The 72,089-nt window shown below is 46.8% G+C and overlaps 1 protein-coding gene across 3 annotated transcripts; it reads right to left on the minus strand.

The window, feature by feature from the left end:
* Window positions 1–1,492: 1,492 nt before the first annotated feature.
* LOC123093322 (transcription factor ILI6) lies at window positions 1,493–10,387 on the minus strand. 3 transcript variants are annotated; one of them, XM_044515251.1, is made up of 4 exons: window positions 10,185–10,387; window positions 8,648–8,766; window positions 3,595–3,683; window positions 1,493–1,883 (listed from the first exon to the last, which is right to left on the minus strand). In XM_044515251.1, exons 2-4 carry the CDS (start codon window positions 8,725–8,727, stop codon window positions 1,684–1,686), a joined length of 369 nt encoding a protein of 122 aa, XP_044371186.1. In that variant the 5' UTR covers window positions 8,728–8,766; window positions 10,185–10,387; the 3' UTR covers window positions 1,493–1,683. The 3 variants fall into 3 exon arrangements, with proteins under 3 accessions (XP_044371186.1, XP_044371187.1, XP_044371188.1); XM_044515252.1 differs by lacking the exon at window positions 8,648–8,766; XM_044515253.1 differs by lacking the exons at window positions 3,595–3,683; window positions 8,648–8,766; window positions 10,185–10,387 and adding an exon at window positions 2,159–3,305.
* Between the last annotated feature and the right edge of the window lie 61,702 nt (window positions 10,388–72,089).

The raw sequence follows: 72,089 nt of genomic DNA on the forward strand, positions 1-72,089 counted from the left end.
ATGGGCCAGAGGAGGGAGGAGGGCAGAGAGCTTTTGTTCATATGAAGAAAGAGAAGCAGATCTATTCTAGACTCGATAAGTGTGGGTAACTTGGCCAATTTGGAAACAACGAATAATAGATCGCTACCCCTCTTTGTTTAGCATTCGAATCATCCATTTCACGTGTCCGGACTCCCGCAAAGCCCCCCCCCCCCCCCTCTCTCCCATGGTTTGCGGGAGAAAACACGTCAGGACCGCGTCACGGACGGATACAAAATCGTGTGGGATGGCTTCCCTGATCCGGACAGCGTGGTCCGAACGGATGTGGGAGGTTTACGGGTAGGCCTAGGAGATTGTATGTATCGATATGGATCTGCAAAAACTAAAATAAAAACTCCGACGACCAGCGTGACGTGGGAGGCTCGTGTGTCTGCAGCTGCGCTTTCACTCAAATCAAAAGAAGAAGAAAAAGACACAGCTGCTCAACAAGTTCCTCTTGATAACGGTGCGATACGCGTGCCACGAGCTCCAGCACCGTGCGGAATCGAAGCTCGCGCTAGGCGCTCGTGTCCTGCGCACCTCCACCTGACCACGCGTTTATTTTCTTTCTATTCCTTCTCCTCTGGCCGATGCTAACCCCAGGTGGAGGCGGTGGTTGCTTCGCCGAGCACAGTCGGTAGTTGCCGAGAAGTGGCCGGCACTGGCCGGCGGAACTGGGACTTTCATAGGATACTACTCCTAGCTCCTACTTCCTCCGTTCGAAATTACTTGTCTTGAAAATGGATGTATCTAGAACTAAAATACGTCTAGATACATTCATTTTCGCGACAAGTAATTCCGAACGGAGGGAGTAGTACCTAGCTTAGCCAGGATTGACTAGCGGGAACGAGTAGTGGAACCGGGTGCTATGCTTCTAGGCATGGGACGACGCCGGAAGCGCGCAGGACAGCAGAATCCTGTAGGCTCCCATTGAAAATGATATCGAGATATTATTGGATCCCCCCGTCCCGCCCACTACTGTAGTTTATCGTGTCATTGAAAAGGTTATCGCGTCTGTCTGCAGTCAATCGACAAGTTCATTCACACGGCCAGTGTCACTTTAATTCTACCGTAGTTTTTTGACCGAGCGCAACCGTCACTGCTCATGTCTCCTACTAGATGCATCGCCTTCGTTTTCCCCCTTCTTTTTCTTTGCAACAAGTCAGTATTCTCGGGAAGCAGGCGTTGCGATCAGTCATCAGGCCGGGCTAACGACCTGTGCTTGGATTTGTTATCGCGGAACTGTCGGTTGTGAAGTCCTGATAATTGCAGCTGCGAGATCTGGAAAGCAAGGGAGAGCGAAAGGAATCTGCCCTCATCAGCGCCCACCCTGCTGCTGCCCAAAAGAAGACAACTCCCATGAACCCTCTTGTGCCAAAAGAGGAAGCAAGCAACACTTCCCAGTTTTTTTTCAAGCATAGCAACACTTTAAATTGGCGCTGAAAGAGGTGACGCCTACTCTTGCACACACGAATGAGACACGAGCAAAATTTGCACGAACCACGACGAGCTTTGATTTAAGTACACACACAAAAAAGATGGGCCTGATTAAGACGATGACACGACGACAGCGTACACACGCGGATTAAGTAGGTAACCTGCAAGTCCGGTACTAATTAAAGATCGCTCCCTAGGCTACAAACGCTCAAATTCAGGCTTGTGCGCTCAGCAAGACAGCGACGAGGCGCCTGCGCACTGCATGGGAGCCGGCTCTACATCAGCAAGCTGCGGATGATTGCCGCCTGCGCGCTGCTCATGTCCGAGGTCGCCAGCAGCTCCGACAGCCTCTCGCTCAGGTCGTCCACCTCCCGGTGCAAGCTCCTGATGTAGGTGCACGTCTCCTGCAACACCCTTGAAGACGACACCTGAATTTTGAGAACCAAAGGGAAAGAGGATCCGTTGTCAGGCCAAGATCAGTATAACTTTAATGTTAGCTCATGCAAGCTGAAGCGTCGGAAGAGCATGCAATTGTAGGATTGTCCAAGACATAGCTGATCAGTTCATCATCATTAGGCCTTAATGTAACCAAGAGACTGAAAGGTGAATGCTAGACTGTAACTACAGAAGAGTCTAATTACAATTTCTAGAACTACCATTTGCTGCATATAAAGTGATAACGCCAATGATGAATGATACGTACTCTATCATTGCCCCGGAGACGCGCCTCAGGAAGGAGGTCCTGCAACTTGGAGACAAGGTCGCTGATTTGCTCGTCAGTGATCCTCGACGAGCCAGACTGCCTTGACCGTGACCTACGGCTCGACATTATGGCAAATGTGAGTGATCGGATGTACTTAGGAATTGGATACTTGGCAGAGAGAGCCTAAGACAGTGAGGGTTTATGGTTGGAGTGAGACAAGTTTGAGAGACAGAAGTGGTGGCAGACAGGGACGGAGAGGAACTAAGAAGTGGTGTTGGAAGAGAGGGAAGACAAGTTGTGCATGGGAGAAAGAAATGAGTGGCTACTAGGGTGTTAAATAGTGGCAGCTGCAAACCGAGAAACCCAAAGGGCAGGCAAGAGGAAGTGAGTTTCTTCTGATCCACACAGTGCTCGGCCCAGTCCAAGACCCTGACCTATAGGGACAAAACCAAACTATGGTCCAAATGGCAGTCACATGCAGGAAGTATTAAACTGAAAGCGGGACTGCGAAGAGAGAGAGAGAGAGAGAGAGAGAGAGAGAGAGAGAGACCATACTGAGGAGCTTGTGTGAGTCTCATGCTGCTCGTGCATCGCCGCTGCAAGTGGGAGGAAGCTTTGAACAACAGGAGATGAAGTGCTGGTGGGAGAGACGACTTGGAGGCCAGTACTGTCAGAAGGAGAAACACATGCCATGTTTCTCGAACTGCCAAAATATATGTGGGGTTTATTGTTCTTGCCCCACATTATGTACTCAATATGTGTATGAAATAAGAACAGTGGCTCTACAGTTACTGGTAGATGGCTTTGTTTGCGGCTCTATTTGGACATGTCTAGGGTTCAGTGTACACCCATGCATGAAGCACAAATCTCTTGTCTCCACAAACACTAGGGCCCGGGGGAACAGCGATACCGGGTAAATTCCAGTCACTACTCACTACTCTATAGATGCGCAAGTGCCTCCTAGACAATGTAATTATGGTGACATTTCTGTACAGTTTCCTAATTCCTATCTACATACCGATCCTGGCAGATCAGAAATTTTAGCAATCTCAGCTTTGTTCCTTATAAAAATATAACTAATACCATGCACAACTGCTGAAACATGAGTGCATGAACCGAACCGATCAGTTAATAGATTTTTCCGGCGCTGAATACCTCACAGCGTATCAGATTCAGCAGTGTCATGATGCTGACTGGTCTCTTCGATCATTTGGCACCCACGGCCCATGTCTTGCGGCGCCTGATAATCAATACATGTATGGGGCACATTGACAAGTGTTATTACACCCACACATTATCAGGCAGAATCAAAACCAATACTGTGGGTTCATGTATCAGATCGGTGCACTGTTTCAAGTACAGAAATGGAGTGAAACAAAGGAATGAGCTGGTTGCAGATAAACTCATACTTGCAATTTCGTGAAATGATTACTTACTGAAACGCTTTGGTTCCCCTACTTCAGTCATTTTCATTCTTGTTCTGTTGCTCAAGTTGACCTGATATAAAATGATGTAGCCAAGCTTCCTAAAAGTATGACAAGGAAAATGATCGGCAAGTTAGTTAGAAAGACTGAAAGTACGGAAAAAGACCCCCAACGTTTATGCAATAGACTATGCATGTAGATGCTTAAAACAAAACAGTAACGCCTTCTGCAAATTTGAGATTCCCAATGTATTAAGCTTGACGAATTAGCATATCTGAATCATGTATGCCCTTTCAGCTCCCAACAAACTCTCAGGAATGTATCAACACATGTAGGCTAACACAGTTTGCAACAAGTTTTACTTCATGACTCTGTATTATGGAAAAAACACTCCCATGTATCAGGCACAACATTTAGCTCTATAAGGAATAAGAGTATATGCATTGGACTATATGGCACCAAATATGTTTGCAAAATGCACCCCTATACTACAGATCATAGTAGAATGAATCTGTCCTTCCAGGAAAGAGTTGCTGGACAACTCAGAAGAATCATTGGGAATTTGACCAGTCAATGCAACGAGCCAGGAAGTACAGCAACTATAGCGCAACTGCCAGCTTTATTCCTTCAGTGACCTGACACCTGAGCTAGTAGGACACATATTAGCCCTTCGTACCCTCTAGAAGCTTGAGAGACAGTATTAAGATGTGAACATGACAGCAGAACCTCAAAATGTAAGCATGTGGGTACTTGCATTTTGACCCAAATCTCTACACTCACAAAAGTAAATCCAACCAACATAGTAAAACATCATACTGGAACATATAAAGTTTCCAGGGAGCTCAATGTTATTGATCATTTCAATCCTTAGATTATAAGCAGGTACTCCCTTCAATGCAATATGCCACAATTTGCCCACCAGCGATGATAATGCAGTCATGTAAGAGCTCAAGAGATCTAGCATACTAGTGTGAAACTTAATAATAGCAGAAACGCATCTTGTATTGTAAGATAATTTGGTAATGACGAACTAATGACATCGGACATGCACGAGCTGGTTAATAAAGATCCTATTAGCCTGATAACGATCTGATTAGCCAGCCAGTCACAGCATATACATGCACTAAAAGTTCTCTTTGTCTCAGGAATATTCAATTCACAAGATCCACTGCCAGTAGTACAATAATGCTGGATCGTTAGGTGCTGCTGCTCTGAGTGTAACTACCATCATACAGCTTGCCTAGAATACCAATTGCAGGGTAAGCTACTCCCAAATGACCATTTTACACGTAAGTACGATGAGAAAATAATATAAAACATCAAATCTCCAATTAGAACCAGCTAGTCGGTGATGATCCGAGCGTATCTTGATGGCAGCATGTCTCACGGGGCACATGTAGCTCGATCCAATTAGTAGAAAACGCCTACAGGTTATCACGTGGACATGGTATTGTTTATGAAGAAACCCCTTGGCCCCAGCCCTCCACCCAAGGTCACACACTCCAGTGAGATCAATCTTTTGTTTAAGTCTACACTTGACCAATTAAGAAAACAAAGAGTACTGCTTATGTACTATACAATAGGCCAAGTAGGCCTGCCTGCTAAACAGATGCTAGGAATCACATGCATTATCTTATCGTATTGCGTTACGTTAACAGACCCTCACATGCCTTACATACTTTAGATCTGTCACCTTGTTCGTGCGTAAACTTTGAAAAGTGATATGTGAATCATGAGGTCCAGGTAAATTTTGTAAAGATCAGCATGGGCAACGATGAAGCCTCATGGTCTGATACTGAAAAGATCCTCAAAAGGCAGGTCCTGCTCAGTTACGATAAGAATATGCAAGATGCAAATATTGGCCACAAAAATCGGTCTTTCCTCATCAACATTGGCATGATTTGGGCATCAGTTGGATAATCTTTTGACCACCGACCACCACACAACATTGATGGAGTCGTACTGGTCAGAAAAACTTTACATATATCACAGTTAGTTTACGTTATCATCACACCTTGTTGCCACAACAAGCAAAGGACTCTTTAGTCTTTACTAGACAAAAGAACAATTGAATTCCAGAAAAGAGTGACAATGTACTGACATCCTGAATGAAGATAAATCATACCGAGGAATGTGCCTAAAGGTATAGACAAGTAAAACAAACAATAAATTACCAAGGTTGATTTTGTAAGGCAAGAAGCTTCCACTCACACTATATGACTAACAGGGTTTTTAATGAAATGACAGGTACTACTCTGACACAAGAGAAGGAATCATATAATCTGGAGATACTGACGGTCAGCTGTCTTCAGTTCAACACTCCTGCAAGATGACTGGCTATTTCTAGGAAATCTAAGACCTACTTGCTAATAAATATTCAAACTAAGGTTCTGACAGCGCTCTCAGTGCCCAACAACCGAAAAGATACAATACAACTAGTTTTCAGTTAACAAGGAAAAGAATCCAGATCTTGCTGCAGAACCTCAACATGCTCATCATTGAAAGCTAGATTATACTAGGGTGGGCGGTTGGTAAACAGGAAATTAAAATAAATATTCTAAGGCTAAAGCTACAATCAGTGCACATCTACTAGTTCAGGCACCATCGGCTAAATTTACCCTAGTATTGAGTTTCGGGTGACAGACATTCAGAACTGGACAAAAATGAAAATAGAGTAGCATTGAAATCCCCCAAAAGGCACGTAAGAACGCACCGACATGTACTACGAAGTTGAAAATCATCTGCTAGTAGGGCTGCAGAACACGAAATACAATGTGCAGGTTACCCAGCAAAGTGATTATGCCGGTCTGGGGAGACATTTTGAGGAATACTGTTCACAAAAAGGAAGTGTGCAAGTGCACACGTCGATGCCGAAAGCTTCAACTCCCTTGGTTCTATCTTCAATGCATATCAAAGCCACCATATATTCATGCCTAAACTTTGGTCCATGTGTATCTGTTTTAGCCAAATAAACTACTGCGAGTTGAACACCATGGAAATAAGGAAGTGCTTCCTCTAGGGAGCAGAAATCTTTAGTTAAGACACTAAAGAGAATCACCATCACCTAATGGAGTTAATAATTTTCCAATCGTAGAATTTTGTGCCCGGGCGATTGGGTAGCCAGTTCCAGCTCAGGATGGTTTCCATGATAGTGATAGTCCCGTAGATACAAGTTGATTGATCACATAAACTCCTAGCACTGAATATTCCATTCTAACCCATTGTCGAAAATATCATCTGAATTTCCCAAATGTTAGTTTCTCCAATGACATGAGCATAAACTCAAATATCCAAACTTGGATGGACCAGATAAAATGAAGCATGCAAAAGTGCATGTTCTTGATAAAAACAAGTGTGAAAAATGCATGTTATAAGGAAAAATAAGGTGTGCAGAAATCGAACTCTTTCCTACCGCATTACAATTTTCAGAGGAAAAATGATAAAAATGAAGTATGCACCTGTGCTGACACCGCACCTGTGCTGACACCACATGTTAATAGTATTTTGTTGTTTTGCCGAGGTTTACGTATTAGGCAAGGGGGGCCATAAATAATTGCAGCCAGGACTCTCATCCGATTAAGTTTATTTTTGCCTGGTAAATAGATTACATCGTAACTCACACACAATGAACTAGGGTTCATACTTAATGTTTGGTAGAAGTTCTGCTCTAGAAGCAGTAAGAAAATTGCATTTGCGATCAATATGCAAAAATCTTTAAAGTATTTGGTTACAATTTCCGGTTCTGATGCAATTAGTATACGTATTTTACATGCTCAAATACTTATCAGTAGATATGTGTGTTTCTTTCTATAATTTATTACTCAATCTAGTAAACATGATTATAGGATTATAGCTACTGGGCTGATGCAACAAATTTTTTTTTTAAAAAACAGCACAAATGTAGCTAGACTAGAAAATCTATTTTGTTTCATGTTAGAGGTCCAAGATTGAGAATTTTAGTTCAATAGGTGTACCTACATTCAAGAATCGTTTTCACCAAGCCATGCATTTCAATTTACTAATACATTTTTAGTTATGGATCATAGATGTGAAAATTGTTGGTTCCAGAAAACGGGTGATAGTTACAGATTTATCAAGTAGTCCCTCCGTCCGGAAATACTTGTCGAAAAAATGCCTAAAAATGAATGTATCTAGAACTAAAATACATCTAGATACATCTATTTCTCCGACGAGTATTTCCGGACGGAGGGAGTATAAAAGTTGTTTAGATGGATACTGTAACCATGGCATTGGTAGTCCCAAATGTTGTTTTGTGAGTGGGTAGTACAGTCTGAATAGAGTAGAAGAGAATGAAAATTTGTTGAGACAATTGCAGCCTATGTGTAGTGTAATGTATGTCTGCACGCAAACAAGCTTCCCTTTACACAAAACCTACCACATATTCAGATTCAAAACCAGAGAAGCTTGATTCTCAATGATTGGATAACTAATAAATGAACCTTTACATTTGTTTACAAGAAAGAAGTTCCCTGAATCCATGATCTATACTGCAGGTTCAACAGCATCGTTAAATGCAATCTATACTGCAGGTCACTGGAGGTTTCAGTAGCTGAATCCACTTATGCAGTAGCTTCTTACAGAAGGTCATGGGAGGTTCCAAATCAGGAGCTACATTTACCAATGTAATAGCTTCTTAGGTAACATAGAACTAAAGGCACCAGCCCAGCATCTAGACTCTAGAGTAACAAAGTTAAATCTTTCGATGGTTAAAACTTAAAACACATAGCACTTGCAGACCTAGAATTCACACAGTAATGTTAGTAAGAAAGAAACTAGGCCGTCTGAATATATCATCTAGTTTTTGCTTCCTACTCTGTCCCTCTGCCCCATCTCTCAAACAAAGATAGGTAGTCTGAATATGTCACTTAGTCTTCGCTTCCTATTATATATCATTATGCCCCGTATCTCATTAAAGGTGCATCAACACATGATTCCCTAACGAACAAAAAAGCGGATCATATACAAATGCACTAATACAACATGAAAGCCTTTTTGGAGTTGGATCAAGCAATCATTTGCAAATAGCAATTAAGATCAAACTGACCCTGCAATTGACATATCATATTTCTTGACTGCTTTGTTCTTGTGGACACATCCAGAGTTTGGAAAAGGCACTTGGTGCATTCATACCAAGGAAGACCTTTCCGAATTCCTAGCATGGTCCTGCAGTTGCATTTTAAGTTATGGATCATAGATGTGAAAATTGTTGGTTCCAGAAAACGGCGGATAGTTACATTCGAGTAATTTAAGAAGTACAGAAGTGTTGTTTAGAGGGATACTGTAGCCATGGCATCGGGATTGAGTCGGTAGTACAGGCTGAATAGAGTAAATAGAGTAAAATTTGTTGAGACATAATTGCAGGCTATGTGTAGCATAATGTGTGTCTGCATGCAAACAAACCCTCTTTACACGAAACCTACCACCTATTCAGATTCAAAATCAGAGAAGCTTGATTCTCAATGATTGGATACCTAGTAAATGAACCTTCACATTTGTTTACCAGAAATAAGTTCCCTGAACCCATTATCTATACTGTAGGTTCAACAGCACTTTTAAATGCAATCTATACTGCAGGTCACTGGAGGTTTCAGTAACTGAATCTACATACGTGGTAGCTTCTTACTGCAGGTCAGGGAGGTTCCAAATCAGTAGCTAAATCTACCAATGTAATAGCTTCTTAAGTAACATAGAGCTAAATGTACCCGCACAGCAGCTAGACTCTAGAGCAACATAGTTAAATCTTTCCATGGTTAAAACATATAGCACTTGCAGAACCAGAATTCTCACGGTAAGGTTAGTAACAAAGAAACTATACGGTCTGAATATATCATTTACTTTTTGTTTCCTACTCTGTCACTCGTCCCATCCCTCAACAAAGGTAGGTAGTCTGAATATATCGATTAGTCTCCGCTTCGTACTATATATCATTATGGCCCATATCTCATTAAAAGTGCATCAACACATGATTTCCTACCGAACAAAAGGGCGGATGATATACAAATGCACTAGTACAACATGAAAGCCTTTTTGGAGTTGGATCAAGCAATCATTCGCAAACACCAATTAAGATCAAACTGGCCCTGCAATTGACACATCAAGTTTCCTGAATGCTTTGTTTGCGTGGACACACCCAGAGTTTGTAAAAAGGCACTTGATCCATTCTATTAGCAAGGAAGACATTTCTGATTTCCGTGGATGGCCATCTCACTCTTGGTACTGAACTTTTATCAGTTTGAATATATGAAGCGGTCTGGGGGCTCCATTCCTTTCTCTATTATTAATAACATAGGTCATGATCAACATCCTGATCATTAGGGTCTCTCTACCAACATAGGCCATTAATGCAAGCACCTAGGCATGGAATTATCGAAGCGCAGCAACAGCATTTCGAGGAAATGGTAACCGCAGCATAATCATCAGCATTGACTATTTGATGACAGCGAGCGAAGCATTGACTATTTGATGACAGCGAGCGAAGCACAAAAGTAAACCAAATCTAGGCGCCAAAATATATCTTACCACCATAAGAGTGCCGATTTACAAGAACACCATAATGTACGAAGGAGGAAGGGGAAACTTACAGCGAAACCCTAGCGGGAGATGGCGACATTTTGGGGAAGAGAGTGGGGGGAGGTGGCGCCATAGGATAGGATCGAAACAGAACGCCACTGGTGGCAGAGAGAAGCGAAGAGAGGGAGCGGAGCCGCGGGAGCGATCTGGGCGCGGCGGCACTGACGCTCCTCCGCCGAGACGAAGCGAAGCAGATTTTTTTTTTTTTTTTTTGAGAAATGCGAAGCAGGGTGGGATGGGTGGCGTGCGCGTCGGCTTCAACTGGGCTACAATGGGCTGAATTCCTTCAGGAGCTCGAGCCAGCCCGTTAAGGTTCGGCTCGGACCTTTTTTTTACTCGGGAAAGGAAAAAATAAATATGGGCCTTGAATCGGGGAGGTGGGCAGCCCATAACATTGTAGTAGTTTCGTGCTGACGGATTCAACAACGCAGCCCAAGGCGGCACGCGGCTGGCGCCGGAGACCGCAGCCGCGTGCGACGCGAGCGCGACCAGGCAAGAGCCACGCCCCAACCACCCACCCACCCAACCCCGTCGCACCACACGGAGTACGTACGTGCGTGCGTGCGTCCCCATCCCTCCAACGGACGGACGGAGACGGTGGTGGACGTGCAGCCACGGCCGTGCGGGCAGGCGCAGGCGATCGTTTTCGTCGTCAACCCAGCAGTAGTCCCTCTCCCTGTCCAGCCCAGTTGGGCGCCAGCCAGGCCACATGACCAGACGCCAACACCATCCAGCGACCTCGTCACACCTCGTGTGCGCTGCGTACGTGCTCCACATCAGACTCAGCGCGCCACGGACGGATCGAGCTACCGTCCAAAACGGCGTCGGTGTGGCCGTGCTAGTACCATCATCATCAGCTGCTGCTGCCAGGCCAGGAGCGCAGCTGCAGGCAGGCCGAAACAAACAGACAGCAGAGTGGTAGTGGCGGTACACGCCTTTATTGCCAGTCCACGGGCTCGCGCTCACACATCTCCGCTATACGTTCTTCTCATCAGGACCACACCTCGGCCATCGGCGTGCTAGCCCATCAAGATTCATGGAGGAGCGACCAACCCCATTGAATCCGTCTGCCCAGCCGTTGCATTTCCTCCGATCTGCGAGCCAGAGGACGCACGCATGCACCTGAGAGCCGAGAGTTTCAGAGCCAGCCACGCCCCTGCCCGCATCAGTGGATCAGCGTCGCAGGATGTACCACACAACCCTACCCGCTCTGTCCGTCCGTGTCGATCTTCGCCGGGGTCCGGCCCGGCCCGGCCCGGCCCGGGGGAAAACAACAAGGGCGGCGTGGTGGGTGGTACCGCGGTGGTGGCAGTAGTACAGGTCGTTTTCCTGAAGAGAGGCAGAGGCCACGTACTACCACTCGTATCGTACTACGGGGCTGTTTGGTTGCCACCTTAGCTTGCCACGCCAAAGTGTGGCGTGCCACAGCTCCCTGGCATGTGTTTGGTTCTATACTAATATTTGGCTCAGCCCATAGGAGCATCCGCTGTAGAAATTTCTGCCTAAGGTGCGGCGTTTGTTTTGAGCGCCACAGTTTGTGTGGCGAGCCACAGGTGTCCGCGTGTGGCTAGCTTAGGCGTGGCAAATAAGTCTCCAACCAAACAGGCCCTACATGAATTATTCTGCATTGCGGGCGAGCGGATGGATCTGGGTGGGGTGGGGTGGGTTCGGTACGACGTCCCCATCGGAGGTGAGGTGACGACGGGACGATTGGATTGACCAGCTCGAGCCATCGGTGCGGCAAGACAAACCTAACCGAACCCAACCAAACGCGTCGGCGTCGGCGTCGGCGTCGCCGGCCGCCGTATCGACCGCTTCGATCGCGTGTATATGGTGTGGTGGTGTGGGCGCGGCGGCGGGCGTACGTACGTACGTACCCGGTTGCGGGCGATGACGCGACGTCGATGGGCGCCGGGCGGGGGTGGACCGCATCAACGGATTGGACACCAAACGACGGTTGGACATGGACACCTGGACCAACCGCGCGGGCTACGTACTACTGTAGGTGAGTGCGCGTGTACGGCGACAGATTGGACAGGGCTTGGCCGCGGTGCGAGGAAAAAGGTCACGAAGCGGCGGCGGCGGCCGGCGCGACGCCAACGTACACGACCAGAGTTTTCTAGCTAGGCTGGGAAGCGGCGCCTCCGGACTGGCCTGGCCCATGATCATTTCTTCGCCAGCCATTTTTGATACGTACAAAAAAGTGTCGTTTTTTCTTCTTCTATCTGTCACGCTCGATCCCGCCGCGCACATCGGCGGGCCGCTGGAGCGTTGCGTCGGTTAAGGCCATGATGATCTCGATCGACAAGCGGCCGTCTTTGAAAAATGAATGGTTGGGGCCTGTTCCTGGCTGATCGGTTCACCAAAAGGGAAAACAGATTATATATATATACTCCGTATATGTGTACTCCACACTCCATGTACTAAGGCCAACTCCACCGCGTGACCCCAAACGGACGTCCGTTTTGTCCGTTTTCTGTCCGTTTGAATAGGGATTTGGGGTCCTGTCCGGGCGTGTCCTGGGATGCGGTAGCCGTGCGCCCAACGCGCGGCCGCATCCATTTGCCCCATCCTGTCCGCGTATACTTAAAAAACTAAAAGCAACATTTCAAATGTCAAGCCCTAGTTCAAGCCAGCGGCGGCCCCAGTTCATCACGCCGGCAACAGATCCAGCGGCCTACACGTCCATCGCCGGCAACACAGTCAGCCTCCAAAATGAATAGTTCTCCTCGCCGGCAACACAGCCAGCGGCCGGCAACACAGCCGGCCTCCAAAATGAATGTTTTCTCGCCGGCACACTACCAGCGGCCGGACGGGCGGGCGGGCGGGCGGCCATGCCAGCCTCAAAAAGAACGGCCACGTCGATCGGACGACCTAATTCAGGCCTTCGGCGTCGAGCATCTCCTTCTGCCTGGCCTCGAACCAGGCCCTCGTCTTGTCGCTCATCTTCGACAAGTCCACGCTCATGATCGCAAGGGCCACCTCCTAGACCCAGGCGTGACGTTGAGGTCGATGACGGCCGCGGGGCGCGGTGTGGACGGCGCGCACACGTCCGGCGACCCCGAGAAACGGGTCTGGCCGTCGTGCCTTGGCGGAGGGAAGCAGGGAAACATGGGCGCGGTGCGAGACGTCAGCGACTGGCAGTGAGTAGGCCGGGCGACCGACGAGCCTGTGCTCGCCGGGCCGACGGCCGCTGCAGGGAACCCGGCAGGACGGCCCATGCCAAGCATGAGGATGGTGTGCGCTTTGTTGACGATGTCCTCCTTCTCGTCGGCAGCGGCCTTGCGCCGCGCGGCCTCCAGCTCCTCGCGCTGGGCGGCGAACTTGGCCGCGGCGGCATTGACCTTGACGACCGCTCTCCGTTCCCTCCTCTTCGCCTATTCCACGTCCAACTTGGCGATCTCCTCCGGCGTGCACTCCGACCGCGGATTCCTTGGCGCCTTCTTCTTCACCTTTGCGGGCGGGTCGACGGCCAGGCCGCCGGAACTCGGCGGGGCGTCGGCCATGGACGGGGGAGAGAGGAGGCGGCGGGAGGGACGTGGAAGGGTTTGGGGCAAATGGCGCCAAATGGGCGTGGGGGATTTTGGTTTCTCCCACCGACAGGCGGGCCAGGGGAGGACAAGCCCGCGCGTCCCGCCCGTCCGAGCGCTGTCCGTTTCGCCTCAAACCGAGCGCAAGTTTGGGCCGGGGATGAGTCGAAAACGGACGAAATCCGGACATTTGTCCGTTTGAGGCCGCGCGCTGGGCCGCCTCTTTTATCCTTTTTACCCCAAACGGACGGGGGCGGACAGGATAGAGTCGCGCGGTGGAGTTGGCCTAAGTACCGGCAGTACTGGCCTGAGATGCATTGAATAATTTTAGGTCAAGGGTGGCTTCAAACAGAAGGCAAAGGCAAGGAAGGTAGCTAAGCTAAACTCGCCCGAAAAGCCAGCCGGTCAGCCTATGGATCGAACGAATCGTACTAGTGCTACTACTACTCCCTTGGCGTGGTGGTGTTCACCGGTCTTGCATGGATCGCTCAATGAAAAGCAAGCTTTCCCTTGAAGTGACATTTAATTTGGGCCTGCCCTGCCCTGCCCTGCCCAGTAAACGCAAATGCAAGAAGCCGCCACTGCGTCCATGCATGAGCATGAGCATGCAGCACAATGAAATCATTGGACCCGCTGGGTGTGATAGAAGGATAGCGAGATCAGGTGGGCCTTAAACATGCTTGCGTAGAAAGAAAATATCACGTCGCATCGCACACAGCGCAGCCAGCACGCCCAGCCCAAGCAAGCTGGTACCCTAGCCGGGCGGTGAGTTAGGCGTACATACATGTGAGCTCCTCAAACCAAATAAGTCGCTTTATTATAGAGGGTGGTGTGGTCACACGCGCACAGCTCATGCCACACCACCGAGGCCGATCTATCGTACGTGCACGTGCCGCCGTCCATGGGGTCGCTCGCCTCTCTCTCTCTCTCTGCCGCGTCTCCATTTCCACTTCTCTCTCTCTCACACACCCTGCCGCGTCTCCATTTCCACTTCTTTTGCCTCTAGCTAGCGAAGCCTTGTCGCCACTCGCAGCAGGTACGCACGCACGCACAGCCCTATCGCCCTACAGTCTTTTTCTTTGCTTTTGAACCCAACCCAACCTACGCGCGTACCATCTCCTAGCTAGAAAGCTACAGCACGATATTGGTAGCCATAGCTGTGGTACCGGCCGGCCGGCTGCATGATACAAATACTCCATACAATACTTATAGCGTGTCAAAATCAGGCGCCCACGTTGGAATCGTTTGTTTTTTCGAACGCCGTCGGAATCGTTTGTTTTGTAGCAGGGACAAATAGAAGACAAACGGAGTTCGGTCGTGACACGGCTCTATCTCTCTCACACACACATACACTGTGGGTTGATTCCACGGTGCCGCAATTTTCTACGCATTGACACGGCCGGGGGAGAAATGAAATCATATTCCTCCGTTGGTTCTTCCGTGGTAAGCGACCGGCGGATATATGCTGCGTGCATTTGTGCCTCTTTTAATTCCTTTTTCCCTCCGGCTCTCTTTCTTTCTTTCTTTCTTTCTTTTTCGCCCGATTCCACCATCGAGAAAGTTTGGGCTTTAAGAATTTATTCCCCGGCCATTGGTGGGTTAAGTTGTCATCACCCGCTCCAATTTGCTAAAGTAAGCAGTGGTATAGTTGGGGAGGGAATTTTTAGGCCGAGAGCCTCAAAGGAGGAACGGAAAGGGGGGAAACCGGGATAAAAAAAGATTAAAGCGTTTGTTGCACTTGGTGGTGTCATAGATGGGGGAGGGGAGTGCACTTCTTTTTAGGGCAGATCCCTTAATCCCACGCTTTGACAGGGGTAATCAACCCAGTGGGCACTACTAACAGAAATCATAACCCCAGTGGCCAAGGAATTCCATTTGGCTGTGTACTAGTACATCGTTGAGGTTGCAACATTTGTCGCTCATCCGGTAAATCTACTGCACACTAATAGTGTTTTGATTCACTGGAACCCCATGTAAACAACATACTCTAGCTAGCTAGCTAGGTGTGGCGCGCCTACTAATTATGGACGCTGAGCAGGCAGACTGCAACGCACATCACATTGATCTCCAAAAGCTACGTCTCGTCAAGACAAAGAAAGATTGTAAGTAGTAAATAAAGTTGTATGTGCTTTAAAAAAATGATTGTAAGTAGTAACAAGGTTGCTCGACTAGTGGTGCAAATAAAGTTGTATGTGCGATAGCTTATACGCCTTCTCATGTGTTCTTTAGCTTTTTCCTTGTTAGAAGGGACTCTAGTGACTTCCATTTCCATGTAGTCCTTTTCCCCCTTTTTTTCATAATTACATCCATTTCTATTTTCAGGCTTTCATCTACAACTGGTGTTCAAGGAATTAAGCATGCTATGTTTATATGCTAAACTGTCATATGCTACTTATTGGGATCAAGCGTCGGTTCATAGATATATACTACTCCCTCTGTCCCATAATATAAAAACGTTTTTGACACTAGTGCGATGTAAAAAACGTTCTTATATTATGGGGCGAAGGGAGTAGATCATTGACGGAGCGTGTTGCCGCGCCCGTCTATTTATAAAATGAAATGGTAGGAATATTCATAAATATATTACAACTTAAAACATATTGGATTTGTATAAATATAACCTACATTAGTTAGTAACTAAGAGAAATGACGTACATAATCAGTACAACAAGATTCACGGATATACATCGGCTTGGTATAACATACACAACAATGTGCACATGGAAAATACAACAAATCGATACTACCAAGGCAAAACAGATAATAAGCAGTAGATAGCGTACATGATGCATTAATGAAACTTCGCATGCCTCTATTAAAGGGCCGCCATGTTGAGAAACAAATGAGAACTAGGATGCTCTCTTTTCCCCCAAAAAATTGTTGATTAGAGCCCTAATGTTAGCATATAAAACTCATATTCAAAGACATAAGATTCAGGATTCTATGTTTGGTTCATAAACAAAACACTTCCTACTCTACGTTCCATGAAAAAGGAGGGTCGATTTCCCACATTATATCGACGCAAATTTCAAACTAAAATATGCTTACACCACCGAAACTATATTTAGGGACTGACATATGAGATTGTATCATACTTTTATCCTATCGAATCAAATTGAATCATTGCCCCATGGGTAAGAGGGCACCCTCCTCTTTTGTGTTTCTAGACATTGACCAGGTACATGTCACCTGGGTTAGGCGACCCTCTCCCTCTCGCGACCCCCGTGTCGCCTCCCCCGGCGGCGGCGGGGGAACCCTAAACGCGCCGCCTCGGCACCCTCCCCACCTCGGCCCACCACCTCGTCGTCGCCTGAGGCAGCCGCCGGGCAAAGCCCAGGTCTCGGCTGCCCTGCCTCTGCGTGGGGAGTTCCGAATCTGGAGTGGCGACTGTCGATTCTATATTCGACATATCTCGTAGTAAGGGTCCTAAGCTAGGTGTCTTGGAGCGATGGTAACATGGACATAGGGTTTTACCCAGGTTCGGACTCTCTCGAAGAGATAATACCCTACATCCTGCTTTTGATTATATTCATAAGGGTGTAGTACAGAGTACATGTATCTACCACGAGATTGTTCTAATGAATATGAGATGATCTATTGACTAGCCTGGTGATACACCTCCAACGTATCTATAATTTATGAAGTATTCATGCCATGCTTACAATAGTTTTATATGATTTTGGTATGATTTGATTAGAAGTAACCCGGACTGACGTTGTTTTCAGCAGAACTACCGTGGTGTTGTTTTTGTGCAGAAATAAAAGTTCTCGGAATGCGCTGAAAATCAACGAAGATTTTTTTGGGAAAATATAAAAAAATACTGGAACAAAAATCTACCGGAGGGAAGTCCCATGGGCTCCACGAGGGTGGGGGCGCGCCCCTGTGCCTCGTGGACTCCCTGTGGGGCCCCTTGACTTGTCGTCGACGCCAACCTCTTCTATAAATACCCAAACCTCCAGAAAATAACCTAGACCGGAAGTTCCGCCGCGGCAAGCCTCTGTAGCCATGATAAATCAATCTAAGCCCTCTTTGGCACCCTGCCGGAGGGGGCCATCATCACCGAAGGCCATGGGGAAGGATCTCGATGGGGCCATCATCGCCATGAAGGCCAAGGACCAGAGAGGGAACCTCTCCCCATCCAGGGGAGAGGCCATGGAGGAGGAAGCACAAGGGGGAGAACTTATCCTCCTCTCTCAGTGGCGCCGGAGTGACATCGGGAGGGGAATCATCGCCGCAGTGATCGTCTTCATCAACATCACCATCATCATCACCATCCTTATCTCTTTTATGAGGTCCACTCTCCCGCACCCCGCTGTAATCCCTACTTGAACATGGTGCTTTATGCCACATATTATGATCCAATGATGTGTTGCCATCTTATGATATTTTGAGTAGATATCCTTTGTCTTTGGGTTGATTGATGATCTAGACTAGTATGAGTTGTATGGTTTATTTTGGTGTTGTCCTATTGTGCCCTCCGTGTCGTGCAAGCGTGAGGGATTCCCGCTGTAGGGTGTTGCAATATGTCCATGGTTTACTTATTGTCTGCATTGCTTGAGTGACAGAAGCATAAACACAAATAAGTGGGTCACAACGTATGGGAATAAAGGGGACTTGATATGTTAATGCTATAGTTGGGCTTTACCTTAATGATCTTTAGTAGTTGCGGATGCTTGCTAGAGTTCCAATCATAAGTGCATATGATCCAAGAAGAGAAAGTATGTTAGCTTATGCCTCTCCCTCATATGAAATTGCAATAGTGATTATCGGTCTTGTTAACAATTGCCTAGGATAATTCCGCACACCGACCCATCATTATTCCACACTCGCTATTTATAATATTTAGAAATATATTCTAAATTTATGATAAAAACACCTACTTTTATATTTTAGCTCTTCGATATCATACAAAGTTATCCTCTTCATACCCACAACGTAGTTTTATTTCTCGTTTCTAGTTGGAAGCAAACGTTCGGTGTACGTAGAGTCGTATCAGTGGCAGATAGGACTTGAGAGAATATTGATCTTGCCTTTAGCTCCTTGTGGTTTCAACACTCCATGCTTATCACTTCCACCTTTGGAAATTGCTACGATGATTCCCTGCACTTGGGGATTATCAAGCTCTTTTCTGGCGCCATCGCTGGGGAGCAATAGCGTGGGGTTGATATTCTTAGGTGTGCTTGTTTGCTTTCTTCACTAAGTAGTTTTTGTTTTCCCTTTTTGATTTTCTTAGTTGTGGGTGAAACATACAAAAAAATCAAAAAAATGAAAATACAAAAAGATGCACTTGCCTCATATGCCTAAATAGTTTTCCAAGAAGAGAAGTGATTGGAAAGTTATGCATTGGAGAAGTGAGGGTCGACCTTAAGCACTTGTGTTCATGCTCATGGAAACAATGTAGAACTTTTCATGGAAGTTTCTCTGTAAATAATTATCCCCTTGTATATAAGCTTTCTATTATAAAAATAATGTGCCAATCTTTGGTTTTAGGATGATTAGATTGCTTGTTTACTATGTGCAGTACAAAAACAGAAACTTTGGCTGTAGCGCGTGAATTTACATTTTTTTACTGGAAAGTCAAATGGGTCTGAAACTTTTTGCACATTAATTCTCTATAAAAATTTTAAATTTTAATATTTTATTTAGAATTGTTGGAGTTAAAGAAGTTTACTAAATTTCCAGATTACTACAAGCTGTCCTGTTTTTGATAGATTCTGTTTTCTATGTGTTGTTCGCTTATTTTGATGAATCCATGGGTAGTATCGGGGGGTATGAACCATGGTGAAGTTGGAATACAGTAGATAAAGTGCTAATATTAAATTGAAATGAGTTTGCAACAGTACCTAAAGGTAGTGATTTGCTTTATTATACTAACGGATCTCACAAAGTTTTTGTTAAGTTTTGTGTGGATGAAGTGTTCGAAGAACGAGGTGTTCGATGTGAGAAGAATAAAGAGAGGCAAGAGTTCAAGCTTGGGGATGCCCAAGGCACCCCAAGTAAATACTTCAAGGATACTCAAGCATCTAAGCTTGGGGATGCCCCGGTTGGCATCCCATCTTTCTTCTTCAACAATTATCGGTATACCTCGGTTTTTGTTTTGTTCACATGATTTCTGTCCCTTGTGTTTTTCTTTTTCTTTAGGAATCATGCTAGTATGAGATAGCCCTTCATTGATTTATAGAATGTTTCATGTGCTTCACTTATATCTTTTGAGTATGGTTTTACAGAATGCTTCGTGTGCTTCACTTATATATTTTGAGCTTGGATATTGGTTAGTCTATATTAATTGTAGAATGCTCCATGATCTTCACTTATATCTTTTGGAGTATGAATAATACTATCATCTAAAGTGGGTTTGGAAGAGTGTCAACTTTAGGAATTAGTCATCCCACTATTTTGGAGGGTGTTGAATCTTAGTGTGATATTTATGAAAGTGGATTTGGAAGAATGTCAACTTTAGTTAGTAATGATTCCACTATTTTGAAAGAGGTTCCAATTGATTATGAGAACAAAGTTGCTATCTATGATGATTAATGTGATGACATGTATGCTATAAAGAATAATGTTAACCATGAAACTTGTCATCATGATTTTAATTTTCAATTGGATTATGCTTCACATGACGGTTATTTTGTTGAGTTTGCTCCCACTATTCCGAATGAGAAGAATTTTTGCTTATGTGGAGGGTAGTAAAATTTCTATGCTTGTAGATCATGAAAAGAATGCTTTATGTGATGGTTGTATTGTTAAACTCATTCATGATGCTACTGAAATTATTATGAGGGAGGAATATATGCTTGTAGGAGTTGCAATAATATCAAGTTTCCTTTCTATGTGCTTAAAGTTTCGAAGTTATACTTGTTTTGCCTTCCTATGCTAGTTGATTCTTATTCCCTTAAATTGTGTGCTCACAAAATCCCTAGGCATAGGAAGTGGGTTAGGTTTAAATTTGCTAGTCATATTCTTCATGATGCTCTCTTTATGTTTCAATTCTTATCTTTTATGTGAGCATCATTGAAATCGCCATGCCTAGCTAAAAGGCATTAAAGAAAAGCGCTTGTTGGGAGACAACCCAATATTTACCTTTACTGTTTTTGTGTGTCCACATGATTAAGCTACTGTAGCAATCATGTTTTATATATTTTATTTCAATAAAGTGCCAAGTAAGACCTTTGGGAAGACTTGGGTGAAAGTTAATGTGATCTTGCTATATAAAACAGAAACTTTGCGCTCACGAGATTAGCTGTCATATTTTACAGAAGAGTGATTTTGAGTTGATTCTTTTTGAATAAGATTAATAGACAAATTCCTCACGTCCCCAATTTATTTCAGAATTTTTGGAGTAGCAGAAGTATGGTTGTTGTTCAGATCATTACAGACTGCTCTGTTTCTGGCAGATTCTGTTTTTGATGCATAGTTTGCTTGTTTTCTAGTTTCTATGGCTTATATTGCTCAATATAAATTGTATAAATAATATGGTACAGTAGGCATTGTGTGAGAACAATTATGAATCTTTTCTTTGACAGTACCAAAGTGAATGATTTACTCTTTATCATACTAACCCATCTCACGAAGTTCCGTTAAGTTTTGTGTGATTGAAGTTTTCAAGTTTTGAGTGAGATATTGATATGAGGAAAATAAGGAGTGGAAAGACTCTAAGCTTGGGGATGCCCAAGGCACCCCAAGGTAATATTCAAGGAAGACTCAAGTGCCTAAGCTTAGGAATGCCCCGGAAGGTATCCCCTCTTTCGTCTTCAAAACCATCGGTATACCTTACTCGGAGCTATATTTTTCTTCGTCACTGTTGGAAATATGCCCTAGAGGCAATAATAAAATGATTATTATTATATTTACTTGTTCATGATAATTTTCTATTATTCATGCTATAACTGTGTTACCTGGAAATCGTAATACATGTGTGAATAAATAGACCACAACATGTCCCTAGTAAGCCTCTAGTTGACTAGCTCGTTGATCAACAGATAGTCATGGTTTCCTGACTATGGACATTGGATGTAGTTGATAACAGGATCACATCATTAGGAGAGTGATGTGATGGACAAGACCCAATCCTAAGCATAGCACAAGATCGTGTAGTTCGTTTGCTAGAGATTTTCCAATGTCAAGTATCTTTTCCTTAGACCATGAGATCATGTAACTCCCGGATACCGTAGGAGTGCTTTGGGTGTACCAAACGTCACAACGTAACTGGGTGACTATAAAGATATACTACGGGTATCCCCGAAAGTATCTGTTGGGTTGACACGGATCGAGACTGGGATTTGTCACTCCGTATGATGGAGAGGTATCTCTGGGCCCACTTGGTAATGCATCATCATAATGAGCTCAATATGACCAAGTGTTTGGTCACGGGATCATGCATTACAGTACGAGTAAAGTGACTTGCCGGTAACGAGATTGAACGAGGTATTGGGATACCGACGATCGAATCTCGGGCAAGTAACGTACCGATTGACAAAGGGAATTGCATACGGGGTTACTTGAATCCTCGACATCGTGGTTCATCCGATGAGATCATCGAGGAGCATGCGGGAGCCAACATGGGTATCTAGATCCCGCTATTGGTTATTGACCGGAGAGTCGTCTCGGTCATGTCTGCATGTCTCCCGAACCCGTAGGGTCTACACACTTAAGGTTCGGTGACGCTAGGGTTGTAGAGATATTAGTATGCGGAAACCCGAAAGTTGTTTGGAGTCCCGGATGAGATCCCGGACATCACGAGGTGTTCCGGAATGGTCCGGAGGTAAAGAATTCTATATAGGAAGTCTAGTTTCGGCCACCGGGAAAGTTTCTGGGGTCACCGGTATTGTACCAGGACCACCGGAAGGGTCCCAGGGGTCCACCGGGTGGGGCCACCTATCCCTGAGGGCCACGTGGGCTGAAAGGGGAAGGGAACCAACCCTTGGTGGGCTGGTGCGCCCCCCCTTGGGCCTCCCCTGCGCCTAGGGTTGGAAACCCTAGGGGTGGGGGCGCCCCACTTGACTTGGGGGGCAAGTCCCCCCCTAGGCCGCCGCCCCCCCTTGGAGATGGGATCTCCAGGGCCAGCGCACCCCCCTAGGCCCCCTATATAAAGAGGGGGGGAGGGAGGGCAGCCGCACCCTAGTCCCTGGCACCTCCCTCTCCCCCCGTACCACCTCTCCCTCTCGCTTAGGTTGGCGAAGCCCTGCCGAGATCGCCACTACTTCCACCACCACGCCGTCGTGCTGCTGGAGCTCCATCAACCTCCCCTTCCCCCTTGCTGGATCAAGAAGCAGGAGACGTCTTCCCCAACCGTACGTGTGTTGAACGCGGAGGTGCCGTCCGTTCAGCACTAGGATCATCGGTGATTTGGATCACGACGAGTATGACTCCATCAACCCCGTTCTCTTGAACGCTTCTGCTCGCGATCTACAAGGGTATGTAGATGCACTCCTCTCTCTCGTTTCTAGATGAACTCCATAGATTGATCTTGGTGAAGCGTAGTAAATTTTTATTTTCTGCAACGTTCCCCAACAATCACATGATATGTGTTTTGCTTGGAGTGTATTTTCATTTTACTTGCTGTTTGAATAAACCATTGGATCTGAAATCTTGAATGAAAAAGAATCCTCCCATGGCTAGTTAATTATTTGACTACTCAGTGTTCTTCACTTATATCTTTTTGGAGTAGTTTGCCATTTACTCATGTGCTTCACGTATATCCTATGAGTAAATGGTTGAATGAATTGAATATCATAAATCTAAATTTATATATGTTTCATATGCTTATAACATGGGGAGTAATGACTTCACACATAATAAGTATAGGTAGTAAACTTATTGAAAGTCAGCAAACGCAACATTGGTCACTTGAACAATTCATGAAAGAATATTAAAGGAAGAGAGATTTCACATATAAATGTACTATCTTGGACACATTTTGTAATTGTGAGCACTCATTAAAATATGACATGCTAAAAGGCTGATGTTGGACAAGAAAGACAACTTAATGGGTTATGTTTTCCTATATCCTAAACGTTATATTGTCTTCGATCATCCAACATGTTGAGCTTGCCTTTCCCTCTCATGCTAGCCAAATTCTTTGCATCAAGTAGAGATACTACTTGTGCTTCCAAACATCCCTTAAACCAGTTTTGCCGTGAGAGTCCATCATACCTACCTATGGATTGAGTAAGATCCTTCAAGTAAGTTGTCATCGTGCATGCAATAAAAATTGCTTCTTAAATATGTATGATCTATTAGTGCGAAGAAAATAAGCTTTATACGAACTTGTGATAGGGAAGAAATAAAAGCAATAGACTGCATAATAATGGTCTTTATCACAAGCGGCAATATAAAGTGATGTTCTTTTGCATTAAGATTTTGTGCATCCAACCATAAAAGCGCATGACAACCTATGTTTCCCTCTGCGAAGGGCCTATCTTTTACTTTTATCTTCTACCCTTATACAAGAGTCATGGTGATCATCACCTTTCCTTTTTAAACTTTTTTCTTTAGCAAGCACTTTGTGTTGGAGCGATCCGGATATATATATCCACTTGGATGTAGGTTTTCATAAATTATTATTGTTGACATTACCCTTGAGGTAAAAGGTTGGGAGGCGAAACTATAAGCCCCTATCTTTCTCTATGTCCAATTGAAACTTTGAAACCATAAATATCACACGAGTGTTAGCAATTGTAAAAGATTAAATGATAGTTGAGTATGTGGGGTTTGCTGAACCAAAGATCTTACATACACCCTTCCCAAAAATAAGATGAATTGCAATTGTTTGATGACCAAGAGCATGGTTTGTTAGTTTTCAAGAAAGTTTATGATCTATACTTTAACTTGTGAATAGCTTGTTACTTGATCATGAAAAGTTTTATGAGTTGAGCTACTGTTATGATATATAATGATGCTAGAAAAAGTGATTGAAACTATCATTGATCAAACTTAAGCGCTTGCTAGCATTCACACTTCATAAATTATTTCCTTTATCATTTACCGACTCGAGGACGAGCAGGAATTAAGCTTGGGCATGCTGATACATCTTCAATGTATCTATAATTTATGAAGTATTCATGCCATGTTTACAATAGTTTTATATGATTTTGGTATGATTTGATTAGAACTAACCCGGACTGACGTTGTTTTCAGCAGAACTACCTGTTGGGGATCGTAGCAGAAATTTAAAATTTTCTACGCATCACCAAGATCAATCTATGGAGTAATCTAGCAACGAGGGAAAGGGGAGTGCATCTACATACCCTTGTAGATCGCTAAGCGGAAGCATTAAAAGAACGCAGATGAAGGAGTCGTACTCGTAGCGATTCAGATCGCGGTTGATTCCGATCTAAGCGCCGAACAACGGCGCCTCCGCGTTCAACACACGTGCAGCCCGACGACGTCTCCCATGCCTTGATGCAGCAAGGGGAGAGGGTGAGGTTGGGGAAGACTCCATCCAGTAGCAGCACGACGGCGTGGTGGTGGTGGAGGAGCGTGGCACTTCAGCAGGGCTTCGCCAAGCACCGCAAGAGACGAGGAGGGAGAGGGGTAGGGCTGCGCCAAGAGAGAGATGTTCTCATGTCTATGGCAGCCCCAAACCCCCACTATATATAGGGGGAAGGGAGGGGCTGCGCCCCCATCTAGGTTTCCACCCCTAGGGGTAGCGGCCAGCCCTAGATCTCATCTAGGGGGGTGGCCAAGGGGGAGAGAGGGGGGGCGCACCACTAGGTGGGCCTTAGGCCCATCTGAGCCTAGGGTTTCCCCCTTTTCCCTTCTCTCTTCGTCTTGGGCCCTGGTGGGGGGGCGCACCAGCCCACCTGGGGCTGGTCCCCTCCCACACTTGGCCCATGCAGCCCTCTGGGGCTGGTGGCCCCACCAGGTGGACCCCCCGGGACCCTCCCGGTGGTCCCGGTACGTTACCGATAGCACCCGAAACTTTTTCGGTGACCAAAACAGGACTTCCCATATATAAATCTTTACCTACGGACCATTCCGGAACTCCTCGTAACGTCCGAGATCTCATCCGGGACTCCGAACAACATTCAATAAGCACGTATATCCATTCCCTATAACCCTAGCGTCATCGAACCTTAAGTGTGTAGACCCTATGGGTTCAGGAACCATGCAGACATGACCGAGACAACTCTCCGGCCAATAACCAACAGCGGGATCTGGATACCCATGTTGGCTCCCACATGTTCCACGATGATCTCATCGGATGAACCACGATGTCAAGGATTCAATCAATCTCGTATACAATTCCCTTTGTCTACTGATATGATACTTGCCCGAGATTCAATCGTCGGTATCCCGATACCTTGTTCAATCTCGTTACCAGAAAGTCTCTTTACTCATTCCGTAACACATGATCCCGCGATCAACTCCTTGATCACATTGTGCACATTATGATGATGTCCTACCGAGTGGGCCCAGAGATACCTCTCCGTCACACGGAGTGACAAATCCCAGTCTCGATTCGTGCCAACCCAACAGACACTTTCAGAGATACCCGTAGTGCACCTTTATAGCCACCCAGTTATGTTGTGACGTTTGGTACACCCAAAGCATTCCTACGGTATTCGGGGATTGCACAATCTCATGGTCCAAGGAAAGGATACTTGACATTTAGAAAAGCTTTAGCATACGAACTACACGATCTTGTGTTAGGCTTAGGATTGGGTCTTGTCCATCACATCATTCTCCTAATGATGTGATCCTGTTATCGACGACATCCAATATCCATGGTCAGGAAACCGTAACCATCTATTGATCAACGAGCTAGTCAACTAGAGTCTTACTAGGGACATGGTGTTGTCTATGTATCGACACATGTATCTGAGTTTCCTATCAATACAATTCTAGCATGGATAATAAATGATTGTCATTAATAAGGAAATATAATAATAACTAAATTATTATTGTCTCTAGGGCATATTTCCAGCAGTCTCCCACTTGCACTAGAGTCAATAATCTAGTTCACATCACCATGTGATTAACACTCACAGGTCACATCGCCATGCGACTAACATCCAAAGAGTTTACTAGAGTCATCAATCTAGTTCACATCACTATGTGATTAACACTCAATGAGTTCTGGGTTTGATCATGTTATGCTTGTGAGAGAGGTTGTAGTCAAGGGTCTGCAACATTCAGATCCCTATGTATTTCACAAAACTTTATGTCATATCATAGATGCTGCTGCCACGTTCCATTTGGAGCTATTCCAAATTGTTGCTCCATTATACGTATTTGGTATCTCTACTCAGAGCTATCCGGATAGGTGTTAAGCTTGCATCGACGTAACTCTTTACGTCGAACTCTTTATCACCTTCATAACCGAGAAACATTTCCTTATTCCTCTAAGGATAATTTTGACCGCTATCTAGTGATCCACTCCTGGATCACCTTTGTACCCTCTTGCCAGACATATGGCAAGGCACACATCAGGTGCGGTACTCAGCATGGCATACCGTATAGAGCCTATGACAAAAGCATAGGGGACGACCTTCGTCCTTCCTCTTTCTTCTGCCGTGGTCAAGCTTTGAGTCTTACTCAACTTCACACCTTACAACTCAGGTAAGAATCCCTTCTTTGACTGATCTATTTTGAACTCCTTCAAAATCATGTCAAGGTGTGCGTTCTTTGAAAGTATCATCAGGCGTCTTGATCTATCTCTATAGATCTTGATGCCCAATATGTAAGCAGCTTTATCCAAGTCTTCCTTTGAAAATAATTCTTCAAACAACCGTTTATGCTTTCCAGAAATTCCACATTATTTTGGATCAACAATATGTCATCCACATATACTTATCAGAAACGTTGTAGCGCTCCCACTCACTTTCTTGTAAATACAAGTTTCTAGCAAACATTGTATAAACCTAAAAGCTTTGATCACTCCATCAAAGCATATATTCCAACTCTGAGATGTTTGCTCTAGTCCATAGAAGGATCGCTGGAGCTAGCATACCTTTTAGCATCCTTAGGATCGACAAAACCTTTCTGATTGTATCACATACAACCTTTCCTTATGAAAACTGGTAAGGAAACTTGTTTTGACATCCATCTGCCAGATTTCATAAATGCAGCTAATGCTAACATGATTCCGACGGACTTAAGCATCGCTACGGATGAGAAAATCTCATCGTAGTCAACTCCTTGAACTTGTGAAAAAACTATTCGCCACAAGTCGAGCTTCATAGACGGTGACATTACTGTCCATGTCCGTCTTCTTCTTAAAGATCCATTTATCTCAATGGCTTGCCGATCATCGGGCAAGTCCACCAAAGTCCATACTTTGTTTTGATACATGGATCCTATCTTGCATTTCTTGGCTTCTAACCATTTGTCGGAATACGGGCCCACCATCGCTTCTCCATAGTTCATAGGTTCATTGTTGTCCAACAACATGACCTATAAGATAGGATCACCGTACCACTCAGGAGTAGTACATATCCTTGTCGACCTACGAGGTTCGATAGCAACTTGATCCGAAGCTTCATGATCACTATCATTAGTTTCCTCTTCAACAGTCGTAGGTTCCACAGAAACATCTTTCTATGTTGCACTACTCTCCGGTTGAAGTGAGGGTTCGACAACCTCATCAAGTTCTATCTTCCTCCCACTCAATTCTTTCGAGAGAAACTCCTTCTCGAGAAAGGACCCGTTCTTAGCGACAAACACTTTGCCCTCGGATCTGAGATAGAAGGTATACCCAACTATTACCTTTGGGTATCCTATGAAGATGTATTTGTCCGCTTTGGGTTCGAGCTTTTCCGGCTGAAGCCTTAAGCATCACAATACCAAATATTAAGAAACGACAACTTTGGTTTCTTGTCAACCAATGTTCATATGACATCGTCTCAACGGACTTATATGGTGCCCTATCTAAAGTGAATGCAGCTGTCTCTAATGCATAACCTCAAAATAATAGCGGCACATCAGTAAGAGACATCATAAATCGCACCATATCTCATAAGGTTCGATTACGATGTCCGGACACACCATTACGCTGTGGTGTTCCAGGTGGCTTCAACTGCGAAACAATTCCACAATGTCTTAAGTGATTTCCAAACTCATAACTCAGAAAATCTCCCCTTGATTAGATCGTAGGAACATGATCTTCTTGTTATGATGATTCTTAACTTCACTCTGAAATTGCTTGAACCTTTTCAAACATTTCAGACTTTCACTTCATTAAGTAAATATACCCATATCTACTCAAATCGTCAGTGAAGATGAGAAAATAACGATATCCACCACACGCCTTAATTCTCATTGGATCACACACATCAGCATGTATGATTTCCAACAAGTCACTTGCCCGTTTCATTATACCTGAAAACGGGATCTTAGTCATCCTGCCCATGAGGCATGGCTCGCATGTGTCAAGCGATTCAAAATCAAGTGACTCCAAACATCCATCAGCATGGAGTTTCTTCACGCATTTTATGCCAAAATGACATAAGCGGCAGTGCCACAAGAAAGTGGTACTATCATTATTAACTCTACATCTTTTGGCGTTAATATTATTATCATGTGTATTACTATGATCGAGATTCAATAAACCATTGGGTGCATGACCATAAAGGTATTATTCATGTAAACAGAATAACCATTATTATCTAACTTAAATGAATAACCATATTGCAATGAACATGATCTAATCATATTCATGGTCAACGTAGGCATGTGATAACATTTATCTAGGTTCAACACTAATCCCGAAGGTAGAGGGAGCGTGCGATGGTGATCTTATCAACCTTGGAAACACTTCCAACACACATCGTCACCTCGCCCTTAGCTAGTCTCCTTTCAGTCCGTAGCTTTTGCTTCAAGTCACTAATAACAGCAACTGAACCGGTATATCCAATACCCATGTACTACTAGGAGTACTAGTAAGGTACACATCAATAACACATATATCAAATATACTTTGTTGAAGTTGCCAGCTTTCTTATCTACCATGTATTTGGGGTAGTTCCGCTACCATGTGACCGTTCCCCTTAAAATAGAAGCACTTAGTCTCGAGGTTTGGGTTCAACCTTGGGTTCCTTCATTAGAGCGACAACTGGTTTGCCATTCATGAAGTTTCCCTTCTAGCCCTTGCCCCTTTTGAAACCAGTGGTCTTGATAAACCATCAACACTTGATGCTCCTTCTTGATTTCTACTTTTGCGGTTTTAAGCACCGCTAATAGCTCTGGGATCATCTCCATCCTTTGCATGTCATAGTTCATCACGAAGTTCTAGTAGCTTGGTGATAGTGTCTAGAGAATTCCCTCAACCACTATCTCATCTGGAAGATTAACTCCCACTTGGTTCAAGTGATCTTAGCACCCAGACATTCTGAGCACATGCTCACTAGTTGAGCTATTCTCCTCCATCTTGTAGGCAAAGAACTTGTCAGAGGTCTCATACCTCTCAACACGGGCATGAGCCTGGAATCCCAATTTCAGCTCTTGGAACATCTCATATGTTCTATGGCGTTCAAAACTTCATTGGAATCCCGATTCTAAGCTGTAAAGTATGGTGCACTTAACTATCAAGTAGTCATCAGGACGTATCTGTCAGATGTTCATAACATCCACAGACGACGCTGGAGGGGTTGGCACACCGAGCGGTGCATCAAAGACATAAGCCTTCTGTGTAGCAGTGAGGACACTCCTCAGGCAACGGACCTAGTCCGCATCATTGCTTACAATATCTTTCAACTTAATCTTTCTCTAGGAACGTATTGAAATAGGGAGCTACAACGCGAGCTCCTGATCTACAACCTTTTTTGCAAAGACAACTTAGACTATTGTTCATGATAAATAAGTTCATCTAATCAAATTATATAATGAACTCCCACTCAGATAGACATCCCTCTAGTCATCTAAGTGATACATGATCCGAGTCAACTAGGCCGTGTCCGATCATCACGTGAGACGGACTAGTCATCATCGGTGAACATCTTCATGTTGATCGTATCTACTATACGACTCATGCTCGACCTTTCGGTCTCTTGTGTTCCGAGGCCATGTCTATACATGCTAGGCTCGTCAAGTCAACCTAAGTGTTTCGCGTGTGTAAATCTGGCTTACACCCGTTATATGTGAAAGTTAGAATCTATCACACCCGATCATCACATGGTGCTTCGAAACAACGAACTTTCGCAACGGTGCACAGTTAGGGGGAACACTTTCTTGAAATTTTAATGAGGGATCATCTTATTTACTACCGTCATTCTAAGCAAATAAGATGCATAAACATGATAAACATCACATGCAATCAAATAGTGACATGATATGGCCAATATCATTTTGCTCCTTTTGATCTCCATCTTCGGGGCTCCATGATCATCATCATCACCTGCATGACACCATGATCTCCATCATCATGATCTCGATCATCATGTCTCCATGAAGTTGTCTCACCAACTTATTACTTCTACTACTATGGCTAACGGTTTAGCAATGAAGTAAAGTAATTACATGGCGTTATTCAGTGACATGCAGGTCATACAATAAATAAAGACAACTCCTATGGCTCCTGCTGGTTGTCATACTCATCAACATGCAAGTCATGATTCCTATTACAAGAATATGATCAATCTCATACATCACATATATTTCATTCATCACATCCTTCTTGTCCATATCACATCACACGGCATATGCTGCAAAAACAAGTTAGACGTCCTCTAATTGTTGTTGCAAGTTTTTACGTGGCTGCTATAGGTTTCTAGCAAGAACGCTTCTTACCTACGCCAAAACCACAACGTGATATGCCAATTGCTATTTACCCTTCATAAGGACCCTTTTCATCGAATCCGATCCGACTAAAGTGGGAGAGACAGGCACCCGCTAGCCACCTTATGCAACAAGTGCATGTCAGTCGGTGGAACCTGTCTCACGTAAGTGTACGTGTAAGGTCGGTCCGGGCCGCTTCATCCCACAATACCGTCAAAACAAGATAGGACTAGTAACGGTAAGCATATTGAACAAAATCAACACCCACAACAACTTGTGTTCTACTCGTGCATAGAAACTACTCATAGACCTAGCTCATGATGCCACTGTTGGGGATCGTAGCAGAAATTTAAAATTTTCTACGCATCACCAAGATCAATCTATGGAGTAATCTAGCAACGAGGGAAAGGGGAGTGCATCTACATACCCTTGTAGATCGTTAAGCGGAAGTGTTACAAGAACGCGGATGAAGGAGTCGTACTCGTAGCGATTCAGATCGCGGTTGATTCCAGTCTAAGCGCCGAACAATGGCGCCTCCACGTTCAACACACGTGCAGCCCGATGACGTCTCCCGTGCCTTGATCCAACATGGGGAGAGGGAAAGGTTGGGGAAGACTCCGTCCAGCAGCAGCACGACGGTGTGGTGGTGGTGGAGGAGCGTGGCACTCTAGCAGGGCTTCGCCAAGCACCGCAAGTGACGAGGAGGGAGAGGGGTAGGGCTGCGCCAAGAGGGAGATGTTCTCATGTCTATGGCAGCCCCAAATCCCCACTATATATAGGGGGAAGGGAGGGGCTGCGCCCCCATCTAGGTTTCCACCCCTAGGGGTGGCGGCCAGCCCTAGATCTCATCTAGGGGGGCGGCCAAGGGGGAGAGAGGGGGGGCGCACCACTAGGTGGGCCTTAGGCCCATCTGAGCCTAGGGTTTCCCCCTTTTCTCTTCTCTCTTCGCCTTGGGGCCTGGTGGGGGGCGCACCAGCCCACCTGGGGCTGGTCCCCTCCCACACTTGGCCCACGCAGCCCTCTGGGGCCGGTGGCCCCACCTGGTGGACCCCCCAGGACCCTCCCGGTGGTCCCGGTACGTTACTGATAGCACCCGAAACTTTTCCGGTGACCAAAACAGGACTTCCCATATATAAATCTTTACCTCCGGACCATTCTGGAACTCCTGTGACATCCGGGATCTCATTCGGGACTCCGAACAACATTCAGTAACCATGTATATCCATTCCCTATAACCCTAGCATCATCGAACCTTAAGTGTGTAGACCCTACGGGTTCGGGAACCATGCAGACATGACCGAGACAACTCTCCGGCCAATAACCAACAGCGGGATATGGATACCCATGTTGGCTCCCACATGTTCCATGATGATCTCATCGGATGAACCACGATGTCAAGGATTCAATCAATCCCGTATACAATTCCCCTTTTCTACTGGTATGATACTTGCCCGAGATTCGATCGTCGGTATCCCGATACCTTGTTCAATCTCGTTATCGGCAAGTCTCTTTACTCGTTCTGTAACACATCATCCTGTGGTCAACTCCTTGATCACATTGTGCACATTATGATGATGTCCTACCGAGTGGGCCCAGAGATACCTCTCCATCACACGGAGTGACAAATCCCAGTCTCGATTCGTGCCAACCCAACAGACACTTTCGGAGATACCCGTAGTGCACCTTTATAGGCACCCAGTTACGTTGTGACGTTTGGTACACCCAAAGCATTCCTACGGTATCCGGGAGTTGCACAATCTCATGGTCTAAGGAAAGGATACTTGACATTTAGAAAAGCTTTAGCATACGAACTACACGATCTTGTGCTAGGCTTAGGATTGGGTCTTGTCCATCACATCATTCTCCTAATGATGTGATCCCGTTATCAACGACATCCAATGTCCATGGTCAGGAAACCATAACCATCTATTGATCAACGAGCTAGTCAACTAGAGGCTTACTAGGGACATGGTGTTGTCTATGTATCCACACATGTATCTGAGTTTCCTATCAATACAATTCTAGCATGGATAATAAACGATTATCATGAATAAGGAAATATAATAATAACTTATCTATTATTGCCTCTAGGGCATATTTCCAACACTACCGTGGTGTTGTTTTTGTGCAGAAATAGAAGTTCTCGGAATGCGCTGAAAATCAACGGAGATTTTTTTGGGAAAATTTAAAAAATACTAGAAAAAAATTCTACCAGAGGGGAGTCCTGTGGGCTCCACGAGGGTGGGGGCGCACCCCTGTGCCTCGTGGACTCCCTGTGGGGCCCCTTGACTTGTCCTCGACGCCAACCTCTTCTATAAATACCCAAACCTCCAGAAAATAACCTAGATCGGAAGTTCTGCCGCCGCAAGCCTCTGTAGCCACGAGAAATCAATCTAGGCCGTCCCTGGCACCCTGCCGGAGGGGGCCATCATCGCCGGAGGCCATGGGGAAGGATCTCTGAGGGGTCGTTATCGCCATTAAGGCCAAGGACCAGAGGGGGAACCTCTCCCCATCTAGGGGGGAGGCCATGGAGGAGGAAGCACAAGGGGGAGAACTTCTCCTCCTCTCTCTTGGTGGCGCCGGAGTGCCATCGGGAGGGGAATCATCGCCGCGGTGATTGTCTTCATCAACATCAACATCATCATCACCATCTCATATCCTTTACGCGGTCCACTCTCCCGCACCCCGCTGTAATCCCTACTTGAACATGGTGCTTTATGTCACATATTATGATCCAATGATGTGTTGCCATCTTATGATGTTTTGAGTAGATATCCTTTGTCTTTGGGTTGATTGATGATCTAGATTGGTATGAGTTGTATGATTTTTTGGTGCTGTCCTATTGTGCCCTCCGTGTCGCGCAAGTGTGAGGGATTCCCGCTGTAGGGTGTTGCAATATGTCCATGGTTTACTTATTGTCTGCGTTGCTTGAGTGATAGAAGCATAAACATAGATAAGTGGATCACGGCATATGGGAATAAAGGGGACTTGATATGTTAATGCTATGGTTGGCTTTTACCTTAATGATCTTTAGTAGTTGTGGATGCTTGCTAGAGTTCCAATCATAAGTGCATATGATCCAAGAAGAGAAAGTATGTTAGCTTATGCCTCTCCCTCATATGAAATTGCAATAGTGATTACCGGTCTTGTTAACAATTGCCTAGGATAATTCCGCACACCGACCCATCATTATTCCACACTCGCTATTTATAATATTTAGTTATATATTCTAAATTTATGATAACAACACCTAGTTTATATTTTAGCTCTTCGATATCATACAAAGTTATCCTCTTCATACCCACAACGTAGTTTTATTTCTCATTTCTAGTTGGAAGAAAACGTTCGGTGTACATAAAGTCGTATCAGTGGCAGATAGGACTTGAGAGAATATTGACCTTGCCTTTAGCTCCTTGTGGGTTCGACACTCCATGCTTATCACTTCCTCCTTTGGAAATTGCTATGATGATTCCCCGCACTTGGGGATTATCACCTGGCCTCGGTTTATATAACACACCAAAGGCCTAGGGTTTAGGAGAGTCCTTGGCTTGGGCGCCAAGTCTTGTGGAATATCCCTTGTATGCGGTATGGGCTACCCGAACTGGCCCAATAGCGAACCGCCATGGGGGTCCTCGGCCCGACCCACCTGGTCGGGAAAGGACATGGTGAGTACCCCCTAGTCCAGGACACCGTGAGTAGCCCCCTGAACCGGTCTTCAAGTTGGGGACGCTCCTCGATTCTTCCGAACTGTTCTTCATCTTCGGTCGTCAGTCGTCAAAACTGGTTCAACAAATCTTCTCATCTTCGATCTTGAGGATCGCCGAAGTGAATCTGAAGAGTTTACATGTCGGGTATCCGAGGAGCCCCTTTAAGTTATCGACCTTTATCAATGCCTTGTTATTTTTATGCCCACCTCCGGTTTGAAGTGTTTCTCGTGCGGCGGTGTCTTCTCGCGTCCGAGCTCGAATGCCGGACTATATTCGAGGTATCTTTTGCAGCCGAGCACCAAAGTCAGACCGCTTCCTAGCTCTAACGCCAGAATGTATCCGAGCTCCAACGCCGGACTGTATCCGAGGTGTCATAGATTACCTCGGTCTTGAAGAAATATAAAAGGTTTCAAACGAGCTTAATGCTGGAGATGCCTTCTATGGAGCCAACCACTTGCAACCGAGCTTTATGTCGGACTGCTTCCGAGGTATCTTTTGCAGTCGAGCACCAACACCGGACTGTATGCGAGATGGTGCACCACCTCGGCCATGGGCTGATTTTTATGAATCTAATTCCGATTTGTGCAATGTATTCTCTGCTGAGATGTATAACCACTATCTCTCAAGGAGTGTGTCAGCCAAAAATTTGCGATGCACATTAGAGGAGATAGCGATCGATGGACGGGCCCTTGAGAGAGGGTTTTGAGAAGACGCCGTAATATATTAGCTTGATGTTGGATAAGTCCAAGATGGTACCTATTATTGTCCGAAGACGCGTTTGCCCATAGTTCGGTCATGCCGAACAATGAGCACTTTGAATTTTTTGCATTGAATATGCAATGAAGTAGCCCCCGAGACACTGGTCGGGTGGCAACACCAGATGAGGGGATCGATGTGCCCCTTTAATATTATTAAATGATAAGCCCGAAGCCCAGTAGCCCCCGAGCCTTAATACGACACGGTTGGCCGAATTAAGGATCGATATTCGGAGTAAAATCACAAATTATGTGTAATGATTCTATGTATCCAAGTACTCTACATCATTAATGCTCAGATCCGCATTGTACAAAACTTTGTTGACCGACCATCAGCTTCAACCTCCTTTATAAAGCCTTTATAAGGGCAAAGATTTACGGCGAACAAGGCAATCCGGCCATATGGTTTTATAAACAAAGGTACACGGAGAGATATGTTATATTACTATTAACGTAAGAAACATCTTCCAAAGAAAATAGTCCCGCTGTCGGTTCCTTTCTTTGGTTGTCATGCTGACCATGATCGTAAAACCTCACCTCCGGTCAATTTGGGAGAAAAATATTGATGATTTAGTTCGGGGAAAGTTCCTGAACTCTATGGTCTAATGAACCGACACTTCCGTCGTTGCCGACCAATTATATTATTAAGATAGCTAGCTTTCGGCATCACCCAGTCTAAGGTACTAATCCGGATGACCCAGTAGTAACAATCACAGAGGTGCTCCCTTTACCCCCTAGCCGAACAATCGGGAACGTAGGGTTAAACACAGGAGCTAGGAAACCCAGCTTGGCCAAAATCTTAAGTCAAATTTGATGCGTATTTATGGCTTTATAACGATGATTACGGAAGGCAACGCTTGTATACTGAATACAAATGCTGATGACATGTTTATTTTGACTCCGTTGCGACCGTTTATCAGTTGAAAGTGGCCCATCGTCGGCTTCCACCCCAGCTCTGAAGCTCCGCCGCCGCCCTCGACCTTCGAACGCTGCATCAACAGAGGCCGCTGCATCAACCTGGTTGTACCAGAGACCTTCGGCGTTCCTCCGCTGTCCTGCGCATCCGGTAAACCTTCTCCCTCATAACCCTAGATCTTTCTCTTAGGGTTCCTGTTTGCATCTGTGTTCATAGGTACTCATCCTAGCCTCTTCGTATTCACTTCTGCCATAGCTTTTTTGACTCAACCGTAGCATAAATCCCATGCGGTAGTTGCTCCGCATCCAATTTAGCACTTAGTAGGTATTCCTCTTTGTATGGACTCTCTTGATAGAACACATGAACTTCTCTGCTTTGTTTAACACCTTTATAAACACAGAAAATTTCCTTACTGAACCTTTGGTAGATCCAAATTAATTCCATCACCGTGCAAAACCTGTTTCTGTCAACACTTAGCAGATTTCGAACTCAAGCCCTTCTGCCTATGGGCGGTTTAACCTTTGATGACCAATCCGCCATATACCATTAGCCCTCTCTTAAACCGCCAACCAATCTTGATCAGCAATTCGCCAGTTTAACATTGGAAAATACAGTTAAGCCGTTTAATTTGTAAACCGGCATTTTTTTCTTTCAGCTTTCCTTTCCGAGATGACGAAACAATTTGCTGCCTACAACTGGGTTCCATCCCGGATTACGGAGACACAAATCAATGGATATGTCACCACTGGCGCTTTAGCTTCCAAAAGGATCCTGCAATGGTGTGTTCCGGATTCTGAATGCCCTCCTGAACCTCAAGATGGAGAAGTGGTTGTTTTTATGCAACACTTAGACCGGGGATTCAGCCCGCCCGGATCAAAAAATTTCCAGGATGTCCTCGCAAGCTTCCAGCTCCACCCACAAGACATTGGACCGAATTCTGTGTCCAATATATGCAACTTTCAGGTCTTCTGCGAAGTTTACCTCCAAGAAGAGCCATCTGTGGAGTTGTTCCAGGATTTCTTCCACTTGAACCATCGCACAGAGTTCTTTGATGGTCCCAACACAGAACTTGGTGGCGTTTCAATTCAGAAACGGAAAGAAGTTGACTTCCCACATGCAAAACATCATAGCCATCCTAAGGATTGGAACCAGACTTGGTTTTATTGTCGGAACACTGCCCCTGACGGAGAAAATCCTCTACCTGGCTGTCGTCCACACCGGCTTAGCAACAACCATCCATTACCATCACGCTTATCCGCCGCAGAGCGAAGGGCTTTTGCTCCTCAAATCGCCAAGGTCCGGGCCCTCATGGCCAACGGTTAAACTGGCATTGACCTCGTCCGCTGCTGGGTATCGTGGGGTATTTTGCCTTTAAGTCGTCGTCCCGGATTGATGCATGAATACACTGGCAATGTAAAAGACCCTCAATGCTATCATGAAGTGGAAATGATGGAGCTTGAAGTTACCGAGTCTACAAAGAAGATGCTTGATGAGACAATCTCTGCATGTAGTCAAACCGGACTGGCACCTTTTTGCGTCTCCAATCCTCCGCCAGCGGCAAAATTTATCTTATTATTTACTGATTCGCCTCCGTTTTAACTGTGTGTTTGATATTGCTTTGCCTTACTGTTACAGGCCAACAGATCCTTCTGGAAACATACTAAACCGGCCAAGGCTCGTCCACAGACCAAAGTTACCAAGAAGGTTTCCAAGAAGAAAACCGCCGAGTCTTCTGATCCGCCAGAAGATGAGGAATCAGATGCAGAGGTAAACTTGACTAACTTGATTCCTTATTTGTTCATTGTATTGACAATGATTGTTTCCCAGGAGGAGGCTGAGGCGAGCCACGCAGATAATGCTGAGGTAATCACTCTTTCTTCCGATTCTGAACTTGTGCCGGTTCAAAAAGTTTGCCGCACAATCCGGAAAGGAAAACTATCTCACCCTCTTGCTCATTTGGATCCAAAATTTTCTGTGAAGTCACAGCAAGCTGCAGAACATCGTACAACCCGGCATAGCGGTCAGCAAATCACATCGTCCAGTTTACCAGATACACCAAACCGGAAACGTCGTCCAGAGGTGACTTATTCTCCTGAAAAGCTTTATCCTTTGAAGGGTCTCTTCCGATGCCCACTCAATCCGTCTAATCCGAATTATCAGGCATCGTCCAACTCGTCTGGCGGTTCATCAACCACTCAGCTGCCTCCCCTGAAGATCATTGCTGGGTAAGTACATTTTTGCATTGTTTCTTTCTGGAACATGCGTCGGTTTATTATATTCTAACTTTGAATGTTGTAGGGCCAAGGCCTGACTGAGTAAAAAGGCCAAGACCAGCGGCCATGCTAACGAAGTTGATCCGAAGAAGAGCCTTGAAGACGAGGGCGAAAATCCTGAGACTGCCACAGACCACTCTGCTCTGGAAAATCCATGTGCTGATGCTAATCCGCCAGAGGCTAAACCGGAGATACAGGTCGGTACATCAACTGATGCCACCCCTCCAAATCAAACTGCTGATCCGCCAAGCCATGGTACCAAGCCGCCAAGCCCTGCTGCCAAAGCGCCAAGCCCTGCTAAGGAGAATATCAATCCGTCAAGCCCCGCCAAGGATGATGACGTTGTTGTTACTGGCACGGCATATACCGCCCCAGGCAATCCAGTTGTTTTATCCAAGCATACCGCCAAGGATGAATTTGCCTTTATGAATAAGGGGAAGAGCAAAACGGATTTGTCAGACTATGCCGATTTATCTGCCCAAGACCTTCATTCCGTCTTCTTGAACCGTCTCTTCACCAGCCGAGACTATGAGGCCGGTTTGGTAAATTTAATGAAAGAGCGCTATGAGGTAAACCGTTGGATTCTTTACTCTGTACCTTCATTGCATTGTAGCCCCCAAGGGCCGGTTTGGCTTGAGAAAGCCAAACCGGGACTTTGCATATTTCAGACTGTACTTTGTTGTTTTTCCTTGTGCATTTCGGATCAAACACACATTAGCCCCCAAGTGCCATGATTAATATTTGTATTAATCCGTGGGACTTCAATAATAAGTAGAAAAAAGTAATCCTCATTAGCCCAAGTGTCAAGTGGATAACTGGTTATATACTTGGGACTTTGAAAGAAATCATTGATATGCTCTTCTTGCTGTGGCAGAATGAAATAAATCAACAAGTCTCTCAGATTGCCGATCTTCAAGAAAATGTGAAAACCCAACAAGCAAAAACCACCAAGGCCAGGGATGACTTGAAAACTGCCTTAACCGCCATGGAACAGCTCAAGGAGTGGTTCAATTCTGAGCGGACCAACTGGGATACTGAAAAAGCTGGGTTGCTGAAGCGGGCGGAGGACGCTGAAGCAGCTCTTAAACCGGTGACAGAAGAACTTACTGGATTAAAGCGCCAAATCAATGCCATGACTTCTGCAATATTTGGTAAGTATTGTTTGCCAATGCTTTATGAACATTCCGCTTTAGAATGTTGCCGGTTTAACTTGAAATCCGTAAACCGCTGTAGGTGGCCGCATTGCTCAGCTGGGCTCTGATATGCGGAAAAAGCTCAAGGCCGCCTATACGCTGATTGAGCAGTTGTATACCGGTGCCCAACGGGTTATCTGCGCAACTTCTTATGACAATGCAGCCCCAACATTGATCAAGGACACTCTGGCCAAGTTATCTACAACGCCAGCAGAGATAGAAGAGGTGAAGCGGTCCGCTGCCAGAGCTGGCGCTTTGTTAGCACTGACCCGAGCCAAGGCATGGATAGCTGACCTTGATCCGGTCGATATCGCCAAGGGCTTTCCTAGTGAACAGGAAAATGGGGCAGTGTTTGACAATGATACCCTCAAACGTGTGACAAGAGAGATGCGTCCTCTGGCGAGTCAACTGGCAGAAGAAGCAAACTTGACGGTTCACCGGTCCTTCTATGATGCTGACAACAAACGGGTTGAGGCTGTCATTCCGGAAGTGCAAAATCTTATTCCGCCAATCCGTAAGCATACTTACGCCCCTGACGTTGATCCGACTGATCTTATAAGTGAAGAGGCTGTCTTTCAGGCCTTAACCCGGATTGACTGGACCACCGCTGATTTCCAACCATTGGAGGAGGATGAGGAGGTTGAACCGACGCCAGATGATCCATCTACCTCACGTCAACATGGTGATGATGCTTGATCCGGCAATCCGGTTGATTTTGCACAAAAACCGTTAAATTCCATATTTTGGGCTGTTTAAGTGCCTTGTAATAGGGTAGCAAAAATACTTTGATCTGCTGCCATCGTGCAGTGGGAAATACTTTATGTGATCCGTCATTAAAATTTCAATGTTGGCTCATATATCATAAGATGCAATCCCTATGTCTGCATAAATAGAATTGTTACTGTCGGACGGGTCATAATGCCCAAGGCAAAGCCTGATTGATAATCAAACTTGACGAAATATGAAATAACTCATACCTGTGATGTGATATCACGTTAGTTGGTTTACCAACTTTTGACTGTAATAAGGGTGAAGACCCAAATCTTGAAGTTTTTGTACAACTTCACCTTGTACTGATGGTGTATAAGAAGTCATGCCGGGCTACGATGAACACCAGATGATCAAAAACTGGCGACAAGTTGTCAAAGCCAGGCCGGGTTAATAAACTCCGGTTTAATAATAAGGTTCGTCAACCTTTAGTTGAGACCCAAGCCGGGTTAACAAATGTTGGGTTAAAATGATGACTTTGAAAAGCCATACTAGATCGAAGATGCCGGTTTAACACAAAAGTCAGCAAAAAGAAACAAGTACAAATAAGACCGTGTAGTCGAGGCTTTTCAAGGGCTTCCAGGCCCAAATTTGAGGCTTTTCATGGACTGTCAGGCCGCTGAGTTAAACCATTTGACAAAGCCTTTTAAGATGGCCCTCCAACTAACCAATCACCGTTTTAACTTTGACAAGTGCAGGGTCTCAATGAGAGTAACTGTCAAACATTCGGAGGGTCGTGCCAGGATGACCTGGATAGGAGTGGCTTACTTGATGAAGGCAAGTTAACCCGGGGTTTTAGGTAAATATACCAGGCTTCCAAGCCGTGGGGCAATACCCAGCTACAAGGGTCCATTCAAACTCCTGAGTATTTGACACAAGGAGCCCCCAAGTAACATGATGAGTTGTGCTCATTAGGTGCCTATGTTTGAGCTGTGCATAGCATCCAGACTCTCTTTGTCCCTTCGGGTGTGAAGCTCCCGAGCTGTATTGTGGCATAATAGCCAGTTTAATAGGTAGTACTTTGCTTTGACAGCTGAAGCCCCCATGCAACTCAAAAGATATTTTGAGAGAAAAAACAGCAGAGGCCCTGCTTATAGCAAGGATGCTAGTTTATTTTATTGATCATAATATATACATTGTCGAAATATGTACATAAGAAAAGCCTATGGCTCAAGTATAGTAAGGTCGTAGGAGAGCTATGTTCCACGGCCGCCGGGTCTCCTCCTCAGAAGTACGTGAGTTGTCTCGAACGTCAATGAGGTAGTATGATCCGTTGTGCAGATTTTTACTGGCCACAAAGGGTCCTTCCCAAGGTGGGGATAACTTGTGCATGTCGGTCTGATCCTGGATGAGCTGGAGCACCAAATTGCCTTCTTGAAAGGTTCTTGTTCTAACCCGACGGCTATGATAACACCGCAAGTCTTGCTGGTAAACCGCCGAACGGGCTAAAGCCATATCTCGTTTTTCATCCAACAGGTCCAACGCCTCCTGGCGTGCTTGCTCATTGTCTGCTTCAACATAATTAGCGACCCGGGGTGAATCGTGACGAATATCACTTGGTAAAACCGCCTCTGCCCCGTACACCATGAACAAAGGCGTGTAACCCGTTGATCTGTTGGGAGTGGTGTTGATGCTCCATAACACAGAAGGTAATTCTTCCACCCAACAACCCGGCGTCTGCTTTAAAGGAACCATAAGCTGAGGTTTAATACCCTTCAAGATTTCTTGATTAGCTCTCTCTGCATGACCATTGGTCTGGGGGTGCGCCACAGATGCTAAGTCAAGCCGGATGTGTTCTCTCTGACAAAAATCTTCCATCTCACCTTTAGAGACGTTTGTGCCATTATCCGTAATGATGTTGTGTGGAAAACCAAAGCGGAAGATAATCTTTTTGAGAAATTGAACCGCCGTAGCCGCATCACACTTGCTGACAGGCTCCGCTTCAACCCACTTGGTAAATTTGTCAACCGCCACCAGCAGGTGAGTCTTCTTATCCTTGGAGCGTTTAAAGGGTCCCACCATGTCAAGCACCCATGTGTCAAATGGCCAAGTGATGGGAATCATCCGTAATTCTTGAGCCGGAACATGAGCCCTGCGTGAAAACTTTTGACAAGCATCACACCGCTTTACCAGATCCTCCGCATCAGCATGAGCTGTCAACCAGTAGAACCCATGACGGAAAGCCTTTGCAACCAAGGACTTTGAACCGGCATGATGACCACAATCCCCTTCATGAATTTCCCGTAGGATTTCCTGGCCTTCTTCAGGGGAAACACAACGCTGAAATACGCCTGAAACGCTGCAGCGGTGTAACTCGCCATTGTGAATAACCATGGATTTGGACCGCGGAACAACCTGCCGAGCCAGGACTTCATCATCTGGTAACTCGCCCCGGTTCATATACGCCAGATACGGAACTATCCAATCCGGCACAATGTGCAAAGCGGCCACTAATTGAGCCTCCGGATCAGGAACAGCCAAATCCTCCTCTGTAGGCAGCTTAACAGACGGGTCATGCAAGATATCTAGAAAGGTATTGGGAGGTACCGGTTTATGCTGAGATCCAAGCCGGCTCAATGCGTCTGCTGCTTTGTTTTTGCGGCGGTCGATATGCTCAACCTGATACCCTTTGAAGTAACCCGCCACAATATCCACCTCACGTCTGTAAGCCGCCATGAGTGGATCCTTAGAATCCCAAGTACCAGAAACTTGCTGAGCCACCAGATCAGAGTCTCCAAAGCATCGCACCCGGCTTAAGTTCATCTCCTTGGCCACGCGGAGTCCATGAAGCAGAGCCTCGTACTCAGCTGCATTGTTAGTACAGGGGAACATTAAACGGAGGACATAACGAATCTTATCACCTCGAGGGGAAGTAAGAACAATGCCAGCCCCCGAGCCCTCCAATTGCCTGGACCCATCAAAGTGAATAGTCCAGTATGTATTATCCGGTTTGTCCTCCGGTGCCTGCAACTCAGTCCAATCGTTGATAAAATCCACAAGTGCCTGAGATTTTATAGTTGTTCGAGGCACATACTTTAGACCATGTGGGCCAAGCTCAATTGCCCATTTTGCAACCCGGCCAGTTGCCTCCCTGTTCTGAATTATATCACCCAATGGAGCTGAACTGACCACTGTAATGGGATGGCCTTGGAAATATTGCTTGAGCTTCCGGCTTGCCATAAAAACCCCATATACAAGTTTCTGCCAATGCGGATATCGCTGCTTTGACTCAATAAGCACCTCACTGATATAGTAAACCGGCCGTTGAACCGGGTACTCCTTACCAGCCTCTTTGCGCTCCACCACGATTGCCACACTGACGGCACGAGCATTAGCAGCCACGTACAACAATAGAGGCTCCTTGTCAACCGGAGCAGCAAGGACTGGCGGTTCAGCCAACTGCGCTTCAAGTCTTCAAACGCCGCATTAGCCGCATCACTCCAGACAAAGGTGTCTGTTTTCTTCAACATCTGATACAAGCGGATCGCCTTCTCTCCCAAATGGCTGATAAACCGGCTTAGTGCTGCAATCCGACCTAATAAACGTTGAACATCATTGATGCATGCCGGTTTAGCCAAAGATGTAATCGCTTTGATCTTCTCCGGATTAGCCTCTATCCCCCTGTTGGACACCAGAAAGCCTAGAAGCTTGCCTGCCGGAACACCGAAGACACACTTATCCGGATTGAGCATCATCTTGTAGACCCGCAGATTGTCAAAGGTTTCCTTGAGATCATCTATCAATGTCTCCTTCTTCCTGTACTTTACCACAATGTCATCAACATAGGCATGAACATTGCGCCCAATCTGAGTGTGAATACAATTCTGCACACAGCGCTGGTAAGTCGCCTGGGCACTCTTGAGCCCAAAGGGCATAGAAACATAGCAAAAGGCTCCAAAAGGAGTGATGAAGGCGGTCTTCTCCTGGTCCTTAACTACCATTTTGATATGATGATAGCCTGAGTAAGCATCCAAGAAACTCAAACGCTCACATCCCGCCGTCGCATCAATGATTTGATCAATATGCGGGAGAGCAAAAGGATCGGCCGGACAAGCCTTGTTTAAATTGGTGTAATCCACACACATGCGCCAAGTACCATTTTTCTTAAGAACAAGCACCGGATTAGCCAACCACTTAGGGTGAAACACTTCAACGATAAACCCAGCAGCCAACAACCGGGCTACCTCTTCACCAATTGCCTTGCGTCTTTCCTCGTTAAAGCGACGAAGAAATTGCTTGACCGGTTTAAACTTGGGATCAATATTGAGAGTGTGCTCAGCGAGTTCCCTCGGTACACCTGGCATGTCAGAAGGCTTCCATGCAAAAATGTCCCGGTTCTCACGGATGAACTCGATGAGCGCGCTTTCCTATTTCGGATCCAGATTTGTGCTGATGCTGAACTGCTTGGATGAATCGCCAGGAACAAAGTCAACAAGTTTGGTCTCATCAGCCGGTTTGAAATGCAGGGTTGGGTCGTGCTCAGTGGTGGGCTTCTTCAGAGGCGTCATGTCTGCCGGATCAACATTTTCTTTATAAAACTTTAACTCCTCTGTAGCACAAACCGACTCAGCATAGGCCGCATCACCTTCCTCGCAATCCAAAGCGATTTTACGACTTCCGTGAACCGTAATGGTCCCTTTATGACCCGGCATCTTGAGCTGCAAGTAAATATAACAAGGCCTCGCCATGAACTTTGCATAAGCCGGTCGCCCAAACAGTGCGTGGTACGGGCTCTGGATCCTCACCACCTCAAAGGTTAATGTCTCAGACCGGGAATCGTGTTCATCACCAAACACAACTTCCAAAGCGATCTTGCCAACAGGATATGCCGATTTACCTGGTACCACACCATGGAAAACAGTGTTGGACGGTTTAAGACTCTTGTCTGTCAACCCCATGCGACGGAAGGTTTCATAATACAGAATGTTGATACTGCTCCCTCCATCCATGAGTACCTTGGTGAACTTATAACCTCCCACCTGAGGTGCCACCACCAACGCCAGGTGACCCGGATTGTCAACCCGGGGCGGATGATCCTCTCTGCTCCATACAATAGGTTGCTCAGACCACCGCAGGTAACGTGGCACCGCCGGTTCAACAGCATTAACAGCCCTCTTGTGAAGCTTCTGATCGCGTTTGCACAAACTAGTGGTAAATAAGTGATACTGCCCACCATTCAACTGCTTTGGGTGACTCTGATAACCCGACTGCTGCTGATTTCCTTGATTACTCTGCTGGTTATTACCACCTTGATTGTTCTGGTTGCCTTGGTTATTCTGAAATCCGGAGTTTGAACCGCCACCGCCATGAAAACCTGGGCCTGAACCGCCCGATGGACCCTGATCATACCGGAAAAGATCAGAGTTTTTGAACTCCTTCATAATATTACAATCTTTCCAGAGATGTGTCGCAGGAACCTCCTTGATTCCATGCTTTGGACAGGGTTGATTCAACAAACGTTCCAGATTCATTGCGCCGCCACGCTGGGGCGGTTTACCCTTACGGTGCTGCACATTAGCATTAGCTACAAAATCTGAATCTGCTTTACGCTTACCATTATTCCCATGACCTCCTTGGTTGTGCTGCTGTCCCTTTGCACCACCATTCTTCTTTCCCTTCTCCGGTTTCTCCTCATCAGAATCGAGATCCTTGGTATTATCAGAATCGACATACTTGACCAAAGCGGCCATGAGGGTACCTATGTCATTGCAGTGATGCTTGAGACATCCCAACTTCATCTTCAGTGACTTAAACCGGCAATTACACTCCAAGGTGATGATTGCTGAGCTGGCATTAATACGGTCCGATGAGTGCAAGACTTCTGAAATCCGGCGCACCCAATGAGTTGTTGATTCGTTCTCCCCTTGTACACAGGCGTCAAGATCCACTATAGACATAGGCTACTTACATGTGTCCTTGAAATTGGCTATAAACTAGGCCTTCAACTGGTCCCATGACTCGACGGAGTTAGGTGGTAAGTTCTTCAACCAAGTCCGGGCTGTCCCCTCCAACATCATCGTGAAGTATTTTGCACACGCTGCTTCATCAACGTCCAGCATTTCCATTGCCATCTCATAGCTTTCTACCCACGCCTCGGGTGGCTGATCAGCGGTGTAATTCGGCACCTTACGCGGACCCTTGAAGTCCTTAGGCAGTCGCACGTTACAGAGAGCCAGAATAAGGCACGACACTCCCCACGAGCTGAAAGCAACTCCGACACCTCGGTCTACTGACGCCGCTGGCTGAACCGGGGCGGGTTGATATCGACCCGTATGTTGTGCTGCTAAAGTGGCCTCCCTTCGTGCCCTGCCATTATCCACCATGTACTGAGCGTTCAAATCACCATGCTCCGGATTAGGTCCTTGAAGGACAATGCGACGCCGCACACTGCTAGACACCTCCGGTTCATCCATATGCCTGCTATAGCTTTTGCTCGGCCGTGGAGTTGAGTGAACCCTGTCTCGGCTATATGAATAAGCTTGCTATTGTGTCAAAGCTGTTGAAGAAGATCCCTGGCCCGCCGCGTCTCAACGGCTGCCGGCGATTCACCTTCAATTGGAATAGCAGCCACCCAGGATGCCGTTGCTATCATACTATCCAATGGGGTAGAAAAGTGACCCGGCGGCGGTGTGGTGTACCGCGGCGGGTTGTCCGTACGCTAAGGCGGCCCCATCATCTGAGGTTGATCCAGAGCTCCGGTCCTTGGATCGGTATTCCGGTTTACTGCTGGTGGGTTACTAGTTCCTGCCCCCGGCGTTCCAAAGAGATTCATTGCATTATAATCCGCTGGCAAGCGAGATTGATGTTTCCTCCTGGACACTTGATTTAAAGCGTTCTGATCCATCAAAAGCTGATAATTCTCAGCTTGAATTCTTTGCGCCTGGGCATCTAAAGCGGCCCGCTCCTCAGCCATCCTGGTTTCCTCAGCTGCTAAGTCCGCTTTGGCTTGTGTTATCTGATCCTTCAGGCTAGCAATGTCCGCATTGTGCTGATCCTGCGTTGCTGGTAACTGTAGTGGTTAGCAAAACTGCTCAGGCATCCATCAAACCGGAGAGAACTTGAGCCGGCCGGCGCACGGAGCCTCCTGCCCCTGCTACCGGTCCAGACGCCGCTGCAGTAGAGTTTTGCAAAGTTGGCTGTGTTCCAGCCATGAAGATTCCAACGTGGTTCGGCGTTTCAAGGAACTCCGGAATACTGGTGCCATCGGAATACCCTTCAAACACGCCATCCTGAACTTGGTACAAGGATTCGGTTTCACCAGATGATTCGCCGTCGGAATAAGCGATCGTGTCACCCTCAGACACCGGTTCAGATCCGATCCCATGCACACATCCTACGAACGAACGCTTCACGGGAGTCTGAACCCGGGCGGGACTTGCACGCTGAGCTGTCTCGACGAGGTCGGTGCAGATGTCCGGCTCAGGGCCCGGTTCGCCGATCTTGCCGATGAAGACGTGAATTCCGCCGAAGGGGACCCGGTACCCGTACTCGATTGAGCCGGCCTCGGGGCCCCAGCCTGCATCGTCGATGTAGAGCTTGCCGCGACGACTTTTGGTCATCCGGCCCGTCACGTATCCCTTGAGTCCTTCAAAGCTGCCCTTCAAGAACTCGAAACCATCATGCGATAGCCCCACGGTGGGCGCCAACTGTCGTGGAAATATCACGTCAGATGTCCTCGTGTAAGGACTTAGTCGTGGAGCCATCGCGACGGGTTAGCTTAAAGGGGTTAAACCGGACTAAGGACACGAGGGATTTTATACTAGTTCGGCCCCTTCGATGAAGGTGAAAGCCTACGTCTAGTTGTGATGGGATTATTGGGGTCTCGCTAACCAGGGAGCTAAACAATCTATGCATGGCTATCGAGTTGTGTTTCTTGTCCCTGAACCGCCGCCGGGTCGTCCCCTTATACACACGGGTTGACGCCCGGCCGGTCTACAGAGTCCCGAGGCTGACTCATACAAGTGTTCGGCTCGGTCTCTCCCTTCCTTATCTTACAACATAAGTTTACATGACTATGACGGTTTACCACTATGGGTCCTAATCCGCCTTTGGGCTCCGGGCCTCTAAGCTTCATAGTAAAACGCCATCTTCTGAGTCTTCGTGGGCTTCAATAGGTTGAGTGTAAACCGGCCCCTCCTGGGCGGTTTATACTCAATAGTTATATCCCCAACACCATGGCACCACGCCAGGGGTCATGTTTTCCAAGCATGTATTTTATTTTTGTATAGTACCCAGTAAAAACATTTCCTTGAAATATCTGCCCATTTCTTGTAAAAGGCATGGGAATTTACTAAATATCACGACAATGGTTTTCCAGACCGTTCTCGTGCACCTTTTCAAGCACCGATTGTTTGAACTTGAATTATGTGCATTAATGCCTAGAAAATGCACATAACCCCTTAAATATTTTAAATGAACCCGGAAAAGTGCCAAATTTGAACACGGTGATTAGCAGGGTTTGTGTTCATCGTAGAAAAAAACTCATGGACAAAGGACAATGGAAATTTGGATTCCCATTGGATCTCAGTGATTTACTATCGCACACGATTCATCTCCGTCGCCTTTGCGAACCGTGTGTGTTCACTCACACATGCAAAAGGAAAAAAGAAAACCCTTGCCCCCTTCATCCCCACCCACTCACCGCGGACTCCTCCGCAACTCTACACCTCATCAACTTCTATCGCGGCGGCCACCCTAAGCTCGACGGCGTTGTTGTCGGTGGGTGGAGGTCGCGCTCCAAATGGCACGGGATTTTGCCCCTACCGCTTTCCTCCGCCTATCTGCACCGACATTCTAGACTCTGGTCGACTGGGGTTTTCTGCGGGATTGGGCCGGAGATTTTTCTCATGGAGAAGGTAATCAACTTAGCGAAATATTCACTCATCTCTTATCGCAGTCCGTCTGTCGCTGTTAATCAACCGGCGGAAATCGCCGTGGAATCATTTTTGTTCTAGCTGATTCATTGGTGTTCATTCATGTGTCCATAGCGCAAGCACAAATCGGGCAAGTGTGGTCGCGGCCAGTCGGAAACGAAGTTCTATCTCACCATTCTGGATGACTTCAGGGAGCGCTCGGTATGTTCAATCTCAACCTACCACGGTCGGCATGGCGTAAATTTGTCAACATATACCGTCTGTTGCTACATTATCTATATATTTGCATCAAATCTCTGTTACATTATCTATTTTTAATTACATATTTTTGTACTTTGCTTTCATCTATATATTGCTCTGTTTTATCAGTTACTCCCACATTTCCATCTTGCTCTGTTATTTCAATATATCTAATTTACGATCTTAATTCTCATTTCAAGCAGTACATCCCTTGCTTTGCAAGAACATGAGTAAAAGGAATTCTTGGGCTTTACTTTGTTGATAACTCCCAGGATGTCATATTGACAACGCATCATGGACATACAATAACGATTAGCATAAAACTTGATAACGATGGTCACTCCTCTTTTAATGCGGACCTTTAGAGAAAAATGTCTAAGTGTTATGAACTGAAAGCTGGCAATAAAATTCTAGTGCGTGCACCACAGCCTGGTCTAATTAACATGGAGGTTTACTTCCCCAACGTCATCAGCCGATCAAAGTCTGATTGAGGTTAGTGTCCCTTCAACTTTCTCCATGTTGTCATATTACTTAGCAAAATCGGGGTATTTATTCTGACTAATTGATCACTATTTAAGCAACCAATTGTGATTTCATATTCTAACTCCTTCCCTAGGCAGTAACAAATTCTATTTACCAAATTGTGCGCACTATATATTCTTCTGCCATGTTCGAAATAAATAATACCTTTCCACCTTTTAAGCAGGATATGTTGGATGCATAGTGAATGATCTGTATGTTACTAAGCATACCAAATTTCACTAGAAGGACTTGAAGCATGTCATAAACTTTGTTGATAATCTTACAGAGATAGCACAATGTATGAACGCTGGATTTGGGATAGGATTAATTATACCTATGATGCACACATTGAACAAGACCAATTGTGTGCACAAAACGCTGGTAAACAGTCTTATTTTAATATTGATGCTCATAAACTATATATATCTTCAACGATATGTTACAATTGGTTTTTATTCTACATTTCAACAGAAATTGCCCGCTGTATTAGTTCCTGGTTCGATTTCCCAGCGTGTTCGAATTACACTTGTGCCTGCTAATAACGCTAAAGTGATTGCAAGGTACTGCATTTCCCGCAGAAATGGAACTATTCAAATTAAGAAGTTCTCGTTTGTCGTGGCAATTCATCCATATGGAAAATTGGAGACACTGTTCTACTCATGCTCTACCAAGGCACAGGAGGGCTCTTCCTTTTCATTGACGAGATGCCGAGTCGCCGTGATCAAGCTGTTTCCAGCGGATAGTTATGGTTGTTGGCCCCGAGCCTCTTAAAATGTGCTAGCTGTTACTATGTTAAGTATGTAAATATATGGACCATATGGTTGTTGGTCGTTAGCCTCGTAAAAAATGATTGTTGTTACTATGGTAAGTATCTAGATATGGATCATATGGTTGTCAAAACCGTGTTACGAAGACCCTCCTTTTGTCAAATAGTGTAACCACTATTTATATGTTACTCAAATGATGTTAGCCAAGTTCTTAATTTTCATGGAAAGTATTAGTATCGTACACAGTTCTTTGAGTTTAAGCGTCTGCCCGATGTCCAGAAGGCATTTGCATATTAATTGTCCATATTGCAAATTCACACACATGTTAAGAAAAGGAAACGTATGTGTAACTTACTAATCATCGCACACGAGTACTCGCAGACGCATCATGTGCGATACTCCTAGCCACCGCAAGCAACTAGTTTGCATTTTTCGAAGTTTTTTATAAACACGGAATCGCACACGAACTTACTGTATTAACCGCATGTGGAGTAATTTCTCATGGCAAACAGTTCATCCGAGTTGGTTGTTTGCCATATATCACACACATCTTGTTTACAGGTCTCATTTGTGATCTTTTGGCTCATCGCAAACAGTTCATCCATGTGAGCTGTATGCCACATATCACACACATCTTGTTAAGTTGAACCGTTTCTGTTGTGTTCCTTAATCGAAAACAGTTCTTCTGAGTGGACCGTATGTCGTATATCACACACACCTTGACCTGACTAACCGTTTCTGTTGCACTCCCTAATAGCAAAGAGTTCATCCGAGCAAACTATATGCGGTACATCGCACACACACTAATATGGCTGCCCGTTTCTGTTGTTTTGCCTCATCGCAAACCGTTCGAATGGACTAACCATGTGCCCTGCATCACACACGTAACTAAAATCTGAATCGTGTTTGATGGCTCCGCCATCGCAAACGTTTTGCATATTTTTTTGCGGTTCTTTTACACCACCGTCTGCGATTAATGTATCGCACACAATTTTGTGAAAGGGCATCTGACCATAGTGTCGCGTTAGCAGTATCCTGCAGTAGTGTATCTAGCTGACGGTGTCTATTCTCGGTGGATCGTCGGTGAATGTGAAGACAATCTCCAACTCTATCGGAGAGAAGAGGAGGAGATTTGCCCAAGAGCAAGAGAGTGCTAGGAAGGATGTCAGGCGTGCTTTGGTGTTCTGCAATCTCAATGGGGGCATCGTTTGGTATCCTGTTAGAACTTGGAGCACCAAGAAGTCGTGGGAGATGATGACTGCTTGCGTGATCATGCACAATATGATCATAGAGGATGAGCGTCTGGAACGTAACTATGATCAAGGGTTTCAGTTCTAGGTGACAATGCTATGCCTGCGCATGGAGGAGTGACAACGATTGCACAGTTCATCCAATTTCATCATTAAATGCGTGATTGAAAAACTCACATTCAGCTGCAAAATGAGGCAAATTTGACAATTTTGACCTGTAGATGAAATCATTTCACAAAATGAATTGCCCTTAAATTTTTTTCACTCAGATAACCTTTTTAAGTGGCGCCCGACACGAAGGCGCCACACTACACTGTGCAGGGCCTAACTGACAGGCGTTGCATGCCTAGCCAGCGTCGCATCCGTGTGATCTGAAAATTACTAAGTCGTGTGCAGCGCCTGAGAGCTGGGCGCCACACTATACAGTGTAGCGCCTAGCTTCTAGGCGTTGCACTAGTGGTTGCTTCATTTTTTAGTGCAACGCCTAGAAGCTAGGCGCTGCACATTGACTTAGTAAATTTTAGGCAGTCCGGGGTGCGACACTGGCCAGACTGTAGCGCCTGTCAGTCAGGCGTTGCACAGTGTAGTGTGGCGCCTTTGTGTCGGGTGCCACTCAAAAAGGTCAGCTGAGTGAATTATTTTTAGAAGCAGTTCATTTTGTGAAATGATTTCATCCGCAGGTCAAAATTGTCAAATTTGCCGCAAAATGATTTGGTTGAGCATAAGTGGGCTCATTTTGGCAACCAATAGATGTATCTTTTTTTAAATGTATATGAGACAATTTAATTTTTATTCGGCTTGTAAACTATGATATATTAATTTGGGTTGTAGAACTATACTATATTTGTTTTCTTGTGAAACTATGCAAAATACGTGTATATTGGTTGAAAAACGACGGCAAGCCGGCCGTACGGGCAAATATGAGTTAGTGCGTTGAGCACATTGCCGACCCAAACTAAAAATAGGGCGGACGTCGAGCGGACGCGTCCATTTGGATCGACGCGTTGGAGTCTCTCTTAATTGATTAAGACCGAAGAAAAATCTCGACGACCGGAGGAAAATCTCGACCGATTGAAACCTAATAAAATCGTAACACAGATATTCGTAAGACTGTGAAGGGGAGATATCATCATCACTATATGGTTACCGTTACAAAAGTGGATGACTGTGAAGCGTCAACGCGTGGGCCTCGTCAGGTACACCCACATTGTTGGCTAGCTAGGCTGGTGCAGGCACGTACGTACCGCAGCGCAGGGCAGCGCAGCCTTCGCCCCGGGTCGTGGAGCAGCGCCGGTACCCCGGTACGAGTTGCTGACGCGGCCCCGGCAACGCGTGCCTGCGCTTATCTAGAAAATTCCTCTCCTCCTCGTGCTCCATCTATGGCAGGCCAACCAGTACGGTACGAGTACGGGTGAGAAGAAAAGTAGAAATCTCCATCAGGCATGACGGTACTTGCCGCAGCGGCCGATGCATCGTGCGAGGCAGCGGCGGATGGGCTCTGTGCATTGCCTGCCGCGATGGCTTAAATCTGAAGTTCCTTTCAGGTTTCTATCGACGCGGCGGAGGTTCAGTTAGATGTGCCAATAGAGTATTGATGTTGGCAGTGACGGATGCAGCAACACGTTGCATCGGCGGTTGAGAGAGAGAGAGAAAGGGCCGCGCGTATGTACTGGAGTGGGGCTATCTCAGCTTGGCGAGACAGTGACGCCGTAACGGGGTCCGTCGATCCAGGTGTAATGGTCCTAATGGAGCAGTATAAAGGCTCACGCTGCCTGTCAGCCGACTGGTTTCTCTTATGAATTACTCGATTGGTTTCTCCCGCGAGCAGTCAGATGGGTCTGATCGCGCGGCCCTAACGCATCCCTCTTCCAAATAAAGCCGATTTTATAGCATGCAGATCCGGAGGCACGCGGATTCTGTGTCGCCGACTTGCGTCAAGATTGTGAAATCGGTCATGTATACACAAAGTTTGATTTTCGTTTTTGTGTGCAATGCATTTGTATATCATGCAGATATACATGTTGGTGTCGGGTCTGATACATGTTCCGTGGGGTCGCTTAACAATGAAAAGCATAATTGGGCATACAAATATACAGCGAATGAGCAAAAACAATTCATTATGTCATTGTTGTCCTATTCTTCTTAGTTCATGTTTTTTCTTATCTTTCCTTCCCTCGAAAAAGCACATACATTTTTAAGCATCATTTCGGTTGGAGAAAGAAAAGCGATCATCTTCTGTCCTTAAAGATTGAAGGCCTTCAATGATATCAACATTCACAACAGTATATTTGCTGCAAAAAACCTACAAATTATGTCAAAAAGCTTCTTTCCTATATATGTGGTTAACAATCATGTTTCTTAATGTCTCGTATAGTTGCAGAATCTCATCTTGGATGTTTGTCTTGCTTCTCTTTATTGTTGTACTCACTGAATTTTCTGGTACAACTTTGTTGTTCGACATATTCACTCTGTGGAATATGAAATAGTATGAACTGGAACCTTACTATGTAGGTGAAAAGTGGCACTAGATTTATGTATCTAAAAGTGTTCAAATAAGTTACAGCTCGTGAAACTTAATGTTATGAAGGTTAAATGGCAAGTTATTTATAATGAAACGTAACATGGTCCCTGTTTTTATTTATTTATTAGTTTAACTTCATAACTAGTCCTTGTTTACTTATTAGTTTAACTTCATATTAGTCATGTCGTAACGATTGTGATGTGCGAGTCTTTGGACTCGTTCGAATAATAACTCTAATACCACTTGAAATTTATTGAATGTTTAGTGTACTCGTTTAGTGTTGTCGACGTTAATATTACTTGACTGTTTCTGTTGTGGTATTGTTGGAGATATTGAGGTGTGTATAATGCAAGATTATGATACGGAATATTACAACGGAATTAAAACAGTGCTAGTACCTTTATTTATGTACAAAGAGTTGACTGAAGTTACTCGGTCTGAAACTTAATGTTGTAGAAGTGAACCATCAACAAAATGGTAATGAAAATTAACCAGTTAGTCAATTGATATATTTATATCTTAAACAACATGACTACTAATATTAAAACAAACCTGATATGTAATTATACTGATTGAAGCGCACAATGATTATTCTTTTTTTCAAATAACTATGTTGAGTGATCGATAGTGAAATTGGCTTTGAAGGTGAAAAGTTTTAAAACCACAATGTTTGCACCAAAAACATAGTGTATCGGGTACCAGGATTCATTCAATATAAATGGAAATATGAAAAATTCTGAAGTCGTTTTAACGTATCAAAGGTAATATTTATTGTAGCCAGCTTTTTGTTGTGTCTTTTACTCTAAGTTTCTTTGAGATATTCATGGTATTGCAGATAAATATTCTCGAACTAGGCTTTCGCCCTGTTTTATATATAAAGCAACAACCGAATAAAATACAAGGCCGAACGATACAAGGTGATGAGGAAGCCATCATACAACGCCCATCTAGGATAGCCAGATCACGCGTAATTCATGTGTCTATGCTACAAAAAATAAAGCATAGAAATAACTGATTACAACGCCACACTATGCCCTATAACTCCTAAGTTCCACGACTGTCGTGGTTCTAAGTCCGACAGTAGAATAGGGGGTAGGTATGGAGAGGCAAGATCCTAGCTATGGAGCAGTTGTGCACACAAGTGTTTTACGAGTTCAGGCCCTTCTCAGAGGAAGTAACAGCCCTACGTCTCGGAGCCCGGAGGCGGTCGACTGGATTATATGTGTGAGAGTTACAGGGGTGCGAACCCTTCTGCCAGTGGAGGGGGGTGGCTTATATAGAGGATGCCAAGACCCCAGTCAGCCCACGTAACGGAGGGTTTAAAGTACATTAGGGCCGGGCGTTACTGGTAACGCCCTAAAGTGTCATCATGACCATAAAGACTACTTAATTACAGACCGTTTGGATACAGAGTAGATCTTGAACTCCTGGTGGTCGAGTGAGTCTTCATGGTCGAGTGTCTTCAGGTTCGTCGAGCGTCCTCTAGTCCGTCGAGTGGAGTACCTCTTGGTCGACTGGAAGACAGCTTCTTCTAAAAGATGTCCTCGGGGAGGGTACCTTGGACAGGTTCATGACCCTACCCTAGGTACATGACTTCATCATTAGCCCCCGAATGGATCGAGGTTTGAGTGAGGAAGGAGTTGGCAATCTTTTCGACCTGCTTTCTGGTGCTGTAAAGGTGTTTTGCTCTAGATCAATGACTTTCAAGTGAGGATGTCAACTTTCTTTCAGTCGCCTTGATCCATTCTTTATATCTGTCGACTGAACTTTACAGACTTGGAGATTTCCGAGCGACGGATCGCAGGAGATCTTCCGTCTGACAAGTTATCCTGCGGTTAGCGGATTTAGTGGGATCTGAATTTTGGGAAGCGCGCGAAGCGGAGAAGACCGCGGTACTCAGATGGGATAAGGCAGGGACGCCTCGATTCCCGCGCCGCCTTTTTGGACACGTATCACCTGCGTGACTGTTTCGGGATTTGACAGGATTGCCTAGGCCTACCTGTCAGCCACTCGGAAGTGACTCCATATAAGGAACCGGGCGAAGGTTTTTTGAACAGTGCCTCCTCATTTTCCCCCTCCCACGTCTCCAGATTCATCCGTTGCGCTCGCCAACTGCCCAGCGCCGCTGCTCCGTTCCAGCCTCGTCGGCGACCATGGTGAAGGAGAAAACGGCGGCTTTGGAGCGGGCAAAGAAGGCGACGGCGCAGGCAAAGGGGAGAGCGACCAGTCGGGGTGGTCCTCGTCGTGGTCCCGCCTGCCACAGGGTTGGATCCAAGGGGATTGGATCTGTTTGACCATCACCCAAAAGGATCTCGACGACCTGGCCAACGAGGGGCTGATCGAGCATGGAGCAGCAAGGCTTCCGGGGACGGAGTGGCAGCCGCAGCCTCAGGAGGGTGAGTGTGTCCTCCTAGCGACTCATGTCGATCGTGGGTTTTCTTTGCCACCGCATCTCTTCTTTCGGGGGTTTCTGAACTTCTTCGGGGCTCAGCTCCATCACTTCACACCCAATTTTATTGCCTATCTCGCCGCTTTCATGTCTCTATGCGAAAACTTCTGGGTTGTCGGCCGCATTGGGGCCTTTTCAAACACATATTCACTTGCCGCTCTTAGACGATCAAGAAGGCCAATCCGAATGACGAGAGAACCCAAGTAATCCAGATGTGTGGGGGTCTTGGGGTCCAGATGAGGTGTAAGAGTGCCTTTCCAGCTATGACCCTTCTCGAGTCAGTTAGAGGGTGGCAGTCGACCTGGTTCTACTGCCAAGACCGGTCGACGCCAGGGCAGTCGACTGGGCTCCCTCCCTTCACCATGAGTCAAGTGAACAAGCCATCTTCTCTGAAAGTGATTCCGGAGGACAAGGCTCAGGTTAAAATGCTGATGGAGCGGGTAGTCCAACTCATTCGCGATGGCGTGACTGGCATGGATCTTTTGGAGGTTTTCCTTCGACGGTGTATCCAACCACTCCAGTACCGGGGTCACCCGATGTGGTTCTACTCTGGTACTGAAGACACCACTCGGGTCCACCCAGAAGAAGTCGACAATGTCACACCGGAGAGGTGGATGACTGCCATTACGGGGAACAAGGACAACCCTCGTGGAGCTAGGAGGATCCCGCCACTCGACCAATCTTATGAGGCAGACAAGGTATGACCACTTATCTCCGATTGTCATCATGCTTCATCCATTCTGTTTTGATATAGATCAGTCAATCGACTTTTGTCTTGTTTGTTGTCTTTCAGGCCACCACTGAGTTGTACTCGATGCCCAACGGGGCACAAGCACAGACCGAGGAGGAGGAAGGGAGCGGAGGCGAAAGTCAAGAGGAGTGGGAGTCGGTCGGCGACGAGGATGATGAAGATGCAGACTCCGATGAGGAGGAGGAGGAAGAGGAGGAGGAAGTTGTGCCTCCCCGTTCTGAAAAAGGTCCAAGCTCGTCCATGACCCTGCGGTCGAACGCGGCAAGGGAGTCGTGCCTGCTGGGCAATCAACAAAACACCCACGGACGACTTCACCGGCGCCGACTGAGAAGGCGTCAAAGCAACCCCGAGCGGTCCCGACAAAGCCAGCGAAGGCCCTACCGAAGATGAGGATGGAGATCCCGACTGTTTTTGGGTAACATCATAACTCATGTTTTTTCCTTTTATCATGGATATATTCTTTGTCGACTCGATCGATGACCGAGTGATTTTTGAAATTGCAGTGCTGCTACTTCTAAAACTTCGGCCAGGCATGAGGATCAAGAAATGGAAGATGCTGCTACTTCTCATCCTGGCATGATCTGTGCAGTTTCTCTTTCGGTCAATTGGATCTTTATTTTTGACTTTGAACCTTTTCTGCAGCTCCACCTAGCGTTATCATTGATCTCCCTGACGATGACGATGAAGCGTCGCTGAGGCAAAGGAGGAGCAGGAAGTTGACTGTTGGCAAGACTGCTCAGGTTGCATCAGCACCTGAACCATTGGTTCAAGAGGGGAGCAATGTTTCTCGGGCTACTGTGTCTTTTATGGATACGTTGACAAGTGCCCGTCCTCCGTCGTCGAGTGCTGATCCACCTTCTCTCTTCTCCACATACCACGTCCCGGAGGACCAGGCAGACGCTGACAAGGAAGCCATACGCCAAGCGTGGATCATGATGGAGCAGGTGAAGGCAATCCGAGTCGCCAGCCAAGCAGCTTACGACGCGAGTTCAGCTCTTCAGATCAATGTCCAGGTTAGTTGAACACCGACTGAAAATCTTAGTGTTTGTCATGCACCCAATGGGTGTGTCAACTGGAATGTCTCTATTAGTGGGGGCACACTGAGTGCACCCACTGGGTGTAGTCCCCGAGACTACGGTGGACTGCTTGCAGTCGACTGTAGTCTTTAAGCCTTGAACTTTCTCATTTTTACTTGTTTCACTCGAACTGGTCGAGTGGAATCACGGGACCGGTGGGGGCAAGCTGAGTGCACCCACTGGGTGTAGTCCCCGAGACCGTGGTCGACTGCTGGCAGTCGGCTATGGTCTGAATAATTGTTCGTTTTTTTGTCTCTAACTGCTGACAGTTAGCTGTTTCCGGTCGACTGATCGACTCTGAGTTTAGCTGATAGAACTAGTGGGGGCACGCTGAGTGCACCCACTGGGTGTAGTCCCCGAGACTACAGTTGAATGTTTAGATTCAGCTGTAGTCTTAGAAAACACTACAATTTTTTTTCTTTAGTCACTCGGAAGTGATCTGTCTTTGATGACTATCGACTGATCTTCGGCAGAAATCTTGTGACCTTGTTTCTCGTTATACCGAGTTGGAGAACAAGCATATCCAGCTTGAACTTGATCTGAAGCTTGTCCAGGAGAACTTCACGAAGGCGAAGGAGGGGGCAAAAGGTATGTTTGGTGAGAATCTTGACGACTGTCTTTGCTTCTTGCCTTTCTTCGAGTCTGATCTTATTGTGATTTTGCAGATAAACTGAGAGATGCTGTGAAGAATAAGGACCTTGACCTCGCCGAGGCGCAAAAAGCGGCTTCGGACAAAACCAAACTTGCAGAAGAGAAGTTGGCTTCGGTCAACAAACTTGAAGAGGAAAACACTAATCTGAAAGCTGCTCTCGACGTGGCCAACCAGGAGGTCACTCGACTGAAGAATGACAAGATGGTCCTGAGTGACAAAGCTGGCGAACTGGCGGGAAAGAAGAATGACTTGGAGGTTTATCTGGGAGGACTCGCCAAGAAGCTGTTCCTCATGCTTGAAGGTAACCCTTTATATCTGACTGGTAATTACTGACTTACTGTAGGAGCATTAGCTTATCCTTGAATCGTGTCCACAGAATTCTGCCAAAACTTTGAAGAAGAGACTAGTCGAGTGGAGACTGGCTTGGACCCCATCAACTCTCCAGTGAAAGATGAAGCCGCTATGAACGTGCTCCACCTCGAGTCTCGCGTTGCTGCAGTGGTCGACTACCTTCCAAGACTGAAGGCTGCAACGTCGCGCATCGATACATCACTCTGGCCAGAAGAAACACTTCAGAACGACCTCGAGTCTCTAATGACTCGACTGAACGAAGTTCCAAGTCGAGTGCAAGAATGGAAGAAGTCTTCTGCCAGGTGTGGTGCCGACGTTGCTCTGTCCTTAGTCCGCGTCCACTACAAGGAAGCGAGAGAAGACAAGCTGGTGTCTCTCAAGGTGGCCAATACCAGGAAGCATGACTTCCGTTCTTTCATGGAGACCTTCATTGCTGCCGCCACTCGGATCACAGACGGGATCGATCTGGACGAGTTTGTTGCGCCTTCCAACCCTCCGTAGGAGGGGTAAAAAACTTCTATGCTTGATGCTTTGAATTTGCCTCGGAATGCCGAGTGATTTTTGTAACCGATAAACCTTAACATGCTTGCTGCCTGAGCACTTCTGGATCCGTAGGACGTTATCTGAACTTGGTTTGCCGCTGAAATAAGTTTGCTTCTGCTTTCGAGCAACCATCTTTCTTGGGTTGGAATATATACTAGTGTCTGTGATGCTCTTTTGCAGGTAGGGACGAAGCACAAATTGCAATCGACTTGTACTCGTCATGTTTAGGTGAGTGCTGGGCTGCAGCTAAGCCTCTCGAGTGGGAGATTTGTTCTCTACTCGACAGGATTTTCGAAACTTAGGCGAGCACTGGGCTGCAGCTAAGCCCCCGAGTGAGAGTTTGCTCTTCACTCGGTAGGATTTTAGAAACTTAGGCGAGCACTGGGCTGCAGCTAAGCCCCCGAGTGGGAGGTTTGCTCTCCACTCGGTAGGATTTTAGAAACTTAGGCGAGCACTGGGCTGCAGCTAAGCCCCTGAGTGGGAGGTTTGCTCTCCACTCGGTAGGATTTTAGAAACTTAGGCGAGCACTGGGCTGCAGCTAAGCCCCCGAGTGGGAGGTTTGCTCTCCACTCGGTAGGATTTTAGAAACTTAGGCGAGCACTGGGCTACAGCTAAGCCCCCGAGTGGGAGGTTTGCTCTCCACTCGGTAGGATTTTAGAAACTTAGGCGAGCACTGGGCTGCAGCTAAGCCCTCGAGTGAGAGTTTGCTCTTCACTCGGTAGGATTTTAGAAACTTAGGCGAGCACTGGGCTGCAGCTAAGCCCCCGAGTGGGAGGTTTGCTCTCCACTCGGTAGGATTTTAGAAACTTTGGCGAGCATTGGGCTGCAGCTAAGCCCCCGAGTGGGAGGTTTGTTCTCCACTCGGTAGGATTTTTAAAAACTTAGGCGAGCACTGGGCTGCAACTAAGCTTCCGAGTGGGAGGTTCGCTCTCCACTCGGTAGGATTTTCGAAACTTAGGCGGGCACTGGGCTGCAGCTAGGATTTTCGTGGCATAGTTTTGGAGGGGAAGGTAGCAATCGACGGACGAAGCGCACGTTGTATTTGTGGCGTAGCTCGGAAGGAGAAGGCAGGAGTCAACCTGCGCCTCATCCTCTTCGCGGAGCGCACGTTGTATTTTATACTTAGGCGAACACTAGGTTGCAGCTAAGCCTCCGAGTGGAAGGCTGGCTTACCACTTGGTAGGATTTTGTTGAAACTTAGGCGAGTACTTGGACCGTGGCTAAGCCCCCGAGTGGAAGGCTGGCATACCACTCGGTAGGGTTTTCAAAAACTTAGGCGAGCACTGGGCTGCAGCTAAGCCTCCGAGTGGAAGGCTGGCTTACCACTCGGTAGGATTTTGTTGAAACTTAGGCGAGTACTTGGACTGCAGCTAAGCCTCCGAGTGGAAGGCTGGCTTGCCACTCGGTAGGATTTTGTTTAAACTTAGGTGAAACGGATTCGTAGCTAAGCCTCCGAGTGGAAGGCTGGCTTACCACTTGGTAGGATTTTTTTTACAAACTTAGGCGAAATGGATTCGCGACTAAGCCACCCACTGGGGGACTGATTTATAAGAACAAAAGCAATAACAATCACTGGGGAAAATTATGAAACTCTTGTCTTTGATAAATAAACTACAGAAGTACTTTTATTACAACTCATCCGAGTGAAAACTTAAGTATAAAAGGGGCGGAGCAGCTCCGCCTTCCATGCTCGGGGCTCATCAATCTGGTGCTCGTCATTGTAAAGGCGTTATGCTCCATTGTGGAGAACCTTGGTGACGATGAAGGGACCTTCCCAAGTAGGAGCAAGCTTGTGTGGTTTCTGCTGATCCACTCGGAGAACTAAATCTCCCTCCTGGAAAGCTCGACTCTTCACGTTTCTGGCATGGAAGCGACGCAAGTCATGCTGGTAAATGGTCGATCGGATCAAAGCCATCTCTCTTTCTTCTTCTAGAAGGTCGATCGCGTCCTGTCGGGCTTGCTCTGCTTCGGCTTCGGTGTAGAGTTCGACTCAAGGTGCGTTGTGAAGCAGGTCACTCGGCAAGACTGCTTCAGCTTCGTAGACCAAGAAGAACGGAGTCCTCCTAGTCGACCGGTTTGGCGTGGTCCTTAATCCCCAAAGCACCGACGGAAGTTCGTCGACCCATGCACCAGTTGCGTGCTTGAGGTCGCGCATCAGTCGGGGTTTCAACCCTTTGAGAATTAAGCCATTTGCTCGTTCTGCTTGTCCATTCGACTGGGGGTGAGCGACTGAAGCATAGTCGACTCGTGTACCCTGAGATGTGCAGAAGGCTCTGAATTCCTCGGAGTCGAAGTTTTACCCATTGTCTGTGATGATGCTGTGTGGAACTCCATATCTAAATATCAACTCCCTGATGAAGCTGACGGCGGTGCCGACATCTAGATTCTTGATGGGTTTAGCCTCAATCCACTTGGTGAACTTGTTGACTGCTACCAGCAGATGGGTGTAGCCGCTTCTGCCTGTTCTTAGTGGTCCAACCATATCCAACCCCCATATAGCGAAAGGCCAGACGAGTGGAATGGTCTTCAAGGCTGAGGTGGGTTTGTGCGACATATTGGAGTATAATTGACATCCTTCACACTTGTCGACTATCTCTTTCGCCATCTCATTTGCTCCGGGCCAGTAAAAACCCGCTCGGTATGCTTTAGCCACGATGGTCCGAGAGGACGCATGATGGCCACAGGTCCCCGAGTGGATGTCGTTGAGAATCATTCGACCTTCTTCCGGTGTTATGCATTTCTGGCTGACTCCAGTCGCACTTTCTCTGTACAACTGTCCCCTCATGATGGTAAAGGCTTTGGATAGGCGCACGATCTCTCGAGCCTCTTCTTCATTCTCGGGGAGCTCTTTCCTCAGAATATAGGCGATATAGGGCACTGTCCAGTCGGGAGTGATGACCAGAACTTCCATGATTAAGTCGACCACAGCTGGGACCTCGACTTCAGTCGGATCTGTGGCGCTTTTTGGCTGCGGGGCTTCCTCGGTGAAAGGATCTTCTTGAGCCGACGACGTGTGAACATGCTCCAAAAACATGCCACTCGGAATGGCTTCTCTTTTGGAACCTATCTTTGCCAAGTCATCGGCTGCTTGATTTTTCAGTCGGGGAATGTGATGGAGCTCTAATCCCTCAAATTTCTTCTCCAGCTTTCTGACTGCATTGCAGTAACCAGTCATGGCTGGGCTTCTGACGTCCCACTCCTTCATCACTTGGTTGACCACCAAATCCGAGTCACCGTAGACCATGAGGCGACGGACGCCGAGTGAAATGGCCATACGCAACCCGTACAAGAGTGCTTAGTATTCTGTCTCATTGTTGGAGGAATCAAAGTGAATCTGGCATACGTATCTGAGCTTGTCTCCTCGGGGGGAAACCAACACTACCCCAGCACCAGAACCATTCAGCATTTTGGAGCCATCGAAGAACATAGTCCAGTGCTCCGAGTGAACTTGAGTCGGTAACTGCTGTTCAGTCCACTCGGCGAGGAAATCTGCTATTGCTTGGGACTTGATAGCTTTCTTTGCCTGAAATCTGATATCTAGGGGAAGAAGTTCAATCGCCCATTTTGCCACTCGACCAGTTGCGTCTCTGTTGTGCAGAATCTCTGATAAGGGGGCGTCGGTGACGACTGTGATGATATGGTCAGAGAAGTAGTGAGCAACTTTCTTCGTGGTCATATAAATCCCATATACAAGCTTCTGATAATGAGGGTATCGTTGCTTGGATGGGTTCAGGACTTCGGAAATATAATATACTGGGTGTCGATGTCAAAACCAGCGGATCTCGGGTAGGGGGTCCCAAACTGTGCGTCTAGGCGGATGGTAACAGGAGACAAGGGACACGATGTTTTACCCAAGTTCGGGCCCTCTTGATGGAGGTAAAACCCTACGTCCTACTTGATTAATATTGATGATGTGTGTTACAAGAGTAGATCTACCACGAGATCAAGGAGGCTAAACCCTGGAAGCTAGCCTATGGTATGATTGTTGTTCGTCCTACGGACTAAAGCCATCCGGTTTATATAGACACCGGAGAGGGCTAGGGTTACACAGAGTCGGTTACAATGGTAGGAGATCTACATATCCGTATCGCCAAGCTTGCCCTCCACGCCAAGGAAAGTCCCATCCGGACACGGGACAAAGTCTTCAATCTTGTATCTTCATAGTCTTGGAGTCCGGCCGATGATAATAGTCTGGCTATCCGGACACCCCCTAGTCCAGGACTCCCTCACTAGGCGCTGAACTTTAAAGGCTTTCCCTTCTTCTTCCCGCTTGACCGTAAGTACAGTACTGACGACTTGTCCTGTGGCTGCAATGTAAAGCAGCAAAGGCTCTTTGCTGATCGGGGCAACAAGCATCGGCTGGGTGGAAAGCAGGGTTTTTAACTCTGCAAACGCGGCGTCAGCTTCAGGAGTCCACTCGAACTTGTCTGACTTCTTCATCAGTCGTTAAAGAGGCAATACCTTCTCACCGAGACGAGAGATGAATCGACTTAAAGCGGCCAAGCAACCAGTAAGCTTCTGAACATCGTGCACACGCACAGGTCGTTTCATTCGGAGTATAGTGCCTACTTTCTCTGGGTTTGCATCGATTCCTCGTTCAGAAATGAGAAAACCGAGTAACTTTCCACCAGGAACTCCGAATGTGCACTTGGATGGGTTAAGCTTGATATCGTACCTCCTGAGGTTGGCAAATGTTTCAGCGAGGTCAGTCAGCAGGTCGGAACCTTTCTGTGACTTGACCACAATGTCATCCATGTACGCTTCCACATTCTGACTGATTTGAGTGAGCAAACACTTCTGAATCATCCTCATGAACGTGGCTCCGGCATTCTTGAGGCCGAATGGCATGGTGACATAACAGAAGCACCCGAATGGGGTGATGAAAGCTGTTTTGATCTTGTCGGGTCCAAACAGACGGATCTGATGGTACCAGGAATAAGCGTCCAAGAAAGACAGTCGCTCACATCCCGCAGTCGAGTCGACTATTTGGTCGATGCGGGGAAGAGGAAAATGATCTTTTGGGTAGGCCCAATTGATATGCTTAAAATCGATGCACATGCGAAGCGAATTGTCCTTTTTGGGGACCATGACGACATTGGCGAGCCACTCGGAGTGGTAAATCTCTCGGATAAACTCCGCTGCTAGGAGCCGAGCCACTTCTTCGCCAATAGCCTTCCTTTTCTGAACGGCGGACCGTCGCAGATGTTCCTTCACAGGTTGTGCCTTTGAATCGACTCGTAGACGATGCTCAGCCAGTCCCCTGGGTACACCCGGCATGTCAGAAGGTTTCCATGCAAAGATGTCCCAGTTCTCACGGAGGAACTGGATGAGCGCTTCTTCCTATTTGGGGTCGAGTGTTGTGGAGATATGAGTCGGAGCAGCGTTGGGGTCAGTCGGGTGGATGTGAACTGGTTTTGTCTCACCGGATGACTGGAACGCTGATTCCGTAGCAGGCTTTTTGGCTCGCAACAAATCACTCGGGTCTGCATTCCTCTGGTGTTCCTGCCACTCTTCTACCACCATCTGAGCATCGGCGATCTTTGAGCCTTTCTGGAAGCACTCTTCCGCCTTCTTGCGGTTACCAGTGACAGTGATCACGCCTTTAGGGCCAGGCATCTTTAGTTTGAGGTATACGTAACATGGTCGGGCCATAAAACATGCATAAGCTGGCCTGCCCAAAATAGCATGGTAGGCACTCTGGAAATCCACAACCTCAAATGTCAGCTTCTCTTTGTGGAAATTCTTTGAATCACAAAAAACCACGTCAAGAGCAATCTGGCCGAGTGATGTGGCCTTCTTGCTAGGGATGACTCCATAGCAACTCATGTTGCTTGTGCTCAGTCTGGACATCGGTATGCCCATCCCTTTCAGCGTCTCAGCGTACAGTATATTCAAACTGCTGCCGCCATCCATCAACACTTTGGTCAGTCGAGTGCCCTCGGTGACTGGGTCGACCACCAACGCTTGCCTCCCAGGGGTGGCTATGTGCGTCGGGTGATCAGATTGGTCGAATGTAATGGCAGTCTGAGACCACTTCAGGTAATTGGGTGTTGATGGAGCAGCCATATTCACTTCTCGGTTTATAACTTTCAGTCGATTTTTGCTCTTAACGTCAGCAAAAATCATCAAAGTGGAATTGACCTACGGATATTCCTCGTCACTGTCCTCCTTGTCCTCAACCTTGTCCGACTCTTTTTCTTTGTCCTTGGGCTGCTTCCCTTGGAACTGCTATATCAGGAGTCGACACTGTCGAGTGGTATGCTTCGGGTAAATGAAATTACCCTCTTCGTCTTTCTTGGTGTGGATGTGACATGGTAAATCCATCACGTCATTTCCTTCTTTATCTTTTACTTTCTTGGAGTTCCAAGGCCCCTTGGGTTTCCCTTTGAACTTTCCTTGATTCAGGGCCAAGGCTTCTCCAGGAGCAGCTGGCTCGGCTTTATGCTTTTGCTTCCGACTGGAATTTCCGCCTCCGGTGTCCTGGGCGACTGACTTGTGCTTGCCGCTCCGGAGCCGATCCTCTTCCTCACCATTGGCATATTTGGTGGCTATTTCCATCATTCGACTCAGAGACATGTCTTCGGTTCGACCGAATTTCAGGCTTAGCTCTCTGTACTTTACGCCCTCCTTGAAGGCGCAAACTGCCTGGTGATCAGATACATTCTCTACCGTGTGATGCAGTGTGATCCATCTTTGGATGTAATCCCTCAGAGTCTCATTCGACTTCTGCACACAAGATTGCAGCTCTGTCAGTCCTGCCGGTCGCTTGCACGTTCCTTCAAACGTCCTGACAAACACTCGGGAGAGGTCCTCCCACGTGTAAATGCTGTTGGGTGTCAACTGATTCAGCCATGCCCTGGCTGACCCTTCCAACATGAGAGGCAGATGTTTCATGGCCACCTCGTCATTCCCGCTGCCGATCTGAACAGCCACTCGGTAGTCCTCAAGCCAAGTATCAGGCTTGGACTCACCGTTGAACTTGCTGACTCCAGTCGCCAACCTGAAGTTGGGAGGAATCACCGCGGCTCTGATGGCTCTGCTGAAACACTCTGGTCCGGAGACATGCACTCGGCTGCTGGTGGGTACATCTCTATCATTACCCTCTCTGTGGGCTCTGTTCCGGTCGACCAAACCTTGAACGATGATGGATCTCGCATCAAAGCCTGGTACCCTGGGGTCGACTGGAATCCTTCGCACGCCACTGTGCTGGCGTCTGTCATCCTGCTGTCGAGGCACATATGATCCACCCCTCGGGGGAGGAGTGGGCACTCGACGTTGATCGTTGCGATCGAATCGGTGATCATACTGCTCATAGTTCCTGTACTGATCGTGCCGGTCACCATGCCCTTCACGCCTCGGGGGCGATCTGGGGCTATGAGCCGACTGGACCGTATTCGCCGCCACGGATCTGCTGTGAATCCTGTTCCGTGACTGCGATACAGCTAAATTCTGATCTCCTGCTGCCCGGAGCAAATCTCTGATCTGCATCAAGCCTCTGCCAGCCTCTGACTGGGAAGGCTGAATCGACTCTGCTATACGGGTTGCAGCTGCTAAATTCTGAATCGGAGTTCGATATACCTGAGTTGGAGGTTTAAAGTGTTGGCGTCGACTGGAGTTTGGAATCCGTTGCCGCACGCGCTCATCGAGTGCACTCAGCCAGGTTGGCCAAGCGCGTGTCCTCTAAGGCGCGAGCCTCAGGGGTTTCTCCAACGATCGGAGTGTGAAGCGCATCCATGTTCCGGCGGCGAAGCTCTTCCCTCTGCTGCGAATTGAGGGGCTCGGGGAGATATTCCTCGTGGTCGTGCGACGGATCGCCTCCGCCGTTGCCTCCCTCGGCGCTAGGAAAGCCGGGGGGAGCATGCGGTCCATTGACCATCAGGACCTCCACCGCTGGATCACTGCTGTCGCACTCGGATGCAGTCTCTGCGGAGCTAGTCAACAGGGCGAACAGGCCGTAGAGAGATTCGTCGGGCTCGATTGCCACGACTTGGGAGGTGGTCGACTGGCGAGCCACCGCGTGTCTCACCCACCGCTGAAGCCTCGACCGACCGGAGCGCTTACACCGATGGGAAGCGGGGAGGGAGGATGACCCAAAAACTGGCCGATACTGGGTCGACGGTTGCCGCAGAAGGACGCCGCGGACGCATGCTTGAAAATGCGTAGCTCCGCGGACCGGGAGCGCATCCACGTCGAGCAGAGCCTCCTGCAGCCAGGCAGAGTCGTCGGCGACGAATGTGAGCGCGCTGAGACGGATCTCACGGCCCTTAACCAAAACTCCACCAGAAACCATGATGATGGGAATCGAAAAGATTGCAACTTCTCCAATAAGTCGCTAAGACACCTGCCCCACGGCGGGCGCCAACTGTCGTGGTTCTAAGTCTGACAGTAGAATAGGGGGTAGGTATGGAGAGGCAAGATCCTAGCTATGGAGCAGTTGTGCACACAAGTGTTTTACGAGTTCAGGCCCTTCTCAGAGGAAGTAACAACCCTACGTCTCGGAGCCCGGAGGCGGTCGACTGGATTATATGTGTGAGAGTTACAGGGGTGCGAACCCTTCTGCCAGTGGAGGGGGGTGGCTTATATAGAGGATGCCAAGACCCCAGCCAGCCAACGTAACGGAGGGTTTAAAGTACATTAGGGCCGGGCGTTACTGGTAACGCCCTAAGTGTCATCATGACCATAAAGACTACTTAATTACAGACCGTTTGGATACAGAGTAGATCTTGAACTCCTGGTGGTCGAGTGAGTCTTCATGGTCGAGTGTCTTCAGGTTCGTCGAGCGTCCTCTAGTCCGTCGAGTGGAGTACCTCTTGGTCGACTGGAAGACGGCTTCTTCTAAAAGATGTCCTCGGGGAGTGTACCTTGGACAGGTTCATGACCCTACCCTAGGTACATGACTTCATCATTAGCCCCCGAATGGATCGAGGTTTGAGTGAGGAAGGAGTTGGCAATCTTTTCGACCTGCTTTCTGGTGCTGTAAAGGTGTTTTGCTCTGGATCAATGACTTTCAAGTGAGGATGTCAAATTTCTTTCAGTCGCCTTGATCCATTCTTTATATCTGTCGACTGAACTTTATGGACTTGGAGATTTCCGAGCAACGGATCGCAGGAGATCTTCCGTCTGACAAGTTATCCTGCGGTTAGCGGATTTAGTGGGATCTGAATTTTGGGAAGCGCGCGAAGCGGAGAAGACCGCGGTACTCAGATGGGATAAGGCAGGGACGCATCGATTCCCGCGCTGCCTTTTTGGCCACGTATCGCCTGCGTGACTGTTTCGGGATTTGACAGGATTGCCTGGGCCTACCTGTCAGCCACTCGGAAGTGACTCCATATAAGGAACCGGGCGAAGGTTTTTTGAACAGTGCCTCCTCATTTTCCCCCTCCCACGTCTCCAGATTCATCCGCTGCACTCGCCAACTGCCCAGCGCCGCTGCTCCGTTCCAGCCTTGTCAGCGACCATGGTGAAGGAGAAAACGGCGGCTTTGGAGCGGGCAAAGAAGGCGACGGCGCAGGCGAAGGGGAGAGCGACCAGTCGGGGTGGATCCTCGTCGCGGTCCCGCCTGCCACAGGGTTGGATCCAAGGGGATTGGATCTGTTTGACCATCACCCAAAAGGATCTCGATGACCTGGCCAACGAGGGGCTGATCGAGCACGGAGCAGCGAGGCTTCCGGGGACGGAGTGGCAGCCGCAGCCTCAGGAGGGTGAGTGTGTCCTCCTAGTGACTCATGTCGATCGTGGGTTTTCTTTGCCGCCGCATCTCTTCTTTCGGGGGTTTCTGAACTTCTTCGGGGCTCAGCTCCATCACTTCACACCCAATTGTATTGCCTATCTCGCTGCTTTTGTGTCTCTGTGCGAAAACTTCTGGGTTGTCGGCCGCATTGGGGCCTTTTCAAACACATATTCACTTGCCGCTCTTAGACGATCAAGAAGGCCAATCCGAATGACGAGAGAACCCAAGTAATCCAGATGTGTGGGGGTCTTGGGGTCCAGATGAGGAGTAAGAGTGCCTTTCGTCTCGGAGCCCGGAGGCGGTCGACTGGATTATATGTGTGAGAGTTACAGGGGTGCGAACCCTTCTGCCAGTGGAGGGGGGTGGCTTATATAGAGGATGCCAAGACCCCAGCCAGCCCACGTAACGGAGGGTTTAAAGTACATTAGGGCCGGGCGTTACTGGTAACGCCCTACATAAAGTGTCATCATGACCATAAAGACTACTTAATTACAGACCATTTGGATACAGAGTAGATCTTGAACTCCTGGTGGTCGAGTGAGTCTTCATGGTCGAGTGTCTTCAGGTTCGTCGAGCGTCCTCTAGTCCGTTGAGTGGAGTACCTCTTGGTCGACTGGAAGACGGCTTCTTCTAAAAGATGTCCTCGGGGAGGGTACCTTGGACAGGTTCATGACCCTACCCTAGGTACATGACTTCATCAACGACAACTCCCCTAGGAGGGAAAACAACGCTAAGTGTCATCGCTGCTGAGTGATTAGTCCCTTTAGTGATCCGGCAAATGAGCATAATGGATTCTCTCAATTTTTTTCCCCATAAGTGACCCTAAGTTATCAACCCGCGAGAGGAAGGCACCCTTAAAGTCAGAGGTTTCTACCATATTTTTGCAAGAGTATTAATTCCAGCTTTTGGCCGGATCAAAATCAAGTTCACTCTTCGAACACTCATAATAAAAGTAGGCATGAGTATGAGGACTTATTCTTACAACCATATATTTACGAACATGATCATCATGATATTAATTTTTGCTCTAGAAGCCGTCCATCGAATGTGCTTGCAGTACTCGAAGTGGAGGACGTGTCCAAATTACGTCTTGACCGGAGCGCGTCCTGCATCAAGAACCAATTGTCCAAATGAAAGGCACTATCCGTCGTGCGAGGTTGCCTCGGTAATTCAGATAGAAATCAGAAAAAAGCGTTTGTGCGTTTAATGACTACACCTCTTGTATGTATCCCCAAGGATAAGACTCATGTCATCGTACTAAACCTTTCTGTCATTGTTGTTTGGGATAACACTTCACAGTCTCTCGCGCTTAGCCTCTTCGTGGCTTGATCTCC

The sequence above is a fragment of the Triticum aestivum genome, chromosome 4B, assembly GCF_018294505.1.
Source record: "Triticum aestivum cultivar Chinese Spring chromosome 4B, IWGSC CS RefSeq v2.1, whole genome shotgun sequence".
Taxonomy (NCBI): Eukaryota; Viridiplantae; Streptophyta; class Magnoliopsida; order Poales; family Poaceae; genus Triticum; species Triticum aestivum.

Coding starts and splice junctions, on each gene's coding strand:
- LOC123093322 (XM_044515251.1), bottom strand. CDS start 8,727: ATGCACCAAGTGCCTTTTCCAAACTCTGGATGTGTCCACAAGAACAAA. Junction 3,684..8,647: donor TATGATATGTCAATTGCAGG/GTCAGTTTGATC, acceptor TCATACTTTTAG/GAAGCTTGGCTACATCATTT. Junction 1,884..3,594: donor AGGGGAACCAAAGCGTTTCA/GTAAGTAATCAT, acceptor CTCAAAATTCAG/GTGTCGTCTTCAAGGGTGTT.